The following is a 72,089-nucleotide window of genomic DNA, read 5'->3' as shown; positions in this document are numbered from 1 at the left end:
TAAATGTTTTTCAGACATATTAAGAGAAGACAAAATTATTTATATAATATGATTTAACTGCTTACCACACAATACATAAGCAGCAATGATTAGGGATAACTAAGTCTTAATGTAATATTGACATTATGTTTGGGGTTATCTTACTTAGGGTTTTATTGCTGTGAAGAAAAACCATGTGCACGACAACTCTTATAAAGGAAAACATTTTATTGGGACTGGCTTCACACTTTAGAGGTTTAATCCATTATTGCCATGGTGGGAATCATGGCGATGTGCAGGGAGATGTGATGGTGAAGAATTAGCTGAGAATGCTACATCTCAATCAGCAGATAGCTGGAAGGGAATGCCACACTGGGCCTAGATTGAGCATCTGAGACCTCAATGACACCCCCCCCCCTTCCCAGTGACAACACGCTTCCTCCAACAATTCCACACCTACTACAAGGCCACACCTTTTAACAGAGCCACTCCCTATAACCCTAGAGGCCATTTTCATTCAAATTATCCCAGTAGGTAATAATCAGGAGATGACTGAAAAGGAAGGAAATATAGAATCAAAATATATGATGTTAACATAATTATTTTTGTATTTTTTTAACTTTTAGGTTAATAATCTTAACTTAGGAGAAGAATAATAAAAAAAGTCACACTTTTTTCTCAGCTTAATATTGAGATCAAACTGTTTAACACTGATTCTGCAAGTATAATGAGTAAATTAGGTAATTTTCTCATTTATATAGTAAAATTAGCTGCTGTTTTAAATTATTTTTATAATTTCAATTAATTTGAGGACGTATTTTTAAAGTAAGATCACACTGATGATTAACTCTGCTCCAGATAATTTACTGTCTCGGTTAGGGTTTCCATTGTGGTGCAGAGACAAGCAATGCAACTCTTATACAGGATAACATTTAATTGGGGCTACCTTACAGGTTCAGAGGTTCAGCCCATTATCATCATGGCAGGAAGCATGGCAGCATCCAGACAGGCATGGTGCTGGAGGAGCTGAGAGTTTTACATCTTGTTCTGAAGGCAAGCAGGAGAATACTGGCTTCCTCGTGGCTAGAAGGAGGGTCTCAAAGGCGACCCCCGCAGTGTCATGTTTCCTCTAACAAAGCCATACCTACTTAAATGGGGCCATACTTTCTGATAGTGCCAAGCATTATTCAAACCACCACACTCGATAAGGTATAATCATTGAAGAAAATAGGCAAGGCTGCCTTTAGTGTACCCGACTTTAGATAGGGATGATGTCGCTTAGACATCTTAGGAACTGCATGTAATCAAGAGAATGGTGTGGTACTCAGATCTGCATTTCCTGGTTCCACCTTCGATGGCATCTGTGCTTGAGTTGACTATTCTACTAATGAAGTAAATCTTCAAAATCAATTAAGTAGGGAAAAGCTATCCAGAAGACACGTACAATTGATCTTGGAAATATGTATTCCGATATAAGCTAATACTGTGTCCTGTGATGAGACTTTGCAGGAGAATGTGTAGGAATCTTAAAGAACACAGGAGTATCTTCTTAGGAAAGATGAAAAGCATTCCGTACTTTCAATGGGCTTCCTTTTAACAAAACCCGAAGTTAGGAAACAATACTCTTTTTAGGATACTTTAGCACGTCATGAATCTGAGAGTGTAATCTGTCTGACCTTGATTTCCCGATCCCACACAGATGTCAGTCTGGGCATGTTTTGCTGTTCTCTTACTTGTCATGATTGTCAAAGCTCTGACATTAGCCTTTCTCTTTACTTCTGGGTTCTCCACACAGATGAAGACATGGCTCCCTGGCCTGCAGTTGCCTTTTATCTTTTCCACTTGACGCCTCCATTGCTTTCACTCTGTTTGTCATACTATATATTATCCATGTCTCTTTATAACCACTCCCATTAGATTAAAATAAGCACCTTAGAAGAATGCTTTAGTTTTCTTGGTTTGCCACTGTGGCTATAGTGTTTTCCTAAGGTATCATATATGATCTCAAACACATATGGATTGACTAATGCAACTGGATAACTATTATAAAATTTTAGGTTTTTCAGGGGTTATTTGTGACTGCTTTCTCTATACATAGCTAGTTATTTTCTTTGTAGCATTTAGGATTAGAACAGCTAGACTAATCTTCCAGGTCTTAAGAGTTGGCAAACAACATTTACATTTATATGTTCATGCCTACCAGAAACATATTTCTCCCTGTCATGGGACATATGTAAACATCATAACACACAAATGGTCAACTGGGAAAAGTGAATTTTTAAGGAATGGCTGTACTGATATTGGTGTTTCCGTGCTGAAATTTTGGTGGTAAGAGCTTGAGTTATTTACTTTTTCATAGTGAGTATAAATATAACTAATGAAAATCCTTATTGAGTTAAAGTTGTTTAAGTACTGGGAAAACTGAAATTCACGTAATGAAGTCATCAGATGAAATGTTTGTAAACAGTGAGCACTATCACCACTAACGCACTTTGTCAAGTTAGGCTGTGCAATGAGTTCACATGTATTCCCATCCTTTCTTCCCCTTAACCTTGAGGTTGAATGAGGTATCAGCTATCTAGGGAAGAGCAGAAAATTTTGAGACATTAAAAAAAAATTCCACTATGGCTCATTGTAAGCCTCAGTGTTGGGCAAAGCTAAAATTGAAATTAGTGGTTAGACAAATCCATAGCCCAACTAGCATAATGTTTAGCACAGAGCAATTATCCAATGTTCCAGATCTGATTTAGCCCATGCTATTCTCTACAAATTATATGTTTATGGGAATCTCCTTTCAGAGGAAAGTTTTATACTGAAAAGTTATTTTCCAAGAGCTGAAGAGGAAGGGGGGAAAGAGCATGCATCTGAATTTTAAGATTGTTAGCCACAAGTCTTCCACATTCCACAGAAGTAACACAGTTTTTAACTGACTGTCAGGTTGTCCATGATGCTCAGAAATGAAGAATTGAAGTTTAACTCTGCCCCTTCTAACAATCTTATTCTGAATCTAATCATTATCATCACCAAATTTTAATGAAATAAATTACATAATTGTCTTAGGGTTTCTGTTGCTGCAACATAATACCATGAAAATAAAGCCCGATGGAGAGGAAAGGGATCATTTGGCTTACAAGTCCACATTGCTGTTCATCACCTTAAGGACGTAAGAACAGGAACACAAAGAGGGCAGGATCCTAGAGGCAGGAGCTGACACAGAGGTCATGGAGGGATGCTGCTTACCCTGCTGCTTCACATGGCTTCACACCCTCCTTTCCTGTAAGAACCCAGGATTCCCAAGCCAGGGATTGTCATGCACAATGGAACTGACCTTCCCCCACTGATCATTAATTGAGAAAAATGTTTCACAGCTGGATCTCTTGGAGGCATTTCCTTAACTGAGGCTCCTTCTCTGATGACTTGTGTCATGACTTGTGATGAGCTTGTGTCAAAGCTGACACACAAAACCAGCCACTACAGGAAAACATTCCTCCTTTTTAAAATTGAATGTTTTTCTGTGAAATTCGTGTTACAGTTTTCTCTAGATAGTGGCAACCGTGAATAAGAAACTTGCTTCCTCTATAACCACCCATATGTCTCATAACAACTTTCCCCTGTATAAAAATGTGCTATTTACCTTTTGGTAAATGATCTAGCAGTTTAATGTCATGACCCCCTCCAAGGTGTATGAATACCTACTTATTAAAATGCTAAACTTCATCCCAAGGCCATTTTTACATTTTACATCCTACTGCCTTATGTGTGAAGGTTCTAATCCTTTATTTCACTATCAACACTTGCTATGGCCAGTCATTTAAAATTTAGGCATGCTAAGAGGCAAGTGTTAACTTGCATTCATTGTTAGAATGAAGCCCTGAAAATGTTGGACAGTGACTAATCCAGGGCTTTATATCAGTTTAACTACCCAACATCTATTTTCTACTCCTTCCTTCCTTTTCTATATTGTTTCCCATGTAGCATACATTCTACACACACGAAGTACAAGCTCAATATCTCTTAGGTGAAACTGTGTGCGTTCAGGGTTTTGATTTTTATATGTTTATGGATGTCTCTATTTACTTCTTTGTGTTCATGTCCTGATTATCTTGCTTTTAGAACGTGATGTAATGGTACGAGTAAAATAAAACAATTTCCAACATACACTTAGTCCACTGTTTGATGCTGATGGACCAACTCACACTCTCCTCCTGCTTTATTGTAAGTTAGCACTATAGTTCACGTGCACAGAAAAATTAGAGCTCATAAAATTTGAAAACCACTTTATAATTAAATTTAGTGTTTGATAAAGCAGTTTCTAAGAACTAAATTCTTATTCAGGACAAGTTTAATACTCTTAATTATGATCTGTTAATTTTAGATATATGTGGGCTTGTGTATTATGTGATTCATTTCCGGAAAAACGTTCTCTATAAAATCAGCCCTATTGTTTAGAAAAAATAGAATTTCTTGTTTTTGAAGTTTCAAAGGTACCCATCACTCATGGAAAAACATATATTTTGAAATATCTCTGCAACACACATATACTAGGTACACACAAGAGAGAACAAAGGCGTTCACTGACCATCATGTCCAGGCAAAATGGCAAACTTTAAATTCACTAAGAGACTGTGTGAAAAATAAGACAAACAAACCTGGGCATGGTAACACAAGCTTTTAAACCCATCAGTGGAGAAGCAGAGGCAGGAGGATTTCTATGAGTTAGAAGTCACCCCAACTACATAGCAAATACCAGAACAGCCAAATATAAATGAGAGCTTGAAAAACAGATCCCATCACCAACCTCTGACCTCACGAGGTCTGTAGAAGTTAATAAACTCCCATGGGTTTGCACATACACCTCACAGATGAGGGCCGAGGAAGGACAACAATCATCCACTCAATCTACCTACCCTTGGCATTTTTATTATCCTATATCCTACAAATAATTTCTCAGACAAGTACTACCCAATAAAGAGGAAGTGAGATACTATAAATTTGAATGGATATAAACATATATCTGATGTTCATCTCAACCAGAAAATCCTTAGGAGATCTTGGTGGGCTCAAGTCCTAATTAGATTTAAACATTCATTCTCTTTTCTAGATCCAACAACCTTGAATGATAGTTTTAGAAGCTTTGTTGTCGTGGTGTTTAAAATTAGCCTGGATGTCTTCTAGCACATTCTCTGTAATTAAAATTCATGAAGCCAGTGATTTCATACGTATTGGATCTTCCTCCTACCAAATGACCATTTGGTAAGTTTAAAATTTAATTCCTTTATTGTTTAAATAGATGGTTGCTGATGAATGTAACATAAATTTGTTTAATATTCCATATGTCCTCTGAATTGAAAATTTAAGTTTTACTTAAGTAATTGTTAAAGCAAGTAGCTAATACTTAAGCTATTTTCAAATCATTTTTGTAGATTTCTATTTACAACTATAAGACTAATTTCATTATAAACAACAACAACAAAAAAAAAAAAGAATGATCATCAAGGACCTCCACATCAAACCAGATACACTCAAACTAACAGAAGAAAAAGTGGGGAAGCAAAGAAAATTTCCTGAACAAAACACCAATGGCTTATGCTCTAAGATCAAGAATTGACAAATGGGATTTCATAAAACTGCAAAGCTTCTGTAAGGCAAAGGACACTGTTGTTAGGACAAAACAGCAACCAACAGATTGGGAAAAGATCTTTACCAATCCTACAACTGACAGAAGGCTTATATCCAAAATATACAAAGAACTCAAGAAGTTAGACCGCAGGGAGACAAATAACCCTATTAAAAATGGGGTTCAGAGCTAAGCAAAGAATTCACAGCTGAGGAATGCCGAATGGCTGAGAAACACCTAAAGAAATGTTCAACATCTTTAGTCATAAGGGAAATGCAAATCAAAACAACCCTGAGATTGCACCTCAGACCAGTAAGAATGACTAAGATCAAAAACTAAGGTGACAGCAGATGCTGGCGAGGATGTGGAGAAAGAGGAACACTCTTCCATTGTTGGTGGGATTGCAGACTGGTACATCCATTCTGAAAATCGGTCTGGAGGTTCTTCAGAAAATTGAACTACCTGAGGACCCAGCTATACCTCTCTTGGGCATATACCCAAAAGATGCCCCAACATATAACAAAGACACATGCTCCACTGTGTTCATAGCAGCCTTATTTATAATAGCCAGAAGCTGGAAAGAACCCAGATGCCCTTCAACAGAGGAATGGATACAGAAAATGTGGTACATCTACACAATGGAATATTACTCAGCTATCAAAAACAATGACTTTATGAAATTCGTAGAAAAATGGATGGAACTGGAAAATATCATCCTTAGTGAGGTAACCCAATCACAGCAAAACACACATGGTATGCACTCATTGCTAAGTGGATATTAGCCCAAATGCTCGAATTACCCTAGATGCACAGAACACATGAATCTCAAGAAGGATGACCAAAATGTGAATGCTTCACATGTGGCCCATACATATACAGCCACCAAACTAGATAAGATGGATGAAGCAAAGAAGTGCAGGCCGACAGGAACCAGATGTAGATCTCTCCTGAGAGACACAGCCAGAATACTGCAAATACATAGGCAAATGCCAGCAGCAAACCACTGAACTGAGAATGGGACCCCCGTTGAAGGATTCAGAGAAAGGACTGAAGGAGCTTGAAGGGGCTTGAGATCCCATATGAACAACAATGCGGACCAACCAGAGCTTCCAGGGACTAAGCCACTACCCAAAGACTATACATGGACTGACCCTGGGCTCCAACCTCATAGGTAGCAATGAATAGCCCAGTAAGAGCACCGGTGGAAGGGGAGGCCCTTGGTCCTGCCAAGACTGAACCCCCAGTGAACATGATTGTTAGGGGGAAGGCAGAAATGGGGGTAGAATGGGGAGGGGAACACCCATAGAGTAGGACAGGGGAGGGGTTAGGGGGATGTTGGCCCTGAAACCAGGAAAGGGAACGACAATCAAAATGTAAATAAGAAATACTCAAGTTAATAAAGATAAAAAAATGATCAATGATAAACTATAGTTTATAAATTCATAAGGTATATATAATTATACCTCAAAGTCAATAAACTTTAAAAAGTATGGAAGCTTTAATAAATTATCAAAACAAAAGGTTAATACTAGTATACAGTGAATGGGGAAGAAGAAGATAAAAGAAAGAATGAGGAGCAAAGAAAGCTTAGGAAAAGAGAAGAAAGTTCTTTTTTTTTATTGAAAGCATCCATAGTTATCATTTAAATGGGGGGCTGGAAGGACAGCTGGGTGAGTAAGAGTATTTCCTTGGCCTAGAAGGCATCACACAATCTCCCAAAGGAGGAATGCAGCTCACACTCTTACCCAGTGAGGACACGTAGGAACCACACAGTAGTGAAGGCCATAACAATTTTGAGAATTCAGAAGTGGCGCACATACATTGACTGTAACTAATCGTTACCTAATTGGACTTAAGACTTACTCAGCAAGATGGAATCCATTCCTGCTACTAGAAACTTAGCCAAGTAACTAGAACTAGTGGAGTCATGTATGTTAGAGGAGAACCTAGTATCACCATTTGACTAAACTGCAAAACTCCTAACCAAATTGTAAACGTTCTTTTTTCATACCCAGGGAAAAATTTAGTTCATACCTCTCATAAAGGAAAGTCGTCTTTGCAACATACAGAGACCATTTCGGAAAACCAAACCTAACCAAAAGCATAGTCGAAGGTCCCAATGATAATTGATAAGTCTAGAAAACACATCTACACCTAAGGTTCAGGGTGCATTGTGGAGGGAGGGAGGCAGAAAGACTCCAAGAGCCAGAGGAACAGGGGGCTCTGTATGAGAATGTGTCTCCTATAAACACGAGAAGTTACACCTATAAAGTCACAACATAAAGATGAGCTGAGAAGAGTCAAGAACATAGACCCATTACCAGGGTCAGAAGATTTTATGAGGCACTGACTCATCAGAAAGAACTACAGGCAACTAAGGAATGCTGGGAGCAGGAGACAGAATCTTCCTCAGGGAAGAGTATCAATAGTTTTCTTAATACTTAAAATTCAGCCCTGGAATCACTATCCCTGAACTCAAGCAGTATTACAGAGCAATAGTGATAAAAACTGCATGGTATTGGTACAGAGACAGACAGATAGACCAATGGAATAGAATTGAAGACCCAGAAATGAACCCACACACCTATGGTCACTTGATTTTTGACAAAGGAGCCAAAACCATCCAATGGAAAAAAGATAGCATCTTCAGCAAATGATGCTGGTTCAACTGGAGGGCAACATGTAGAAGAATGCAGATCGATCCATCCTTATCACCCTGTACAAAGCTTAAGTCCAAGTGGATCAAGGACCTCCACATCAAACCAGACACACTCAAACTAATAGAAGAAAAACTAGGGAAGCATCTGGAACACATGGGCACTGGAAAAAATTTCCTGAACAAAACACCAATGGCTTACGCTCTAAGATCAAGAATCGACAAATGGGATCTCATAAAACTGCAAAGCTTCTGTAAGGCAAAGGACACTGTGGTTAGGACAAAACGGCAACCAACAGATTGGGAAAAGATCTTTACCAATCCTACAACAGATAGAGGCCTTATATCCAAAATATACAAAGAACTCAAGAAGTTAGACCGCAGGGAAACAAATAACCCTATTAAAAAATGGGGTTCAGAGCTAAACAAAGAATTCACAGCTGAGGAATGCCGAATGGCTGAGAAACACCTAAAGAAATGTTCAACATCTTTAGTCATAAGGGAAATGCAAATCAAAACAACCCTGAGATTTCACCTCACACCAGTGAGAATGGCTAAGATCAAAGACTCAGGTGACAGCAGATGCTGGCGAGGATGTGGAGAAAGAGGAACACTCCTCCATTGTTGGTGGGATTGCAGACTGGTAAAACCATTCTGGAAATCAGTCTGGAGGTTCCTCAGAAAATTGGACATTGAACTGCCTGAGGATCCAGCTATACCTCTCTTGGGCATATACCCAAAAGATGCCTCAACATATAAAAGAGACACGTGCTCCACTATGTTCATCGCAGTCTTATTTATAATAGCCAGAAACTGGAAAGAACCCAGATGCCCTTCAACAGAGGAATGGATACAGAAAATGTGGTACATCTACACAATGGAATATTACTCAGCTATCAAAAACAACGAGCTTATGAAATTCGTAGGCAAATGGTTGGAACTGGAAAATATCATCCTGAGTGAGCTAACCCAATCACAGAAAGACATACATGGTATGCACTCATTGATAAGTGGCTATTAGCCCAAATGCTTGAATTACCCTAGATCCCTAGAACAAACAAACTCAAGACGGATGATCAAAATGTGAATGCTTCACTCCTTCTTTAAATGAGGAAAAAGAATACCCTCGGCAGGGAAAGGAGAGGCAAAGATTAAAACAGAGACTGAAGGAACACCCATTCAGAGCCTGCCCCACATGTGGCCCATACATATACAGCCACCCAATTAGACAAGATGGATGAAGCAAAGAAGTGCAGACCGACAGGAGCCGGATGTAGATCGCTCCTGAGAGACACAGCCAGAATACAGCAAATACAGAGGCGAATGCCAGCAGCAAACCACTGAACTGAGAATAGGTCCCCCGTTGAAGGAATCAGAGAAAGAACTGGAAGAGCTTGAAGGGACTCGAGACCCCAAAAGTACAACAATGTCAAGCAACCAGAGCTTCCAGGGACTAAGCCACTACCTAAATACTATACATGGACTGACCCTGGACTCTGACCCCATAGGTAGCAATGAATATCCTAGTAAGAGCACCAGTGGAAGGGGAAGCCCTGGGTCCTGCTAAGACTGAACCCCCAGTGAACTAGACTATGGGGGGAGGGCGGCAATGGGGGGAGGGTTGGGAGGGGAACACCCATAAGGAAGGGGAGGGGGGAGGGGGATGTTTGCCCGGAAACCGGGAAAGGGAATAACACTTGAAATGTATATAAGAAATACTCAAGTTAATAAAAAAAAAAAAAACTAGCAAAAAAAAAAAATTCAGCCCTGAAAAACCTATGTACAATAACATTATACAGATTGATCAGGTTGTATTTATGTATTCCTGTGTGTGTGTGTGTACATATGATTTTCTTTGTTTTATTTTTCTCTTTAATTTTAATTTAATTGATCTAAAATAGTATATGTTAAATTTTAACTCTTTAGACAATTTTATTTCATTAAACTTCCATAAACACATGCATGTGTGTGCATGTGCGTGTGTGTGTGTGTGTGTGTGTGTGTGTAATAACAAAATGATATCACAAAAATAAAAAAAGAGCGAGGGGGATTATACAAGAATGTGTGGAGGAAGGAAAGGGGGAAAGATGTAATTATACTCTTAACCAAATTAAATATTAAAGAAAGAATAATTATTGCTCTTTCAGAGGGCTAAGGCTTGAATCTGAGCAGTCACATAAAGCAAACCATAACATCCTCTAGTTCCAGAAATGTAAGGGCCACTGATCTCTGAAAACCAGCATTAGTGGGATATACAGAAACTTACAAAGATATGATTATAAACCCTAAAATCAGTAAATACAGGAAAATTAAATATAAAAATAGATTTAAGTGAAATTCTTCATACAAATCCAAATTATAATTACAATATTTGGAAATGGGAGAAAAATAGAAGCAACTTCATACATTCACCCTCATTTGCTATGGGGTTGGGCTGGGTTAGTGTGTTGTTGAAATATATATTCATGATGTCTAATACTGCTGTTTTAATCAAGGTTTGTGTTCCTGCACAAAACATCATGACCAAGAAGCAAGGTGAGGAGGAAAGGGTTTATTCAGCTTACACTTCCACATTGCTGTTGATCACCAAAGGAAGTCAGGACTGGAACTCACACAGGTCAGGAAGCAAGAGTTGATGCAGAGTCCATGGGGAGATGTTATCTACTGGCTTGCTTCCCCTGGCTTGCTCAGCTTGCTCTCTTATAGAACCCAGGACCACCAGCCCAGGGACAGACCATTAGGATCACTCATGCTCTTCTGTTCTCCTCCAAAGGGCTGTTGTCCCTTCTCCACCTCTGCCCTCTGTAGCACTCTAAGCTCAGGCTGATCTATTCCACTGATGCTGCTGTTCTTGGTGATCAACCCATGGTACCTGTACTGGCTGGTTTTGTGTGTTAACTTGATATCAGCTGGAGTTATCACAGAGAAAGGAGCTTCAACTGAGAAAATGCCTCCATGAGACCCAGCTGTAAGGCATTTTCTCAACTAGAGATCAAGGGGAGGACCCAGCCCATTGTGGGTGGTGCTGTCCCTAGCCTGGTGGTCCTGGGTTCTATAAGAGAGCAAACTGAGCAAGCCAGGAGAAGCAAACCAGTCAGCAACATTCTGCCATGGCCTCTGCATCAGCTCCTGCTTCCTGACCTGCTTGAGTTCCAGTCCTGACTTCCTTTGGTGATGAACAGCAATATGAATGTCTAAGCGGAATAAACCCTTTCCTCCCCAACTTGCTTCTTGGCCATGATGTGTTGTGCAGGATTAGAGACCCTGACTAAGACAGTACTGCTGCAACTAAGCTTAACTAACAGCCACTCATAGGCTCTTTTCATGGTGCCAAGCCTCAAATTCTTTACATGACCCCTTCTCTCCTTGGCCATCAACTGGAACTGAGTCTGAACCTTCACCAGTGGCCTTCCATGGCCTCTCACAGTGCCAAGCCTCAGTTTCTCTTCATGGCCACTTTATGCCTTCAAAACCAGTACCACCTGGATTACTCTTACACATCACCAAGTCTAGCTGCAGCACAAGGTCTAACCTTAGCTATCTCTTGAACACAGCTTCTTTGTGCTCTCAGAAAACACTTCTCAGAAGATTTCACCTCATGATGCTGGTCTTTTCTTAATCACCACTAATTTCTTAGCTCCAGCTGACCAGCATCAATAGTCCCAGTAATGCAAAGGTTTCACTTTATTGCTTTGGTATCTCATTAATCACAGCTGATTCTTCAGCCCCAGGTAAGCAAAACCACAGAATCTTCACAGTCAAAATAGCAACAACCCTGATAAGAGATTTTATCTTTCCTCTGAAATTTAACAAGCCAGACCTCCATCGTCTGCACTGTCCTCAACATTATCTTCCAAGCTCCTATGGAACATCTCACAGAGCTCTTAACATCACAGTGGCTCTTGTAGCTCAAAGTTCCAAAGTCCTTCTATAGTCTTCCCCAAAACATGGTCAGGTTGTCACAGGAATATCTCACTATGCTGTTATCAGTCTGTCTTAGTCAGGGTTTATGTTCCTGCACAAAACATCATGACCAAGAAAAGCAAGTTGTGGAGGAAAGGGTTCATTCCGCTTCACATTTGCATTGCTGTTCATCACCAAAAGGAAGTCAGGACTGGACCTCAAGCAGGTCAGGAAGCAGGAGCTGATGCAGATGCTGATGGGGAGATGTTACTTACTAGTTTGCTTCCCCTGGCTTTCTCAGCTTGCTCTATTATAGGACACAAGTCTACCAGCCTAGGAATGGCACCACCCACAATGGGTCCTCCCACTCTTGATCGCTGAGAAAATGCCTTACAGCTGGATCTCATAGAGGCATTTCTTCAAGGGAGGCTCTTTTCTCTGTGGTAACTCCAGCTTGTGTTAAGTTAACACACAAAATCAACCAGTAAAATTGCTTTGAATTTACTTCCAGGACTTTGGAAAAAGACTTGTTTAAACAAAGCTAAAGATGTGTCTCTATGTATATCAGTTAAATGTCTACTTGTTGATTGGGCTAGTTACCAGTCTAAGAGTGTAACAGATTATCATTTGGAATCATTTCATATTGTGTTTGTTCATTTGTTTGTTTGGTTGGTTGATTTTGGTTTTGCTTTGTTTTTATTTTTCATTTGTCTTGTTTTGTTTTAGCTGGTTGTAGTCAGTTCTATCTTAGGTGGGCTATCCAGCCTCCTGTGTCTGGCCATTCAGGTAGTGTAGGACATGGGCTCCCTTTTGTAACATGGCCCTCACATTTGACCTGTCATTTTTGGCCATTCTCGCTAATTCTGTGCCACCTAGACCTCAGCACTTCTTGCAGACAGGACAAATTATAAGGTTTTGTGGCTCAGTTGGTGTCCTGGTCCCACCAGTGAAAACCTTACCTGATAGCAGAAGATGGCCAGTCAGGCTCCCTATCCCCCATTACTTGGAGTCTTCACTAGAGTCACCCTAGTAGATTCTAAGCAGTTCTCAGTATACTGGGTATCTGCATCTGCCACACTCATCTGGCCCCAGGGCTTAGCCAGCAACTGATGTGAATGTTTGTGAAGAACTACAACAAAATATTAGACTGAGCTCTGGGAAACCCACAGAAAAAGAGAAGGAAAGAATTTTTTAGGAGTCAACGAGGTCAAGGACTCCATGAAAACATGCCGTACAGAGTCGACTAAGCTGGTCTCATAAGGGCTGAGAATGAAGCAAAATTATGGAGCCTGCATGGGTCTGCACTAGGCCTTCTGCATGTATATGTTATGGTTGTATAGCTTGGTATTCTTGCGGGGATCCTAACAGTGGGAATAGGGGGTGTCTCTGATTCTTTCACCTGCTCTTGGGACCCTTTTTCTCCTACTGGGTTGCCTTTTTCCAGTCTTGATATGAGTGTTTGTGCCTAGTCTTAGTTGTAACGTGTTATGCCACATTCTGCTGACATTCCTGGGCAGCCTGCTCTGTTCTGAAGAGAAGAGGGGGGGAGTGGATCTGGGGGAGAGGGTGTGTTGTGGGACCAGGAGTAGTGGAAGGACAGGAAACTGCAACCAGGATATAATAGATGAGTGTAGAATACATAAATTTTAAAAAGAAGAAATATATAGTTGATATTAAGCAAGACAATTTCTAAATGCTGTGTGTCTAAGTGAGCTCTGTTATCTCCTATCTGCAATATTCAGAAATCACTTTTGATTTCACAAATTCTACAATAAAGATGGAATATTCACAAATCAGTGGAATACACACAAATAGACAGTCATTTGCACATGCACATATATACACTACAGTTCAATGATAATTTAATGTTAAAATATTACATTGAGATTTCTCTACCTTTTTATTTGTGACTATACTTTCAAAGTTTCCTATAATGGACATGTATTATGTGTATACATAGAAATAATTCAAATTAATTCCCATAAAAATAAATGCAAAACATAACTCAGAATATAAGCATAAGCATTACTTGAGTGTATATGTAATATAAAATAGCAAGACTTTCCATTATTGCTGTTAAAATGACATAGTATGCATTAAATTGTGTAGTATTTAAAGCAGAGTTTTTCTAAGCTGATTGAGAATGAAATGTCCTTGCATTTATCTACTTTCTTTATTGGAGATTATAACTATGTTATGTTGCCTTTTAGAGATTACAAAAATCAAAAAATTATACAACTTCATCAAAAATGTATTTTTAAGTGCATTGATATATATTTTCTAGACAGGTTCATTATTTTATCATTTCCATATAAAGATTGGTTTTTGGAAATATTTGCTAATTTTGATAGTAAACTTTGACTTGAATTTTTGTTATTTTATAACATGACTGAATATTAGGTATTTGTCAAGGGAGCTTTGTAACCTCCTCATTGAAATTATTTCTATTCATGCTCTTTATGTATTTGTATTTACCATTAGGAGTTACATGTTTTTAAACTGCAATATATAAGTATATATGAATATGAATTTAATCCATGGAAGAGATTTTGAACTCAACTTGACAAACTGATATGTCAGATATAAAAATATATCATCTGAATTTTCATTTACCCACTGAACTTTTAACCAGTAGTCCCTCCTTAAACTATGTCATTGTGTAATTCAGCTAATATATTTTAGAGAGTTAGTACAAAAGCTACAAGGTAAAATTCTCTTGAATAAATCAGTTTTCTTCTCTTATGTGAGAATAACCATTTATGGAATTAAAAATAGTTACTTCAGAACTACAAGTCACAATTTTTGAACCAGAATCTTGACTTAATGAGGGAAAAAGTTCAAAGCATATCTAAGTCATTCAGAGTTCACCCAGCCCTTTGCACTTGCAATCTGACCCACATCATATTTATTGGCTATAATGACTGTGAATCACAACAAACTCAGGAACCTTCTGGAAAGGCAAACCGTCCCCCATTAATAATGCAACAGTGAGCATTAAAGTACTGTCATCATGCTAGTTTATGATATGATAAACGTGATAAAAGTACGCTGCTCTACAACCACGGGAGAGTGCGTGGCCATAAGTATATTTTACAAACCGATGAGTAATGGGAAGAAAATGGGAAGGAAGACAGCTTTCACAGAGGTGATGCAGGAGGAAATGCATGCTGTAAGGCTAATGCAACACTCTCCATATTTTTATGTGCATGGGAATGATTGCATGTGTGTATAATATGCATCTGTTGAATTAATTTGTACCTGACCCCATGTGTGTATGTGTGACCTAAGTATGTGTTTGTGTGTGAATGCACATGAAGGAAAATGTAAAAGTGCTTAGACTTTCTGGCTTGTAGTTTAAGTAATAACACAGTCCATAGGTGAAGGATGTCTAGAAAGTATTTATAGTAGGGATATTTGTAGTCAATATTTGAGAAAATTTTGAGTCCAGGATCTTAATTTCCCTCATCACTACAAACCCTTCAAGATCTCTATTAGTTTTCAACACCAGTTTCACTGAGAAGTTATTTATTTTTACTTTTTTGTATTTTATTATTTTATTGGTTATTTTTTATTTACATTTCAGATGTTATTCCCTTTCCCGGTTTCCCAGACATAAGTTCCCTATCCCATCTCCTTCCCCTTCTTTTATAAGGGTGTCCCCCCAACTACCCCACTTCCCACTCCCAACATTCCCCTACACTGGGGGTTCCAGGTTTAGCAGGACCAAGGGCTTCTCCTTCCGCTGGAGATATTATACATAATGAAAATTCCTTATGAGAGTTGGTGTACTACTTTCATACTTTCCTATCGCTATACCACACATAACAAAATCTGGACATAGTAAGTGGTGTATATGTAGTGTGTCATAGTTTTCAAGCATCAGGAATCTAGAAATAGCTTGACTATGTACTCTGATTAGAGCCTTATTGGACTGTCTAAAAGAGGCTGTATTAATCTCAGTAAGTAAAGAAGAGTGTTTCCAAGGTTGCTAAAATGTATTTGCTTCATATGTGCCTTCTATATATTAGCTACCTCCTGGCCTAACCCCCAGATTATGAGTACCATCAACACACTGTCATGTCCTTCAACATAGACAGCTTATATAACTCACTCTTCAAAGCCCACAGATGTCCTTTAATTTCATTAAGGATGGAGTTGTTCATTAAGGGACTTCCTCTGATTATTACAGCCCACCAAGGTAATTTTTGTGAATGATTTGACTTAGTGAAAGATTAAACATAATTTCATAAGAAAGTAGTATTTAGCCTTGTCATAAAATATGGTATCGTTACAGAAATGACATCTGATCATATTCATGAGCTCCTACCATTCTCCAGATCGGTAATGTCTAAATTTGGAGTTTGTTCACCAAGCAAATCAAGGTTTAGAACTCAGCCGGCCCCACCATCTAAGATTTTCAAACAGTCTACCCAGTTCCTTTCTTCAGATAAGAAGATCAGAGTTTGTTATTGCATTATTCTTATATTTCTTATATTTCTTTTGCATTATACGCTCCTTTTTTTACTTCAGAACTTCCTACTATGCTGGGCCTGTACATATTGAAAAGCAGTTTATAGAGCTGTGGGCAGAAGCCTGAGTCTCCCAATAGTCCCTAGGCACTTTGCAACATTCCAGTTTGTTAAAGCAACGTGAACAAGGGAGATAAATGCATAGAGAGAACAGAACCAGAATACAATGCTCTTAATATGTTTATGCTTTTAGGAAAATTTTCACTTTTCTGTCTCACCCCTCATGACTGTCAAAAGAAATCTTGTTGTTTATTTTTCTGACAGAAATTTAATTATTGCATTTCCCGCCTTCCATTCTTTTCTGAAGACACCTGTCTTGTCTTAATATGGTCTCATTTCTCATTAGTACATATGTATTTGTTCATATTTCATATGTGTATAAACCTGTGTGTGTGTGTTTGTGTGTGTGTTCCTAGATGTAACCTGTTGAGTTCATAAATGTTAATCATGTGTCCATTCTCAGGGTGTTCTCTTTCTGAGGGAAGATCACCTCTGTTGCCACCAGCTGCATTTTGTTACCTTTATTTCTTTGTATACGGTGGAAGCCTCATAACCTTTCTCCTTTTCCAGACTGTGATGCTCCTTGTTATCATCTTTGTTGTTCTCTCCTTTGGGCAGTCATGTAGGGACTCTCAGTTATAGCTAAAACAATAAACAACCTAATGTAACACAGAGCTGAAAGTTAGGCAAGAAAGTAACAACTCCATAGAAAACTCTTCTCTATGTAGTGGTTCCTTTCCAAATATAGCCTCCCCCCATACTGTCTAATTTGATATAACAACTTCTACAAACTGATTGCATGCTGTTTATCATTCATATTTCACAATATACATGCAATACCATGTTTCTTCATTGTGGCCACTGAGGTAAACTCACTGGCTTAAACCGTAGTTCTTGTTTTCAAGCCATGAGAAATGTGAAGCCTGACATCATGAAATTAGCAGAGTGACACATCCTTTGAAGAAAAAGCTTCCTCTTCTTCCACATCCTCGCCAGCATCTGCTGTCACCTGCATTTTTGATCTCAGCTGTTCTGATTGGCTTGAGGTGGAATCTCAGGTCATTTTGATTTGCATTTCCCTAATGACTAAGGATGTTGGACATTTCTTTAAGTGCTTCTCAGCCATTCAAGATTCCTTAGTTGAGAACTCTCTGTTTAGCTCTGTATGCCATTTTAATAGGGCTGTTTGGCTCTCTGGAGTCTAACTTGAGTTCTTTGTGTATATTGGATATTTACCCTCTATTGGAAGTAGAGTTGGTAAAGATCTTGTCCACTTTGTCCTATTGACAGTGTCCTTTGCCTTACAGAAGCTTTTCAATTTTATGAGGTCCTGTTTGTAGATTCTTGATCTTAAAGCATAAGCCATTGGTGTTTGTTGAGAAAAATTTCCCCTGTGCCCATGTGTTCAAGGTTCTTTCTCACTTTCCCTTCTATTAGTTTCAGTGTATCTGGTTTTGTGGAGGTTCTTGGTCCACTTGGACTTGAGCTTTGTAGAATGCATTTGGTGCTTACAGTGACTCTAGGTAGTCATCCTTGCTCTAGTCCATCTCTTGTAAAGATACTTACAAAGTATCTTTACATACATGTAAAGCCCACCTAAATAACAGAGAGAGGTCATCTCAAGTTCTCTAAATGAGTTTTATTTGTAAAGGCATTTTAAAAGATGATACTATGCACAGATTCTATATAAAGAGAAGGCCTTGATATTGTCTAAAGAAACAATGGACAAGCTATTACAAGTACAAATATAAATCGAAGTACCATTCTCATTTTAGTTTCATAGGAGTAGAGTCTATGTCTCAGAAACACCCCCCAACCCCACTCAGTGCCACAAACAATTGGAAGTCTAGCAGGATGGGAGCAAAGAGGGTGACACACATTTCTGGCTTTCATCCCATGCCCTACATATCTGACTGCACAGCATTCTCTGGCAACATCCACCATTCCCACAGTTGCAGGAAAATCTCAGTTCAGAAGAGAGTTTTACACATTTTTCCTTATATGAGCTTAACCTGACTTTCTAAGCCTGTCAAAAATCATCTCTCCTGGTGAAAATTAGCATGAGCGTGGGAGTGAGAATTGAATTGCTTTAAATTTGAGGATGTCAAACTGAGGGTCAAGTCATGCCTAACTTGTTTCTTTAATTAGAAGATGTCAGAATTCCGTGCTAAGCATCGAAAAGCAGGATGAATCATCCAAATTTGTGCTGTGATATTTGGGGGTTTTGCTGTTGACCCTTTGTACTGCACATGACAGTCATCAGAGACAAGAAAGAAATCACTTGAGATGTTGCAGAGAGGCCCATTGTCTCCATTTCCTCACCAGTCTCATTGTCTTAAGTTCCCACCTGACCTGAACTTTCTCTATATACAGGCTGCTACCTTGGCAACATGGAAACTGGTCGCCTTGTCTCAAATCATACATATGAAGTTTGAGTTCCCAAATCTAAAAATGAAAATTGATCCCAAATGTTAAACTGCAGGATGGCAAAAGTAGAAAAATGCCACGTAGGTAGAGTAAAAGAGTATAGAAAATCTCCTGCAGCCTAAGCAAAAAGGCACAAAGGAAAGATAATACATTTTGAGATTAGACGTATATGTTTTCCCAAGTATATAATTGGTATATGAAATTATTCCAAAGGTTCTGAAAAGGTGAAATGCTTCTGGTTCCAGCATTTTGAATAAGAAGCACACAAGCTGTATTTTTGGTTAATCAGAATAAATTGTGTAAATTTAAATTTTTTCTGCATAGCAGAGAAACTATTAACAGATCAAATAGTCCATGGAATTAGAGGAATATTTTCAGCAATATTTGAGATAGTATATTCATATCTGGGATTTTAAAAGAAGTAAAAATAGAGAAGGAAAACAAATTCAACACAGAGAAATCAAAACCAACAATCACTAAATAAACCAGTGACGTAAAGTTTTCAAAAGAAGAAACAAATGCTCAGAAAGAACCGTTAAGTATTCATCATCCTTGGGCAACAGGAAAATACAAATTAAAACCACTTTGAAACACCACCTCACCACAATCAGAAAGGCTAATGTTACTTGGTCTGACCAAAAGTGATAGGAAGGGTATAAAGGATATGAAGACGAAATTCATATTCACTGCTTGCGAGAGAACAAAATATTACAGACGTTATGGAAGTGATAAATCAATGAAGATTTCTCAACAAATTAAAATACAACTGTCATATGACTTGTGTATGTCATATGTCATATACAAGTCCATCACTCTGAGACATATCCTACCACAAGCATCCATGTTTACTGTTGCTCTGTTCACAAAAGCAAGGACTCTGGATTTGTCTAGAAGTCCACTGACAGATGAATGGAAAATAAACATATTGTATGCCTACTGAATAAGATTTTATTCCTTTCTAAAGAAAATGAAATTTCTAAAAAAAGGGGATGAATTTACAATGCTCAGTATTCACCAAGGTGACAGAAAAACATTTGATGTCCTGTATTATGCAGATCCCACATTTATTATGCAGGAAACTAAGACAGATCAAGAAGAGGCTCTAAGCAGGCAACTCAAAGCAAAACCTCTTGACTTGAAACTGTAAAAAGACTTGGGTTGTGGGGAGGAAGTGAAAGGATGGAAGATTTCAATAAGTAGTATTTCTCCCCAAACTGTTTTAATGATTGCAAAATTTTATACCAATTTTAAAATTAAGAAGAGAATCAACTCAGTTTCTGAGATTTCATTCAGATTAATTAATGGCTCCTCTAAAACCCTTGTAACCAGAAACCTCACTGTTGAATTTGCATTTAACATATTGCATAACAATTACAGAAAAACATATATAAAATACTAGTATAGTGGGAAAAATAGGTTAACAGTTTATGTTTATTGCTAGCCTGAGACGGTTACTATCTCTTGACTAATTTTGACAGATCCATCACCTGGCAGAATTTGATGTCAAACCACCAATTTCTGACAGAAAAAAAAGTATACTGTGTAATGTCAATTAAAAGAAAATAACAGAATAAGATTCAACTGAAAAGAATCAAGCATATAAAACCAGCTTATCAGCAACTTTTTAAAAACTACAGCAAGAATTCATTCTATTTTGTAACCCTTGACAATCTCTGCTAATGCTATTGGCATATCAGATGATCCATATTTTATAGGACATCTATGTTAGTCTCCACACTTTCCCTCACCCGGCTCAGAGAATATTTCAGAAGAGAAGGTAGAAATAATGCACAAGCCAGAAAATGGACAAGCCAGCGAATGTTCTGTGAAATTCTATCTCCTGAGCGTGATCTGGCTGTAGCAATTATGAGTTCATCGCATCTGAGATTACCTGCAGAAGATCAGCAAACCACTGAGACAATTATGACAATCGCATGGAGGACAGGGGCTCCAGAGGCTCACCTCTATCCAGGATTTTGAAGACAGCTAATGGCATCTGAAGAAGAGGCTGTCATTTTACTTTAGAGTTGTGGCCACTGGTAGATTGTCTCTGGGACAATGTCTGTCCCTGTACCCATCCACCTATGGATGTTTCTAACTGGACTCAGTCCAATACATATGAGTATAGCAGAAGAATACAGGAACCTGACAGAGTATTGTCCAGGAGAAGTTGGTGTAGACAACAGATAAATAGGATTATCACACACTGTATATGTGTATGAAATTCTCAACGTTTAAAAAATAATTTAAAGTTATTAGAAATGTGCTGATTCCAAGACTGTCCCTAGAAATGTGCTCTCTCCTCTCTCATTCCCTTTGGCCCTTACTTTCCAGATGGATTTCACACTTTCTCTAAGTGAATGCTCATCAACCAGCTCCAGGGAGCTGAAACTCTCAGTCATTTACTTCAATGAGTGAAGTGGTTAAGTTGTAACTAAGTGTGCGAGCCTATCTAAGAGGAGTGAAGAGGTTCTTAGGGAGACTGCAAAGCGGTTTAAATGTATTTAAATTCAGATGATTAGTGGAGTTGTCCAGGGACCACAGGGACTTCTGTTCAGTAAAAAGAAAAAAAGGACTGGCCTGCTGTTTTCCACAGATAGCTCACACTTAAAACACAAAGTAATTAAATGTTTTAATTTTGATCCCTGTGGTGCCTCTCCTTTAGAGCTCGGCAGGGAGGTTGAGCATAATTGGCACCATTTGGAAGGTTGACTGCCTAGGGTTGTAGCAAAGTCTTTGTTTGTTGCTAAAAATGACAGTTTTCTTTTCCTTTTTAGTTTAATATCTTGCTATACTTAGTTGTAGTTCCTTCCAGCTGTAATTACTGAGCAGAAAGAATGTCCTGACTCACCTTCGAAGGACAACCTGAAAATGTGTTTGTCATCTGGAAACAGGTCACCGTGTTCACCTGCAAGCATCACCATGTTCACCTATACAGAAACCATGCCGGAAATGAGGTTTTCTTGGTTGTTGGTTTTTGGTTGGTTTTGTTTTGTTTTGTTGGGTTTTTTTTTTTTTTTGCTCAGTTTCACTTTAAGTATGTTTATTTCTACCTAATATAATGTGCCTATACAAAGTTACAAATATTTTTTAGCTTTATTTTATCCTAAACCACACTAATATATGTTACTCATGAGGAACACCCAAGGTCCTTTATGGTTTTTCTGATGTCCTCCCTAGGTAGACCTTTGGTCCAGGCTTGAGTTCCAGAAAACAGTAAAATACAGAATTTATTTGATTTCAGTTTTTACAATAACAATAATGATAAAAATGTATAAATAAGATTGTGTACCCCCAAATTTTATCCTAAAGCAATGCCTTCTATATTTGTGATACTGCTCATTTCTTTTCCAAATACTTGGTCAGGCTAACCACCTGCTTTCATACTGAGTATATTTCTATCATTTTATCGATGTTCCCTATAAATCTTTGGAGATTCTATAATTGATTAACACATTATTTTTATTTTTCTGTCAACTTCTACAACCATAAATATCTGAGTCTATTTTGGAATGTCTACTTCGAAGATGCATAGTGCATGTGAAATAGGTAAAATTACTATTTAAAAATTTATTATTGTTTATTTTTATATAGGTTGGCATATGAGTCTTGTGATAGACATGTGGAAGTCACACTCACTGTGGCGTTGGTTCTAACAGTTTATTTTCTGAGTTGTGAGCATTAAGCTCATGCAGTCAGGCTTGTATAACAAGCACTTTTATTTGGTGAGCCACCTCGTAAATCTGAGATTTAGTGTCTACACAGCGTACTTCCGTTTGATTTCATCAGTTCTGCATTATGTCTTTATTACTGTATTGGTTAAGTGGCATTAAGCTAAAAGGATAAAAACCTTGACTTTTAGACTGAATTTCGCCTCATTCTTCTTAGATACACAATGAGCGCACGTTCTCCTCAGTGATTGGGCAGAAAAGTCATAAAGAGCAGAAGCAGAGTGAGGCTGAAGTGGATTAATGGTTACTTTCAACGAGAGACTGTGACATGGAGTAATCGTTCTGAACTATCCGGAAGGAGAGCTCTTCTGGGTCCATGTTTTGAGGCTACTGTTCCCAGAGGCAAATCTGTGATAATACAGCGTCTGCTTCTGTTACAAAGCACTGGCTATTTACTTGGCTTTTCAAATGCCAAACAAGCAGCTACAAATAGAAGAAACACTCAACATCTCTGCTTTCCTATCATGTCTGTCTTGTTTGGTTTAAATGTTTGGCTCAAACTCCCCCCCTAATAAATCATATATGGGCGACAGTCATTTAAGGGGTGTTTTTCAAAAACTGGTTAAATTTCCTTGCAAAGTCGAAAATCCCCAAAGGTACCTATGGTATTTACAATGAATTTCCAACTGGCAACATTTACAGCCTCCTGATCTATACTCCTTGGAGTAGAGAGTTGTGTCCAGCCTGGACAACACAGTAACTTACAGGTCATTGAAACCAACACAGAGAAACCCTGTCTCAAAAACCAAAAACTAAAAACCAAAACCCAAAAGGAAAAAGGAGAAGAAGAAAAAAGTACATCATAGACTCAGTAATAGTGTCAGGCCTAGGAGCCTCCCATTGAGATGGGTCCCAATTTGGGTCAGTCACTGGACCTCCTCTCCCTCAGTCTCTTCTTGGAGAGGCCCAACAAGCAGCTGACTAACACAGAAGATATGTAAACCCAACCAATGGACAGAAGCTGGGGACCCCTGTGGTTGAATTAGGGAAAAGCTGGAAGAAGCTGAGGATGACAGTAAGCCCGTGGGAAGGCCAGCAGTCTCCACTAATCTGGACCTCAGACATTGAGCAACAACCAGGGAGCATACACTAGCTGGTCTGAGGCCCCAGGCACATATACAGCAGAGGACTGCCTGGCCTCAATGAGAGAAGATGCAGCTAAACCTTGAGAGAATTGAGGCCCCAGGGAATAGTGAGGCCTGGCAAGGTATGGGGGATGTGAGGATGTGAGGACATCCTCTTGGAGACAGGGAAGGAGGAATAGGATGAGGAACTGTCCAAGGGGAATAACAAACATAAAACACAAAGAAAATATAATTTTTAAAAAGAAGAAAGGAGAGGAGGCAGAGGAGGGGGAAGAAGAGGAGGAGAAAAAGATAAAAAAGAGAAATGAAGAAAAGCGAAGAGAAGAGAAGAGGAGAGGAGAGGAGAGGAGGGGAGGGGAGGGGAGAGGAGAGGAGGGGAGAGGAGAAGAGGGGAGGGGAGGGGAGGAGAGGAGGGGAGAGGAGAAGAGGGGAGGGGAGGGGAGGAGAAGAGAGGAGAGGAGAGGAGAGGAGGGGAGGGGAGGGGAGGAGAAGAGAGGAGAGGAGAGGAGAGGAGAGGAGAGGAGAGGAGAGGAGAGGAGAGGAGAGGAGAGGAGAGGAGAGAAAAGGTAACAGAAAGCTTGGTGCAATGTCACACATCTGTAATCCCAACACTTGAGAGGTAGTGACAGCAATTCAGTGGTTCTAGGTTACCTTCTGTTATATAGTCAGTTGACAGCCACCTTGGATGTTACCCAACTCCCTGTCAAAAAGGTATCTAATCAATAATTATAATGATAGATTTTGATACAATAAAAGTGTTCTCATCTACACCCTCACTTTCCTCTATAGACAAATTCCCTATCACAGATGGATACACACACACACACACACACACACACACACACACACACATCTATAAAGTCTGACAGTAATCATATCATCGCTTTGTTACTGTTAATGTCCTTAGAAAATATACATCCTCTTTCTTTTTCTTTCTTGGTACCTTATAGAATGGAAGGGTCACTTGGAAACATCTCAGTAGTGTGGCAAAGTGAAGTATATGAATAACAGCATGAACAGAGGATGCATGATGCCGGTTTGAGGTGAGAAATGCCTTTTACAAACACGAGTGTTTGAATGTTCCCTCAATTGTTGGTCCTGTTTGGGGATAGTTTCAGGTGGGGCGATGTGGCAGGAGGAAATGCATGTCTAGAGACAGTGCTGCCAGGTCACGCTCTCTACTTGAAGCCATGGTTGAAGTATAAGCTCTCAGTGTCATGCTCTGGCTACCATGCCTGACTCTTGGGGCCAATCCTCCCAACCTTGATGGAATCTTATCCCTTTGGAACGATTACCTCATAGAAACCCTTTCTTCTTGAAAAATTTTTCATTTTCTTTTTCACAGCAACAGAAAGGTAACTAAGATACTAACAAGTCTACTTTTATCTATATGCCTAAATAAAATGAAAAGAAATGTCTATACACTATGTACATTATACTCCCAAACATTTATATCAGTGAAGCTGATAAAAGCCACCAAAGTGAAAGCAAAACTGAGGGAATACTGCAAAGTGACCAGTTTTACCACATAACAGTGATACGTGAACAAGAGGATAAAAAACGCTAATTGTCTTCTTTTAACCGTTACACGATGTGCATACTATAATAATGTCACTTTGTGTAGAATGAATAGGCAAAAGGTTGTTTTTCAATTTTGCATTAATATTTTAACTTTGCTTTAATATTTTAATGTTTCTTTAATATTTAAATGACATAGTTATACATTGTTAATATGTTTGTATCTTTTATTAAGTAAAATAATACACTCACAAAACCTCAGGCTGTATTACCAACTAATATAAGGTGCCAGTACTAGGAGAAAACATAGAGGCAGTGATAGTAGTGCTCAGGGCTTAGGTAAAAGAGAGGGTGTGAGAAATAACTCGGAAAAGTCAAAGGATTGCTTTAGAATGGTTTTTAAAAACATTTTGAAATTAGACTGTGGCAATATTTTACAATCATAGACTGCAAATCGAATTATTTAATTTCATCATATAGTAATTGTACTTCAGTAGAACATATTAAAAAATTTAAATGAAAAAATGTAAATCTTAATTGAATTATAAAACTGAACATAAAGGTATTTTAAAAATAGTTGAGCAAACCACCCCCAAATATATATTTCTATTTTGTATGTATATAAATATATTACATTATATGTATATTATTTATATATTCTCATGAAAATTATACTAGCCAAATTAAATAAGGCTACAAGTATGGTTCAGTAAGTTATAAAAAAATAAAATCATACTTTGTGTCTCCCCAGCCAAAATAAAATAAAACTCAAAAGAATGGAACTACATATATACACGTTGAGTGCAATGTGAATAAATCACTTTGAAATGAGCATTGGGCAATTAAACATATTTTAAATAAAGTATACATTTCTAATCACAAATGAAAATAATATGATTTATCAAAAGTTGTAGAAAAACAGGAGTAAACATAAGAAAAATGCACAGAGCAATACATGCTTGCATCAAAAAGAAAATAATTTCAGGCAGCCTACGAACATGCCTCAGAGATGCAAAAATCTCAAGTCCATGATGCTTAGACAGAAGGAAATTATAAAAGTCAAGCACAAATGAAGAATAATCGGGAATCATATTGAAAGGATATCCAAATTAGAAAAGAAAACGTTTAGTTATTTCTGTTTGAGGATTACATAATTCTAAACATATAAAAACCCAATACACTGAAGCAAAACCTATTTATCTTATAAACAAATATAAGTGAAGTTACAGGATACAAATTCAACCTGAATTAGTAGCAATTCTAGAGATGAAAAATGACCTTCCTGTGAAAGAAATTGAGAAAGTGGTTTGATTTATACTAGTTACAAAAGGAATAAACATTTAATAACAAAATTTAAGCAAAGCAATGAAGTACCTTGGCAATGAAATTGATGGAACACTATTGAAATAAATTGCCCAAGACACAAAGAAAAACAAAGATATACCTCGCTCATGAATCAGAATAATTTCAAACGAATACACTGCTCAAAGCACTCTAGGAAGTCAATGCAATTTGTCAAAATACTGAACTTCTTTCACAATAGAAAACTGAATTTAAACTTATCAAAGATCTAATGTGAAACCTGGAATGCTGAATCTTCTTGAAGAAAACAGAGTCAGAACCAAACATAACACAGGGGTAGGACAGGACTTCCTGAATAGAACTCCATATGTCACAACATTAAGGCCAACAATAAACAAGAGGATATCATGAAATTAAATAGCTTCTGCAAAGCAAAAGAAGCAGTCAAATGGATGAAGAGGGAGGTCATAAAACAGGAGAGAATCTCTGTCAACTGTCTAAGTGACAGAGGTTTAATATCCAGAACCCAAAGACAAAGAGTCAAAAGAAAAAAAAAAAAGGCCCATTCAAAGAGAACGACTAAAAGTATGTCAAAAATGTTCATCACCAGCCATTAGGGAAACGCAAAGCAAAACAATTTTGAGATTTAATCTTTCCTTAGAATGGTCATGATCAATGGAACAATAGACAACAAATGCTGGAAGGGAGGTAGTGAGTTAAAGCAACTGATGTGCTCCTCTGTGACACACACTCAGATGCACACACACACACACACACACACACACACACACACACACACACACAAAGAAGTAGAGAAATGATGCACTCCTAAGGGCTATGCCAAGGTTTCATTGGGACAATCAGACACCCAAGATTGACCCTCCTCTCTCTCCCCTGTGTCATAGATAAACCCCTAGGGTTACGTTGTTTTAGTTTTTCAGGATTCAGTAATCAATTCACTGATACATCTTTACTGACTGTTGATACGATGTCTCCTGGGCTTCTGGGACAAGTGAAAGTTCTCTCCACACACCAGCCTCTGGATAAAGTGTAACATGGTCGTCCACACACAGTCTCTCTGCCCCATTTCCTCTCTACCCAGGACTTTCCTTTACTCCTGTTTCAACTCAGGGTTAGTATGTGTCTAATGACATAATGTTAGATAATTATGTGAATCATGACCTACTGTAGATAAAAGTTAATATCACCATGAATCACTCCCCATAGTGGATCTGTTCTACACATTCTTTTCTGTATACTCACCTAAATCAAGTGATTCCCAATTCCTTTGACAACAAAATTTCATGTTTTGTTTTTGCTCCCATATTCTAAAACAGTGCCTTCCTGTGTTTGTTGAAACTAAGTGAACTGAATCGAAATGTTTAAAACACCCATCACAAACGTGTTCTACCCAAACTGTAAGCTATCTGGAAAGTTACTTAGAATCCCCATGTTTGGGATTTCTTGTTTCTGGCTTGAGCTCTTTGAATGCATTCCAGCAAAATCTCCCTAACTTGTATACAGAATCTTGAAACAAGAACAGAGGTTTAAATATAGAAAACAATGGTCCTTTGGATTTGGCTTCCTGAATTCTTTTAATAGTTTCAAGTGAAAGAAGATCTCCACTGTAGGGTGCCAGATACATTGTACAATGGCATTTGCCCACGAAAATAAACATATAAATTACAAATTTATAATCTCAGAAATGCTATTCATTTGGATAAACTATGTTTTTAAAATGACTTTTTTCTTCACGGTGTATGAATTGGTAAACAGCAAATCAAAAGATATTTGCATGCTGAGGAATTTTCCTGATCTACCAAGGTAGCTAACCATACCCCAAATCAACTTGTATAGGAATAAAAAAATAATTACCTTGACAGTATAAACCTTCTGTTTATCACCTCCGATTCTGGTAAGTCATCTAGATCTGTAACTGATATAACTGCAGGAATGCAAGCCCATGGAGAACCTGGAACTGACAGAGGGGGAATGGCCTTGTCCTGGGAAGAGAACTCAACCTTCAAGTTGTGTATCATTTTTCAAAAGTACTTCTCACCACCAGGCCAAATTAAGGGATTGAACTAAGTAGGTCAAAGTGAGGCAAAAGAAATCCATGGGTTTATTTGTTACAAATGTTACTGTTATTACATATGTAAGCATGCATAATATATATTATTAAGATTTTATATTAAATGTATATGTTATCAAGGCGATTCATACTGGAATAAAACAGAAAAACAGGACTCATGACATCTGCTTTTTACAGCTCTAGACTTTAAAAGGCAAAGCCTGGCTTTCACAGCTGTGATCTGCAATCAGGGAACTTGGAGGGCACTGCAAGTGTCAGCCCAGCTGAGCAATGTAGAGAGATATGATCAAGATGGGGGGTGGAATGTATGGGGAGAAGAGAGAGGGAACGAGACAGTATTAAATAAACAGTAAGCATAAAATTATAGATGTTTCCAGGCATGTAAAGTACCTGGAACAAGGAGACTTGAGGTATTAAGCTTCGAAGACAAACATGAGCGTTAGGCAAAATGCTAAAGAATAGTATTTTATTTTGCTTTTCGGAAATATTATTCTCACATATATTCCCATAGGTAGAAGTAAAACAATTAAGTCTCCTATGACCTAAGGAAACATTCTAACATTTCTTCCAAAAGTTAAGGCCTTAGAATATGCCTGTTAGCATACAGAGTAGACTCGGACTTCAGATTTTCCTGGGTAATCTCACCTTGTGCTCACTGCCTGGCCTTGCATTTTAACAGTTTACTTCCTGAAGACTGAAAATTTTATGTCTCTAGCTCATTCTTAATAAAAATACTCCTGGAGATATCACAGTAAGTATCAGAACAAACTCATAAATTTTTAAATTAAAGAAATAAGCAGGAAGAGGTTGAATTATACTTTTCTAAAGGAACTGCAGCTATAGTGAGTGTGGTTTCCTTTTGCTCTTACTTATGTATTCTAAGACTATGTGAATATGGTATTTAAATCATTTCTACCCCTCCACCTCTTCCTACCATCTCCTCCTTTATCTCCCCTGTTTCATTGTCTCAAATTCCTGTTCTCTTATTCATTAACTATTAAATTTAAACACACACCCACACATACCACATGCGTGTCAATTTGCAAATACATTTCTATTTCTATGAATTTATAAGCATAATCTATTGAGTACCTTTGTGTGGGGGGGGGTATTTAGAGATGACCACCTAGGATTGGGTCATATGTTGCATGGGAGCTGGTCTCCAGAGAGCGTTTAGTCTCTTTCTGTCAGCAGACATTAATTTCCTGTAGCTCTTCATTTAGTGATGTGGTCTAGGGAGACTTCCCCCTTCTATGTTGGAATGCTAGCTAGTATTATTCTTTCAGATCTTAGCAAATGCCATGTCAACAGATTAATAAAACATGGATTTTCAAGCCTGTTTAGGAAACAATAAGTGACATTGTGTGTACATTGATGGCTCCAAGAAACAGATGATAAAACAGGGAATGTATCACAAACTGTAAAACTGTTGTTATAAGAAAGATGGAAAAAATAATTATGAACAAAGTAACATTTCTTGCTTCTGTTGCTGATTTTTAAATCATATAGTGTTAACTTTATCATTTATTTCAAATATAAATTTGTTAATTTCCTTAGTCCTTATGCACATATATTTTGAGTGTGTACTGAATGCATAAGACACAGGTCTGCTCACTATGCTGACTAATAGAACAGGATGACAGAAAAAATCAAAAATTCCTGCAGTTTGTAAGCTAGTATTCAAATATAGTTAACTTAGGTTAAGTTGGGGAAAATGGTTATGATAATGAAACAGTGAACAATGTCGGTGAATTAGGTACTTAAAGACTGGATTGTTATTATGTTATCTCAGTGAAGTTTGCATCTAGAAAGAACAGGCTATATCAAGAGTATAAATATTTCATCTCCATATGCAACGGTTACCATGGTTTGCCAACATATTTCAGGTGGGGCAGATAAGTTTGCTTTCGTGAATCTTGTCAGTATTTTTCCATTGAAAACATTTCAGGAACGCATCTGTAATCAGGATTAGAATATTAGAATTTGATTTTTAATTCATAACAATAAAACATAATCTGTAAAAATGATCATCTCCCCCTTGTCTATGAAGTTTAGCTTAACACCGGAATGACAAGAAAACAGCCATAAGCACAGCGGTCAACACCATGTGTGAGAACATACAGAAGCATTTCCTCACACAATTTGGTGTGCAGTAACACTCCGACGCTGCTTTCTCAATTGTGGGCAGGATGTGTTTTAGTAAATGACCACAAGGAACACACGATCATCTTAGTGTAAGCCTCTACAGTGTTTTCCACAGATAAACACTTTAAAAACTGATGAAGGAGGAAGGAAATTGGGTAACACTTTGCTCTTTAAAAGCCATCAGCTTTGAATAGATATTATCCTCAAGAAGAGGAAATTGCATCTGTGCAGCTGAAACTGAACTAATTCTGTTTACTTCCTGCTTCTGGCCTTTCTGAAACAGGAGAGGAGAAAATCTTTTCAGTGTCCTTCTCAAATGTCCACAAGCTAGAATTGCGTTTAAGTTTAAAACCGACAGCAACAACCATGAAAACCGCTGGCCACACAACTAATTAAATCTGCATAGTTACCGTAGATACTGGTAGACTACAGCTTACAAGAAAGCCTACAGGCATAAGAAGAATAAGATGTATGCGGAAACATTGAAGTGATACCCAGCATTGAAAACCTCTGATGAGTACCACAGAAGAGATGTTTATCAATGATGATGAGTCTAAATTACAAAGTGTATTCATTCCTCCCACAGTTGAGCTATGCAAACACCTGGGCGGGGGAAGCTCCTATAATCCTTAATAATGACTCAAAATACACATTATTATGTCTATTTTAAGTTGGTGAATCTGCTTGCCAAAATGTTCTCAATATCTCTTGCTTCAGAGAACACAATTACTCTCAATTAATCAGAGTCAGAGATGTGGTTTAGAGCTCTCAAATTCCAAAAGCACACACTTAGATACGTTACTTTCTTCCGACAGTTTGGACAGAATTTCATCACGATTTGTACAATCCCAACCTTCATGAGCAGTATTTCATTGAGAGAAGAGAAACGTGTAAAGAGTGTGTATTTTTATGCTGCTATTCCCTTTTATTCTGATAGGGATTTTTTTTTTTTTGCTTTTATTTTTTAACTAAAATGATTCCTGAATATAGAACAAGGCCAATGATCCTTTTCTATGATACAAAGGAGAACATGATTTCACAACAGTGAATCACACTGGGCCAATGTCCTGGTTCATCACACAGCTGGCTCTCTTCATACACATTACAAAGTCTGTGTCAGAAAAATTCTAGTGGTTCCATATGTGTGGAATTTATGTTGTCAATTCTTCTTCATGGTGAGCAATTTAAATTGTTATACTGTGGTCAGTATAACTTACTTGAGAAGTAAGTCTTAAAGTTTTAGTTTATGTGGAACTACAAATCAAATGGGCCAATTGAAAGAGGAAGGTAACTTCCTTCCACAAAGACATTACTGATTGGCTTTACTCTGCTAAGTGTAAATGTCAACCTGCCCTGTGAGTCATTTTGAAATTTTCTAATATGGTTGCTTGTAAAGTTGGAGTCTGATGCTCTTAGTGATTTATGCTAATTCTATGATCCGTTAAAATGTATTTGATATCTTCAATGATGATGAAATATCTTCAATAAATATATAGTGTCATTTTAAAAATAGAAAACAATGTTGGCACACAGGAAATCACTTTGTTTGATATTGGGCCTGCCCCTCTCCGCTTACTTAAATACACTTTGGATAAATTGTATTCAACTTCATATGAGTGCAAAGCACAGTGATTTCCAGTCAGTGTACTGTGTCGTTTGACACAGGCACTACATAAATCTGCTCAACAGCATAAGCAGGGTGCCTCAGAGCACTCTCACGAATTAAATCGCCTGTTTCCCGGAGAGAGGAAAGTAAAGAACAAAATTAATAGTACAGAAACTGTATCTCAATGGGGAACTACCCTCCAGCCTGAGCCATTGCAGAAGTGAAGTTAAGTTATGCTGATTTTAGTGAGTATAAATGCGGAAATGCCTGCGAACTCTCCAGCGTGGGGGAGGGCCGATTTCCTAGCATGTTGCTAATTAGCCTACGTAAGAGAAATGAAAGTCATGTAAAAAGCTAATTAAGTGAAATTGATGTGCACAATCTTGGTCTTCATTTTGAGCCCAGCCAAAGAAAGCTCTGAGCCACGGACTCCAGCTCCCAGAAGCATGCTTCCATGAGCTGGATGCTGATAAGCAGGATTGATTTCACGCGCTGGTGGTTTGGCAAACCCAGCCACCCGTGGCAAGTCTGTCTTGAGAGACACTTCCTTTTGATACACTGTCAGGTGCGTTAAAATGTGTGAAAAATGTGATAGGAGCCCCATTTTATTATCTGTCTAATTATAACTCCCCAAGGCTTCAGCACTTTGCTGATTCAGAAGTGAGCTCAACTAGCATTTTACCCACAGTGTAGAACTCAAGTAGGGAGTTGAGAACCATCGGCTGCCTTGTTAAGTGTGTGTGAAGTGGGCAGCTCTTCTCACTGTGTTTTTATTTACTTTATCTTAGTCCTATGAAAAGTTTTTGAGCGTTTGTATTCTATAGAGCTCATCTACCAAAAACTTGAAAATAATCCCAAATTTGATGACACTCATATTAACTTTTAGCAAATTCAAGTGTAAGAAAATCTGAAAAGAAGCAGAAAGATGAATAAGGAAAGACTAAATACTGTAGGGTCTTATATACACGTGTATGTGTATATACCAGAGAAAACCTCAAAAAGAAGTCTCAAGGAAGATGGGAATCATTGTCAGAAAACATTTACAACAATAATAGCGACTACTGAGTTCTTTTTCTGCGTTGGCAAATCATGCTGACTAATGAGTGCCTTCTACACACAGGACAGCAAAACACACAGAGTAATAGACCTTGGTACACTGAGCCTTAAAAGGGATATTTCCATCAAACCCGTCCTCTCATGGTTCAGTGAACTCAGCCAAGAGAAGGAGTAAAGAGCATAAGGGACAGAACGGATGAAAGACACCGAAAAAGCTAGGTGCTCTACACCAGTGCGTCTCAACCTTCCTGATGCCTTCAAGACCTCTTAATGGCGTTCCTCATGTCGCGGTGAACCCCAACCATAAAATTATTTTCATGCGGCTTCATAACTGTAATTACTACTGTTATGAGTCACCATGCAGAGTATCTGAAATAGGACCCTTCCAAAAGGTGCATCGCCCACAGGTTGAGAACCGCTAAATCAGCACGAGTTCTTAATAGACTCACAGGTCCTGAAGGAACACGCACGGATCCTGCATAGTCATATAAGGGTCCTAACTTATGCACGATCACAAGTGATTAAGAACGGGCTCCCAGTCTGTTCCTCGGTGAATCGTCAAACTATGTTTCTATGTCTAAACCCATAATAACCAGAGCACTGAAGAAGAAAAGCCAAAATATTACTGAGATACATGATCGAATAGAACATGTTTCTGTAGAGGAAAGATGGCTATTTCACTATGAAGAATGCGTGGAAAGTACCATTTGTGCTTGTCTTGACTAGAAACTACATTAAATGTAGTCGTGCAGCCTGAAAGACTGACGTGTCATAGTCTAACTACAAAGTACAAGCAGGTAGTTGAAGCCCAAGTCTGGACGGGCCTTACAGTTTCCTAAAGCTCACTCACAACAGTTCGGGACAGAAACTATACTATCTTGTTTCCATGCTGGCACCTCTGTCTTTCCATTTTAAGTTGAGTACGAATACTAGTTTCATAAAGCTAGAAATGGGCCATGAGATTAGAGCAAAGAGGTTGTAGGGTAGGGGAATGAGGAGGGCATTGGGATCCATTGCTGTGAAAGGGGAATGAGAAAAGGCTGGGAGAGAAAAGGCAAAGCAGCTGTCAGGGGAACAGGGACAGAGTCAACCAAAACAGGCTATGGATGAAGATCTCTTAAGGAAACCTGGTACTTTTGATAATAATAAAAACTGAATTTTAATAAATGGAAAAAATTGAGCTGCATAGGCAAGTGTAGCCAGGCACCAAATCTGCAAGGTGTCTTATTGATCAACTCTGGGCTCCTCATCAACCCTGCTTCACCCTGAGGCAGCATGGAGTCACATTTACACACTTGGACTGCCCCCTTTCCCTGTACTAGCTCTTCAGGTCCAGGCATGGAAGGAAAAAGAACTTGTGAATTCATTACTGCTGAATCTGCCCAGTCCCTAAGCCCTCCCGAAGCTTCCATTCATGCCCAAACCCAGATGGGAACTACTCCAATGTGCTCTTTTAGACAAGCAATTTCATACCACCTCTAGGTCCTTCCCACAAACATCAATTACCACTGAATTAGAATTGCCCATAATGATGCCCTAATCTCCCCTTCTGAGGTTCTGAAATCAACCAGGTTTGCACAGTAGTAAAACAGACCCAAACTTGTGTGTGCCCTGACAGTGAAGACATTCCTCTATAGTATTCCTTTTCTGTATTAATTTAACCAGAACACTCCTTCTCAATCTCTTGTAATGTGATATCTACTAATACCAAGAAACGCTATTCCATGAACAACATATTGGGAGACTCTGATCTCTAGATTTGAGACATAGCATTATCTGAGACCCAACTCTTCTACAGTTCATATGAGTATCTAATATTGCTGAATGAAAAATACTCCCCTCTACACACCACGCTCACCTGGTTTTGTCTGCAGAGACTCAGTGTGTATGTTAATTACATCTGCTCACCAGAAGGATGAGCTTCACAGACAGGTCATGTGTTTGTACTGTGTCCTGCTGTCCTCCCTGATGCTTGCTCCCTGCTCTCTGCTCAGAGGTCACTTGACTGTTATGATGCTACACACTTTCCCACAGTCTACAAGTCAACTCAGGCTGTAGAACAAAGCAGAGGGCCTGGGAACTACCCCTACTGGAACCATGTAAGCGAGCCAGAGTTGAATTTGTGTTATGTGAGAGAAAGAACATTCTACTCTTGAGGACATGAAAAGTCAGCTCTTCGCTATCCTTCCACAAGGTCATAGATGGTTAAGCGGCAAACAGAACAGCATCAACAGGAACAAATATAACCACTAATGTAACCCATAATTAATCCCCTTATTTAGTGCAGCAGCTACTCAGGATCTATTAGCACAATCGGAAAAAGAAAAGATTGTCCTTCCTGTGAACTTCATATCCCCTCAGGCTGCATAAAACTCCTACAACCTGGCTTTCTGAGCTTATCCTGCCCCTGTTTTCTAACCAGCTCGGAATCCACTCCCACTCACCTTTATTTCTGAGTTGGAAAGAATTTACAGCCTGTCAGCTATATTAAAATACTCTTCAGTATAGACTGAAAGTTTGAAGGCTTGTTTAACAAAATTGAATCCAAGAAAAATATTTTTACTTGGAAATATCCCATTCTTCAAAATAACTTAGCAAAAGCTTCAATTAAAGTAAAGGAAATGATTATATTAACACAAGTGCTTGGGATATTTAAAGAGATAGGCTGTACATCGTTTGAATAAAAATTCGACAATACTGCATTAATTCCTTTCCAGAACTTTCTTTTGGTTTTAATGGTACAATTTCCTTCAGGACGCTGATTCCTCTAAGCGTACTGGTTTGATTGTCCTGCGATATGGTTTTAACATCACACACTTCATCATTCATCCATATAGAACAAAGGGAGAAGCTCACCTTTCTTCAAGTACTAGCGTGGCCAGCCTGTCTCCTGATTGATACAATTATAGTACATCTTTACCCAAATGTAAAATAATAAATAGCTTAGGTATGGACTGCCAATTTCAATAAATAAAGGATCAAGTAGAGTGGGTTGGATAAGCCAACTGGCAGAAATAGGAGTGAGGTTAGTGTAGGGTGTATCATACATTGAGTGGGTAAAGGCGGTGTGGTTGTCCCTTCAGAATGCTTGAAACATTTTAATAATTCTTCAAGAATTTCCTGAAATGTGTTTGAACATCGTCATTCTTCACCTCCCATTTTTTCTCCAGATCTACCCACATGATCTATCCATGCAACTTGTATGAATATATGTGTGTGTGTGTATGCATGCATGTATGTATGTAGATAGGTAGGTATGTGTCCACGAGTATGTGTGTATCTTTGTGTGTCTGTGAGTGCTCTTTTGTTCTTCCTTTTATCACCCATCATGGCCAATATGTGCTTTTAAATTATCTAGGAATATTTGTGACCTTCCACTGGAGTATAGTTGACTCATCTGACATGGAAGGAAGCTTCTGCTCTTTGCCTGCTTGCCCTCACCCTGGATGGAAAGTTAATTCTTTCACTGGTATTAGAGCCTTCTACTTTGGGATTCCAAATAGCAAATACAGAAAACCAACTGAGACATCCAGCTTCATGGGCTGAACTACTGGATTCCTGGATTATGGGTTTCCAGCCACTGTTAAATGGACCACAGTCTGGAAGTCACTGTAATAAATTCAATGTGTAAATAAATAAAAATACATGAAATTATATATAAGTTCACCTACATAATGCATAAATCCAGTATATATATTTACTTATATATATGATATATATGATAAATGTCTTAGTAATACACATATAATATATGTATACATATATGCATATACATGTATGTGTATACATACATACATAAACTCTGGCTTATTGAGAGATTCAAAAATTAATTAAAGGGTAATTAAATCACATCTTTTCCTTCCTTCATCACATCACCCCTCATGTCACTTGCTTCCAACTCCTCTCAATTATTCCTACACACACATACACACAAGCACAAGCACAAACATACACACACACACACACACACACGTGCGTATATATATATATATATATATATATATATATATATATATATATATATATACTTGACTAGGGCAGGAGCAGTTGCTTGAAATGGAGTTTAGCAATGTGAACTTTTAAATGTATTTCTTTTGATTGACATCTAGAATCTTACAGAAATAACAAACGCACCCAAAATGCATACTTTTATTCTTAAAACAACCCTAATCTGATGATATCAACGTGTTAGGGAAATCTGACTTTTATCTCCACATATGCTGCGTCTTTCAGTAATTTAGTCAATGACATTGAGATCACTTCACCGTGTGTGTTAAATGGGACTATTATTTGAGTCATTCACTTACTAACATCGAAGGGTAGACCTTTTGTCTAAATTATAATACATTTCACATGATATTTAACCAAGGCCCAGGAAGATGAAGACTGCATCTTCTCTGTTTTCTCTCGTATGTGGATCCTAGGTTTCATTTGTTTTTTAATTTATTTACATGTTTAACCTGGGGTACACGTGAAAGCCAGCAGACTAGAAATAGGCCAGTAGTCTGGCTGGCTTAAGGGAAAGGGGGGGTAGTAAAATGCAGGTAAACTAGAGAGGAAAAGTGAAGTACCAATGGGAAAAAGCTCACTCATAGCAGAAGTGCGAGGAAGCGGCAGGGGGTGTTGTCAAGAGGCAAAGACTGATGAAGAGTTGCAGGAAAACCTATGAACTGACATCCCAAGGAGAAGATCAAGTGGAGAAGATGCTGGGAGGTGAGTAAATGAAACAAGAGGGGATATACTCGGAGTAAAGGATTTAGTGGAATAGGGTAACAGGAAGAAGAGCAACTAGGATAGAGCTGAACACAACTAAGAATAAATGAAGACCTGTGTATCTGTGTGTGTGTGTGTGTGTGTGTGTGTGTGTGTGTGTGTGTGTGTGTGTGTGTAGGCAAGGATGTCCACATTCATCTATAGTAAAGGGAATTTGAAAAGAAATACATTGCATGAATAAATAATGCTTCTGTCAGAATACACACACACACACACACACACACACACACACAAATCCCAGTAACCCCTCCCACATTTCCTCCTCCCCTTCCTCCTCCCTCTGTCTCCAAGAGGATGCTCCTAGCACCAGCCCTCCCCCCATCCCTAGGGCCTCAAGTCTCTCAAGATTAGGTGCATCTTCTCCCACTGAAGCCAGACCAGGCAATACTCTGTATGTGCCAGGGACCTCAAACCAGCCCGTGTGTGCTGCCTGGTTGATCTCTCAGTCTCCAAGAGCTCCCAGAGATCCTGGATAGTTGAGACTGCTGTTCTCTCTATGTGGTCACCCTCCCCCTTCAGCTTCTTCAATCCTTTCCCCAATTCAACCACAGGAGTCGCCAACTGCAGTCCATAGGTTGGGTGTATCTGCTTCTGTCTCAGTCAGTTGCTGGTAGGGCCTGTCAGAGGACAGCTAGGCTCCTGTTTGTAAGCACATTATAGCATCCGTAAGTGTCAAGCCTTGGTACCATCCCATAAGATGGATCAGAAGTTGGGTTGATCGCTGGACCTCCTTTCCTTCAGTCTATTCTCCATTTTTTGTCCCTGCAGCTCTTTTAGACAGGCACAATTCTGGGTCAGAAACTTTGGCTGTGGGTTAGTAACCTGTTCCCGATGTGAGACCCTATCTACTGAAGGTGGACTCTTCGAGATCCCTCTCCCCACTGATGGATTTTTCAGCTAGGGTCAGCCCCATAGAGACCTAAGAGTCTCTTACTTCCCAGTTCTCTGGTACTTTCTAGAGGATGCTTCAACCTCCAACCACTGAAGCTGCATATTTCAATTCAAACTCCTGGCCCTTTTACCATGCCCCCTTACACACCCTGAAGACGTGTTATTAACCAAAAATCTCAATGCCGAGCATGGGTTGCCACCAAAAAGGATTTTGTCCAGGTAACTACAGAGCAACTATCCCCCTCCCAAGAGCAAAGAATAGAGGCTACTGTCATTGCTTTTCGTTGTCCATCATAGATGGTAAGGCATTATTGCTAAAGACAACATTCATTTAGGATGTATATAATACACACATCAATGTTAAACTGGTCACATGACTCTATCCTAGATAGGTAGCTTACATAGTGCAAAGAAGTAGAATGTAGGATGCTGGGGAAGAAGTAGTAGTCTTTTTTATTGGTTATTTTATTTATTTACATTTCAAATGTTATCCAACTTCCCAGTTTCCCCTCCATAAACTCCTCATCCCCTCCCCCTGCGTCCATGAGAGTGCTCCCCCACCTGCCCACCCATTCCTGCCTCAGCACCCTAGCATTCCCCTACTCTGGGTCCTCAAGCCTCCACAAGACCAGCTGATGCCAGATAAGGCAACCCTCTACAATATATCCTACGTGTACCCTTGGTTGGTGGTTTAGTCCCTGGGAATTCTAGTGGGGTCTGGTTGGTTGATATTGTTGTTCATCCTATGGGGTTGCAAACCCCTTCAGCTCCTTCAGTCCTTGCCCTAACTTCTCCATTGGGGTCTCCATGCTCATTCCAATGTTTGGCTGCGTGTATCCTCCACATCTGTATTGTTAAGGCTCTGGCAGATCCTCTCAGGGGACAACTATACCAGGCTTCTGTCAGTAAGAACTTCTTGTTCTCAGCAGTAGTGGCTGTTTGGTGTCTGCAGATGGGATGGATCTCCAGGTGGGGCAGTCTCTGGATGGCCTTTCCTTCTGTCTCTACTACAGTCTTTGTCCCTGAAGCGCCTTTTAACAGGAGAAATTCTGTATTAATATTTTTGGGGTGGGTGGGTGGCCCATCCCTCAACAGGTGGCTGTGCTTATCCACTGGATAGGGACTCTAAATGTTCTATCTCCCCCTTGTTGGCTATTTTAGCTAATGTCCTCCCTGTTGGGCCCTGGGAATCTCTTGGGTCCCTGGCATCTGATGCTCCAACATACATCAAAGACACATGCTCCACTATGTCATAGCTGCCTTATTTATAATAGCTGGATGCTGGAAACAACCCAGCTGTCCCTCAACAGAGGAATGGATACAGAAATTGTGGTACAGTTACAGAATGGAGTACTGCTCAGGTATTAAAAACAGTGACTTCATGAAATTCTCAGGCAAATGGCTGGAATTAGAAAACATCAACCTGAGTGAGGTAACCCACTCACAAAAGAACACACATGGTATATACTCACTGATAATTGGATATTAGCCAAAAACGGTTTGGAACATTCACTGTATAATTCACAGACCTATAAAACCCAAGAAGAAGGAAGGCCAAACCAAAGTGTGGATGCTACAGTTCTACTCAGAAGGGGTAAGAAAATAATCTCGGGAAGTAGAGGGAGAGGGGGATATGGGAAGGAGAGAGGAGGAGGAGATGAAACAGGAGGACTGGTTTAGATACAAGAGGAGATGGAGGAGAAGTACAGAGGGTCAGGAATTTGAAAGGAGGTATGTAACAGTGGGGGAGGGGAACTGGGTGATAGCCTCTAGAAATCAGTAGTCTTAACTAGTGCTGGGTAACCAGCATTCATGCTACAATACTGACCTCATGCCAAAGATGTACCCAGAGCTGCAAGGGTGGTATGAAGACTATGGGTAACCAACTAACCACTTTAAAGTTTGATATGAGGCTGTCTCTGTAAGATGGGTTTCATGCCTGGTACTGTACAGTAAAATCGATAAAAAGCCTATGATTGTAGAGGTCATAGAGTTATGAGAGGGGGAATTGATAAATAGTTATGCTGACAACTTAATGATTAGGTATGTTCACACCCAAACATTTGTGCATCACTCAACCCCACTCTGGTAAGCTCCTTTTGGCATAGGTGTTCCTTGGTTGCAGAGATTCATAACTGGTCAAAGTACAATATATATATATATATATATATATATATTGTATATTTTATATATATATATATATAAAATTCTATGTGCTCAACTAAAAGTACCCCAATCTCCCTCTATTAGGGAACATTATAGAAAGCAAGACTGATGTAAGAACTGAGAGATGGGAGTTGGGGAGTTAGCTGAGTGGTAGAGTGCTTGCCTAGCAAGCAGAAAGCCCAGCGTTTCGTCCTCAGCTCTGGGAGGAAAAAAAAAACAAACAAACAACTGGGAGCTGGGAAGAAGAGCTTTAAACTATTGATTTCTGTTCTCTAAATAATTGTTGCTTTCATCAATACATATAGGCTATGATTACCTGCACACAATTTGCACAATATCAAAGCAGAGGAAAATTCCAGCATGGTTGGGAGAGAGGCTTCTAGGTGGCAATTGATGTTTGCTGAGGGAGAGAAAGCCACTCTCTTTGGGCAATGTGGCCACTGCAAGATTGCTTCTGCACCAATGAACAGCCACATAGTCGCATGCATATGGGAAGCACTGGTGGATCCTCAGGGGTAACTAAAAACAAAAGTAATAAAATGAAAAAAAAAAGACACAAAGTTACCAAGGAGATGAGGATGGGGCACTGGGAAGAACTACAAGAGGATAGTGGTAGATGTGCTTGATTAATATTTATTTTATAAATATAGGAAACTATTAAAGAATACCAATATTGAATTTGAGCGTAAATAGCCAATTCTGAAAAGAAATTATAATCTCTTTTTAAATTGTTTTATTCTATTACATGGGAAGCCACAATTTTATCCTGAAAATGAACTGTGAAGCCTTCCAGTACTTTCTGAAAATACAATGTAAATTTGGAGAGGTCATATATCTTACCCTCAGAGTAGAGTCGCTGACACTCTGTTCAGAATCATCATGGGAATCTACCCCAAAGCCCAGGGTCTGTCCTACTAACAGTTTCACACCTTTTTGTGGAAATTGTTGCTTTCTACAGGGCCGAAAGCATTGTCCATCTTGAGCGCAGAAGGGTATTTTAGTTTGAGACAATATAGTGTTCAGAATAAAGCCTCTCCTTCAGAGGGAGAAATATATGAGTGGAAGAAAAAAAACCATTATATAACTATTGGCTTGCAAGTGTCAGATTTAAGACATATTCTCATATCGCTGAACTACCAAGAGGATTTTTGCATCTATATTCCTACAGACTAATTTTTCATTCCAATCAATATTCAATCAATTAGTACAGTAAATGAACTTATGTTATATTTGGTGGATAATAATAAATAGGCTTAATATTTTCTTAGTACACTTATTCAAATTGTCTCAGATATCATAGCAACATTCAAACTATATTACTCTACTCTCTGGCTATGAAGTTCTTAGGCACCATGCAGTCATGGTAAAAGGTGACTGTGTTGTACTTCTAAACTCCGTTTCTGGAAAGCTTCTGAAACCCTTTTAAAGTCCTCAAGAGTAACTCTTCTGTCTTACATGTCTTTCTCTCATTAAAGAGTATTGCCTGAAAACTATCTTAAATGCATGCATGCTGTATTTTCAACATGCATTGTACTGATAACACTTAGAAGATAAAGATATGTAATAACATTATGATATAGGGCTTTTTTGTTTACAAATTCTAACCCAGAGTTTTATAAACAATATACCCCTTTTCCTAACCCATCTGCCCCTCTTTCCCTTTTACTTCCAGAACCTTAGTCTAGTAACGCATCTTGACCTAAACAAAAACAAGGCCCCGGAATAGTAAGATGTTGAGTAGGGGAGATCAGGGAAGAGAAATAAGGAAGATGAAAACATGGAAAACTCTGCTCAAATGCTGGGGCTGCCATCCCCATTTGTTCAACCATTGCAGTTATTCTCAAAGTCAAGAATTTTCTTGATAACTGGGATATCCGTGCAGAGATTGGGGTAGACCAAGATCAACAGAGACCTTAACTATACAATAAAAGCACAGGCTACCTCAGATACATGAAGACAGGTGTGTCCAAAAGTGTGCCTTAGGACTAATAAGTACAGCCCAAGAAGGAGAGACAGATCCCCAGAAACTATAACCTTGGGTTCTTCGAAGCACTACCCTCAACCACGGACTGGACCTTGCCAAATTCACTAATGAACAAGGAGCTAGTGGTCCCTTTGTCCTTTCATTAGAGCCTCTAAGAGAACCTAAAATTGGTCAGGTTCCCAAAAACATTTAAGAGGTTTTGTTATAACCACGACTAGGGAATATATAAAAGCTCTCTATAAAACCCAAATGGAGATTGTCTTAAACTACTTAAGGAGTAACCTTAAACTTCTGAGGTAATGACTATGATATTACTTGAGCAACTGGAGCATGTGTAAGACTAAGAATTCACCTCCTACCAGCACAAACCAAAACACAAATAAACTTCATTTACATAAGAAACACTATCATCCAAAAAGCCAACAAGAACAAGTCTCGGCTGAAACGTTGAAAGAGAACCTTTGCATGATGATGATAGAAATGTGTACAGCCACTAGGGACAAAACACGAAGGTTTCTTTCAAAAAAATTGCAAAAGGAACTACCAGACAATTCAGTAATCCTACTCTATAGAGAGGTGTAGAGCGACGGAGGGTAATTATACAGGAAACAATAATCAGTACATCTACAAAGCCATGCTTGTTGCAACACAATTCTCAATAGGTAGGAAATGGAAATAATCGTCAACTGGTACCCAAATGTGGGACACATTCACAATTAAACTGCATTTCCCGGAAAAAATTCTATTGTTTGAATTCAGCCCCGGAAAGATACACACTGCATGAATGCTCTCATATGTAGACTTTCAAGAATAAACTGGGCATTGAATGGTGATTTTAGAGTCTGGGTAGAAATAAAATGGAAAGCTATAATGGAGGAAAGGTGTTTAATGGACAGATTTGAGTTAAATAGGAACAAAGAAGTCTGGTGAGTTATTGCAGAGTGGAGTAATTAGAGACAACAACCATGCAATATTTATTATGCTAAAGCTGGAAGAAAGGATACTGAATGCTTTACCATAAAATAATTAAAGTCCGAGAAAATACATTTAACTGATTTAAAAACAAATGTCTGTATGTTTGAAATACATAATACATAATATATATGTACATGTATCGATTGACTCTTAAGAATTAAAATGGAAAATAGAATAAGAACTTTTATTAGTGTTCTCTGACACGAGACTTCATTGATTCAACCATTCTGTGGTCTCTGTGTTTACATCTGGCAAAGGGAAGCATGTGGAATGATTGGTCTCCCCAGTGAAGACAGAACATTCCCTGTTGCACTACGTTCTCATACTGTTCACAGCCCCAAGATCAGCCTCTGTGTGAGATACCATGTGGATCCAACGCACTGAAATGACTGTCAATTAGTTTGTAGCTGCACATAAATTATGCGTTGTATGTTAAATATATATTGTTTCTTGTAATAAAAAGGAGATTTGGCATAAATGTGATAATTTGTTCCTTCCTTCATTTTTCTTTTTATATATCACCTTGCTTCTCTTCTGCTATATATCATTCCTATTATAAGCAATTGGTCCTTAAAATAATAGGGTGAGGGAACTTATATATGATAAATAAGATTGTGTGCGTGCGTGCGTGCGCGCGTGTGTGTGTGTGTGTGTGTGTGTGTGTGTGTGTGTGTGTGTGTGTGTGATAAGAGTGCATAAAATCTAGGAAAGATGTAACAGCTACTCAGGGTTAGAAATATACACAAAATATCTCCAAGATTATTGAAGGAAAAGTCTTCTTCCTTTCCATTCCACCCTCTATTTTTCTCTTACTCTGTCAAATTGAAATCGTGAAATCACAATTCCAGACTGTGTACATATTTTACCTGACCGAAAAATCTTTACAAGTAGAACTAAAGAACAACACAGAACCAAGAGAAGAAAGAAAATGCTGCGATGCTGTAGCGTTTGTAGAAGCAGCCATGCATGAAGACAGCTCTACCCAGGGTTCATGTGTGAATCAGAACCTCTTTTATAGCTGACGCAGTTGACGTCTGTCTTTTTTAACTTGGTACTTTCTTTTAAGTTTTACTTCTCAGTGGTTCCAAACTGACTTAATGCCTCTTTTTAGTGGATGGCCTGAGTGCCAGCTTCCTTATGGTTGTAATCCCGCACTGCTACCTCAGGGACATTTGCATCTGACATTACATCCTGTAGCAAACCTACTTAAATAACAGGAAAGTCCATGCTTGGGTTTGTGCAGTTACTAATTGGAACCCTCCTTTGAGGGAGGAACAGAATACCAAAGGCAGGTGCTTGTATAACATGAGGTCAAGTGTCTTTAGTAGCTGTAGAACGCCAGCGGGTCTCCCACCACAGCCGCAGTAAGCCACGGGAGACTGAGACGGCAGCATTTTCCACCCTTACTACATGAACAGCACAAAATGAACGTGTCTGGTTTTTGTCAAGAAAATAAAAATAAAGAAAAAAGAAAGGAAAAAGAAAAAAAAGAAAGTCAGCACGTTAAAAAATCTTGACTCAATTTGTAGGAAACATGTATTTGGCAGGAAAAAGATAAAACAAAAAACGGCTGGAATCCAGCTGTGTCTGTATGAGATTTGGAAACTCCATCCAGAGGATAACCTGACTGAGTGTACAGTTCACGCAAATGAAGCATTATCACTGATGGGAGGTCTCTGTGGACCTTTCACTGGAAACAAGCACAATCCTCAGCCTCGGGAATTTACACGATGCCCTTTGTGGAGCTCACGATGGGAATCATGTGTTAGGGGGAAAGGAAAAATCAGTTGCCCATTATGTCCACAATTGCAGCCTGGACTTAACTTGAATGTGAGATGCTTAGAGGGAGAGGGGGGATCGTTATGTGGTATTTACTTAGACAAATAATGCCTGTTTCATAATTAACATGTTCCTACTCACAGTGATGACTGAACTAAGCACCAGATACTACGGAAACCTCACAGGAAAGCCGTTGATGGGACTGCTACCATGTCTGAACAATACCAGGGCATACACTGGAGGACATTTATGTAGTTTTATGAAAAAACAAAATCTCAGGGAAGGACTGGCCTCCATTATTTAGCCATAAAATATTCCTTCTAAAACCCATGCCCCAATGCTGGTATGAAAATTTAAGACAACAACAACCATGGCTATAGGAAACTTCCTGACATTAATTTTTTAACTTATAAAAGTTTACCATTAGCATGATTAGGTTTATAACCCAGGAGTAAAATAAAGGTGATGGTGACTGTCAAGGGTTGGGCATGCTGGAAGAGAATAGTTAAATAAATAAAGAAGGATCTCATTGGTTATAATGATTAGCATATCTGATGATTTGTTAAGAGGCATTTGAAAAGAATACATTACATCAGACTCTATGAATACATGATTTTCCCCGAGGTTTCACGGTTTATGCTACTCACTGAGGGGTAACTTGTTCAATGGTCTTTATGCTTAGATAGGACCAATGAACACCTGAAATAAAGCATTGTTTATAGATTATTCAGCCTTTTCCCAATGTCTGCCAAGCTATCCAATGAAGATAGGAAGTGAATTATCAGTTAATTCAAACTATAGTTTGCATCTCCCCTGCATGAGATATTTTGCTAGGTCCTGTCATGGCTCTAAGGTTGAAAAGAATTGCAGTGGCTGAAGGAGTGATTCAGGCAGCCCCAGCGATTGAGCAGAGGAGTTTCCCACGCTGAACAGTTTTTCATTGCCTCTAAGATTGTGTAATTTCCACTTAGAAATCCATGTTTACAAAGATAGGAGGGAAAGCCATGTCACCACTCATATTCCACTTCTGTACTACATTCCTTAAAAGGAAGTTGTGTTGATTTTTATTTCAATATACACATCAGAAAAAGACTGCATAGCTATTTCCTGAACTCTGACAAGGATGGGTTATCATTTTGAAATGATTCCAAAGGAAGAAACAATGGGAGAGCTGCTACAAGAGCCACATAGTTTTATCATCCAATATTTCTATCTGGTGCATCTACTGAAGACATACATTTGTATGCTTGTTTGCAAATGTCAGGTTGTGTGAAAAATCAACCACTGTCAACCACTGCCATATGAATACTTGAATTTATCTGTAATAGCGTGGTACATAGAACTATAACTCTCTAACACTTTTAATCTGAGTAAATAAAACCCAAAGAAAACAAAATTAAGCCAAATTACGCGTTAATTGTCACTGAAACTTGGCAGCTTTATTACTCCTTTTTATTTTCTGTAGTTCACCACTTCATAACTTTCAGCCCTTTATTTTCTACAGTAATTTCTCAATGATGATTCTCTAGTCTTTCTACACATACCCAAATCCATGACATGGAGGCATGTACACTCATTTTAGCATTATTTCTATAGCTAATGATTTTCTTTTCTCTTAGACATTTTTCTGAGTCTTTCTGACTCCACTTCTCCATATAGTTTCTTCCTCTCCCACATCCATTCATTCTTGGATTCATGACTTCTTATAGCATATATAATAATAATAATAATATATACAGTAATATATTATATATAATCTTAATAACAATTATTAAATGTTCTTACAATAATGGTTTTACCTTACAACAGTATAGAATATGTAGTATCAATTGGAATATAAATCTAATTATTCTAATTATATTTGTGTATGGATGATTGTAAGTGTGTGCATATATTTGCAAGTACATTCTACTTAATCCATTTAGTCCATTTATTATTGTACATATATGTGTGTGTGTGTGTGTGTGTGTGTGTGTGTGTGTGTGTGTGTGTGGGATGTAGTGATCATTTGGGATTAGGTAATTGCAGCTGGATAACATATCAGTGGTGTTATCCCAGGAGACATCGTTCGCCCTTTTGGTAAGGCAGCCTCTCCACTCTCCACTCTAAGAATCCACACTAAGGAACTACCACAGCATGTATCACTTCCCGTCTCCACCATACTGATCTATTACCAGGACACTTGTCCCCACCATACTGATCTGTTACCAGGACACTTGTCTGTGTCATACTGATCTATTAGCAGGACACTTGTCCCCACCATACTGATCTATTAGCAGGACACTTGTCTGTGTCATACTGATCTATTACCAGGAGACTTGGAATGCTATGCATTTCTATCTTAACAAAACTACAACCAACAACGACTGCTTAAGGTTCTAGATGAGTGCCTCTGCTGCAGAGTGTTTTATACCTTCCTGAGGGTTCCTGAAGGTAGCCATGAATTCATCGTCACACAGAAACTAAGAATATGAGCTTCTGAGACTTATTGTTTGCATTCACATTAAATGGTGTAAATACTGACATCTGAGATTATGTGGAAACAGATCCAAAGACAATAACATATGGCATGATACTGCAATTAGACTGTCTTGGATTCTCTCAAAAAGAGGCTTTGGTAGGAAACATGATTCAAATCACAGCTTTGATGTAAATGATATTTTTCTCCTGTTCATTTTCTTCAGCTTCGGGGACACCTCTACTATTCACTGGAAGGGTAGAGATGCATAGAATCATCAAGGAAGGACTGGGATGATTTTCCTGGGATGATTCCTACTTTTAGAGTTGATTTTGAGTTTCCGTTTCAACCCCAAAACAAAACAAAATAAAACAAATTAAAAGCAAAACAAAAAATTCAAATTATATATTTAAAAACATAAGTAATATTTTCAAATATCATATTCAATATATAGTATAACAGTATTGTATAATGAAAAAGTAAAATTAGAACCAATAAAAGAGAAAGGGGGTAGAGAGCCTCATTCACCTTCATTGTCTATACAAATTGACCTTGGTTCACTTTTAGACAGACTTTCTAATGCAGAAAAACTACTTTTAGAGTATGATTTTATAATATAATAACTCCTGACACTGAAACAAAAAAGCCATTGGTGATTACTTTAAAAGAGGCAAAGGAATTTCAAAACGCCATACCACATCTTTAGCCATGAGGGGGAGGAACCGGCTGTCATTTGCGGTTGTTCGGTTGCTTGCTCAACTCATGCTTGTTTCCCGGCACATCTACACGTGGAGAGCTCGGTGTTGCTGCAGGGGTTCCTGGCACTGGATATGGATGTCACATCACTTACAGCTATGCTATATGAGTCTTCTATCTGCAATCGAACCATTGGTTACTCATTGTATTCTCCGCTGTCTCGCTCTCTATTGTCCGATATTTTAAAATCAAAGGTAAACAGATCTCAAGGCGTGATCGGGGCTCGCATTCTGTGTCCTCCGTTATGAGAATTTTATACTGGTATTTTCTGAATGTAAAACCAGCTTGACTCTTTGATAAAGTCTACCTCTTCATCAGTAGTAACAGGAGAACATGGACTTGTTTCCACACCAAACTCTTCCGTTCGTGTATCCCAGTTCATTCGTTTCCAATGAATTCTTGGCTCCGTTATGGGGGTTTATTTAACTCTACTTTCCCAAATAGAGCTCTATAAGTTCTGCTCACCTCTTTGTAATTACTTCACCCACAAAACTTGGTCGATTGGCTTTAGAAATTATCTGCCTCTTGTATTTTAAACAGTTTCTATAAAAAAAATAATAGAGAACACTCAGTTTAGTGTCAGAGATAAAGGTTTCAATTTGCCAGCTAAATTGGTACTTACAAACCTGGACTTAATTGTTCTTGGAATCTTGTTGCACAGTTTACATACCTATTAAATGAACGTGGGACATATTTCATAATTTAAGTAAAATTTTGATAAGTTAATGCATAAATCATACCTGGTATATTTGTTTGCACAGAGAATCTTGACAAACATGTTTCTATGGATGCAAAAACTAATTCTGTATAAGAAAAATGTATTATTTATTGTATCATTTTCTTCAAACCAGTCACATTTCATGAGTGAAACCATGTGGAATTTTCCAGAAATGCATGCATATGTACAGTGTATCCATTTCTAATTGTTTTCTGTCTCTACACTGGCTTACTTATAAAAAAAATCTAATATAATCCATCCTCTGTTTACTGTTTTATTTTATCTTTAAATATGACTACTTTTTCAATTTCTAACCAAGTGATGTATTATGCAAGCTACAAAGAATAAAGAGGTCAAATAATTTTGCCCTAAAATAGAAATAGAGAATGGTAAGTTGGGACAAGAACCAGATTTCAAATGAGGTTCTGACAGAGAATGACTTGCTGCTTTGACCTTGAGACAATCAACATAGAACTTTGAAAGCTCTAGATAAAGCTTCTGTGAATGTTTATTTCCTTCTAGTTCATTCAACTTTCAGTGTCATAACTACCATGGAAAGTCTAGAAACAACTTTAAAAGTTTAGGATTTAACAACTTTCATAGAAAAGTGCTGAGCTAATATTTACTTGGATTCATATTTTGTGCTATGCCCTGAAATATGAACTTCAAGAGTGTGTAAAGTGTGGAGAGTAAGAGGACATATAGGGAGTGAAACTGACATATTCTGAATGACTTCTGTGTTTATATTGCACTTTGTTCCAACAAATTGAAATAGAACTCTCACTCTGTTAAACTGCATGAAACATTAATTCACTTATGGAAATACGATCAATATCAAGCAACAAAGAAACTTGTAGGATTGTTTTGCAAAGGTGAACACACTTGCATGCAACACACAGACATATATACACACACATGAATAAACACATATGCACACACGTACACACACACACATACACACACACACACACACACACACACACACACACACACACACACCACACCACACACCATGATAATGTGCTGCAGTTTCCTTGTGTGGTCTCATTCAGACAGGTGGCTACTCTGAGTATAGACTGTGATGTCTGGTGACAATTCGTCTCTCCAGGCTTGCAAAGTAAATGCACTTCCTCAAAGCTATTCCACTTTCCCAGAGTGCAGGTAAGAGTTCATACAAACCATGGAACTTATAATTGGACTTTTCTTTGGAAGTCTTCTTTTGTTTATGTTCTCCCTAAATTTTAATTGCTTCTCTCTGCTCCTTTACAACAACCTCTGAAAAGGGCTTGACCTTAAGAAGCAAAACGCAAGAGGAAAATGTCTTATAGTCGTCATTGACATTTAAAAAAAATGCAAGGGCAACTAAGATTTTAAAAAAAGATAAAATCTAGAAGTTGAACAGCATTTTATTTTTATACTTCAATTACAAAAGTAGCAATTAATATCCAAACAAATTATATTTATAAGTGATAGGTTTTATTATATATAATATATAATATATATTTAGTATATAACACACACACACACATATATATATATATAATAAATGGGCTCCTCTTTGATTTGGATAATAATCCAATTAACAGGCAAAAACTTTTATTGATACTGACAAAATACTAACAATATAACTTACATAAATAAACAAGACCCAGAAACTAGATTTTTTTCCACTGCATTGTAGGATATTAGAAAAATCTTTAAGGAAAATGATGCTCTCCTGAACTGAAAATCTGGTATGGAAACCAGGCAGTCAAGAGTGAGGTTCTGAATAATATCACAGATTTGCTCTCTGAGGAAATGGTAAGGCTGCAAACCAGAAGCAGTAGCTTCCTCTGGTTACCACCATGCATCTTGCAACCTCTATGGCTCAAAAGTACGTGGGATGGGTTTTTCTCATACTTCACACCAGTGTGGTTTGCTAGCTGACAGGAAAGCAGAGAAAACATCTATCTGGTAATTTCAATTTCAATAACAAAGACAGATAATTAGCAAAATTTATGTGGTGAATAAATTGCTAGATATTAAGCGGGATCATATGATCGCAGGCCAATGTCAAACACAGTGGCTTCTATATTGAATAAAATACAGCTTAGCTACAATAACTTTAATAAAAACAGGGATTTGGCGGCAATGTGTTAAGTAGGAAATGTATTAGTTCACTTAAGAGTGGCAACTGACAGAATGGCTTTTGGGAGAATCATTCCTAATGCATTGAGCCTCCTCTTGCTTGCAGAATAGAAATTACTGGCTCTTGGTTAAAATGCCATGTGAATTAATTTTCAGCCTCATTTCTTCTCTGGCTAAGCATAAAGGCAATTTCGAAAAGAGAAAAATGGCCTAATATGTGTTGGCACAAATCTTTTGAGAAGTGAAAATATTATCAACTTCCACAATTCAACTCCAGATTTCACCAGCTAATACAGTGCAGTTGACTTCTCGACACAGACATGGTAGAGTCAAAGATAAAAAAATATCGCTATTTCCCTAAAATTTGACTTGTCTTAGTGTCCGAGTTTCTTACAATTGCTGCAATGCGACAATATGCTCACACATTAAATTCATCCGTGGAAAACTTGTTCACTAGGAGTAGAGTGTATGACTTCATAATACTCTCTTCAGACTAATAGTCTCTCAATTCATTTTTGTTGATACAGACTCTTGTACAATATACAGGTCACAGTTTCCTCACTCTCCACTCCTCCCAACTTCCTCTTACCTAATCTCTCCTCTAGCTCTACTTCCTTTCCCTTCCCCTTCAGTAAAGAGCAGGTCTCCAAGAGACAGCAAGCAATCAAGACAAACGGGATACAGTAAGACTAGGCAAAAGCCCTCATTCACATCAAGGCTAGACAAGGCGACCCAATAGAAAGGAAAGAGCTCCGAGAGCGAGCAGAGTCGGAGACACACCTACTCCCACGCTTAGGAATCCCTGAACTGTCGACAGCTACAACACACATCAGAGAACCTGGTGCAGACCCATGCAGGCCTGTGTGTCTTTGCTTCAGTCTCTGTGTGTCCATGTGAGCCCTGCTTACTTAGTTTTGTGGGCTGTGTTCTCCTGGTGTCCACTCAGACAATCTTTTCTCGCCTCTTCCATGGAGTACGCAAGCTTCACGGGGAGGACGCAGAGGAGACTTGTAATTTAGACTGTCTCTGCCTGAAGTCTGGCTGTGGGTCTTTGCGCTCTCGTGCATCATCTTTTTGTTGTCGTTCTGCTAAGTAATGGTTATTTTTGTTTTATCCCACAATTACCAGGTAATAAGTAAATAGCAATTCTAAATAATCCTAAACTAATTTGTTCAAATGGAATTTTTCTTTGTGTGTGTCGCTTAAGCAATTGTTGACAGGAGGAGGAAATGGGTAAACTTCAGCTTGTAAAATTGGGTCTAAGTGACCTGGCAGTTGTATCCTTTGACTATGTCATATAATGCTGTACGAGTAAGCAAATTTAGCATATATTCTTTTCTAGGATTGTGTAGCATCGGATTATATACAGAAGATGAATTTAAAATGAATCCAGTAGTTTAAATTAATGCATATCCCCTAGGTAAAAGAGAGCTTCTCTATTACCTCATGCTTTGATGCCAGTGATGTTAAAGTCAGATGATTAATTGGTTTAATCTCTAACTATCCTCAAAGAACAGAAGCCCACCTACTATTGGACAAGAGTACTGTTAGTTGTTCATCACAGACACTCTGCAATGGAGACATGTGGGAAACCTGGGGAGGGGGAGACACAAAATAAGTAACTCTAAAATTAAAAATTTTTAAACATATTTTTAAAATATACCCTCTGACTTCTGTTTTAAAATAAACATGACAAATTATTTTTCCGTCACTTTTATTTATTTATTTTTTAAAAAAAATCTTTAGTACTCTTGTACAATCGGTTGGTTAATTAAGCTGATATCTGGCTCTGACCAAGTAATTTACCCATTCAAATTATTAAGTATTTGAAATAGAATTCTATTTAATTCTATTTAGTGGTTAATAGAGGCATGCAACATTACTATTCCATTTAGCCAAGTATGCTTACCAATTTTGTAATTAAGATATGAATTGTACTGCATCTATGATAAAAGGCCATGATCAGAAAGTAGGATATCTTAAAAGCAATATGTGAAAGGACCTAAATTTAATAAACAACTTAACTATTTCCAAGAATAACATATAAGCATACTTACAGAACAATAAAAGCAAATAAGAACACGATTGTAAAATGTGGCATTAATTATATTTAAAATGGTTAATGGATACAGAAAAAGTACAGAACAAATAAGAAATTATCATCATCATTTTAGTTTTATAATTTCAGTAACACTTTTTCATTTTAACATGAAAAAAACTGATGTGTTTATAGATGTTTGATAACATTAATATTCTTGTCTAAAAAATACTTAAGGAATTTTTAATTCATTTATAAGCAATTTTGTACTTGTGAGTTTTGTTGTGTCAAGTTTTAGAGATCCAGTGAACACATGGTCAGGTCTCTATCTTGTTCCTTCAGTTCAGCCGAGAAATGAGATACTCACAAAATAATTCAGAAATAAGATGCGAGTAAAATATTCTTGTCCTGGAGGCTTCTGTCAAACATGCCATGCCACCATTTATGGATAGATGAATAAACTTTTATCTTCATAGGTTTTTCTGTTGAATGTACCTATTATGCTTACATAAGTGAGCTATAAAGAAAAGGGTCAATATTAAAATTAGATATTTACTGCATGCGTGAAAAAGATATGCACAATATAGTGTATACTTGGGAGAGAAGATTTAATTTCAGAAACACAGACTTCTTTCTGTGACAGTACAATATTATTGCCAAGTGTTTGGTTTTAGACTCTAGAACAAGGAGCTAGGTTCATATTTTACATAGCAAAGCAGACCTAGCCTCTAGGTTCCCCTAGCATCCCTTTGTCATGTTATGCTTGCCGCTGAGCCATCTCTCCAGCCCTATGCTTGCATTCCTAATGCCCAACCCAGGACTTTCCACCTCAGCTCGGGGGCTTAACTCTTCTTCCCCAGAGGCTGTTTGCTATATAAGCCAGACATCTTGGTTTTCTCTTGTTCCCCACTTTGCCTTTGCTCTATGTGTGCTTTCTCTTACTCTGTCCCCTCTCTCCCCTCTCCCCTCTCCCCTCTCCCCTCCCCCCTTCCCCCTCTCCCCTCTCTTCCCTCCCCCCTCCCCTCTCTCCCCCCTCTCCCCCCTCTCCCCTCCCCCCTCTCCCCCTCCCCTCTCTCCCCTCTCCCCTCTCCCCTCTCCCCTCTCCCCTCTCCCCTCTCCCCTCTCCCCCCACTCTCTCTGTTTCTTGTTCTGTTTCTCATCCTTGTATCTTTGTTCTCTTTCATATCCCCCTCCATTCAGCCTCCCTCCCCATGGTGACTTCCCTGGCCTCCTGCCTTGGGGCCAATGAACTCAACAGCCCAAGAGCAGCTTCCCAGCAAAATTATGTTTATAAGTATTTTAATATAACTTGAACTGGCCACCAGTAAGTTAAAATAGTAGTTTTGCTCATAAGAAAGAAATGAACTGAACTTGGGCTGGGGGTTGGGGGTAATTTAGTCAAACCTAAATTTTCATCATTCTGACAAAATAGCAGGCAGAGGAATATAGCAGGAAATATAGGAGAAAAGACAGCTGCTTACCTAATGGTAGCCAAACAACAAAACAAAACAAAAACAGGAGCAAATTGGTTCCCCGTATCTTTCAAAGGTATGTTCCAAATGATCTAAATAGGTTCTACTAGAAACCTATCTCTTAATGGTTCTACCATTTCCTGATAATGCCACTGAATTGTGACCAAGCAGGCTCTAGGCATAACATGATTTTGAGGAGCATTTAATATCAAAGCCATTGCAAACCCATTGCATTACAAAACAGTGTAAGCTGTATGCTATACAATTCTAGAGGAGTCATCATTAGCAATATTAGATAGTAATTTTTGTCACTCATACAAACATAAACAGTGACTGCAAATAAAAAAATAATCGATGAGAGGAAAAACTATCTCGAATCATTTGCAAGGAGATGGACACTCATACAGGTACACGACAGGTTTATAATCCCAAATAGACATTACAAGAAAATAAACCCTCCATACCTAAATTGCCAAAAAAAAGTATAGAACAAGAGCAAATTTCCAATGCTATAAAGAAAGGAAAATCACGGCAGGTGGCAGTGTCAGATTCATCAGAAGAATAGCAGATTTTTCAAGTGGTGATCAAAGGCCAGGCAGGCATGCAATGATGTATTTCAGGCCTGAAAGCACACAATGGGTAGTCAAGGTTACTATATCCACCAAAACTGTCCTTCAAAACTGAAAGACAATTCAGGATCTTTCAAGATGCATGTGAACGCAAAGATGTCATGCCTACTAAGCCGTCACAGAGGACGCCTACACAGAAAAGAATCAAAAGAAGCAAATGCACGGCAACATAATAAATGATGTAGTGCAGAAAGGAGTAAAAACTCGGGATCAAACAATATTAGCTCATTATATCACTAGTATTCCAAAGTCTAAAAAGGTTGAAAGAGATGAATAAGGACTGTTCAAGCCAATAAAAACAAGAAAATCAAAGGAAATACCTTCCTAAAAGTAGTCATCACCGTAAGTGGCCTCTGAACTGCAATTAAAAGACATTGTCTTGTTGGATAAAAGCGTGTGCCCGAGTGTTCACTGTCTTCAAGAAACCCATGGCATTGCAGACACTGTCACAGCCGAAAGTAGAAATATCAAAAGTGAAACCAGTAATACACAAGAGTGAAAGGAATGTGCTCACCCAAACAGGATCTAAGCCAAGATTAATTAGAAGAGAGAAATTGGCTGAAAGTGGAACACTGGTGGCATGACAACACCTGATTGGAAAATACGCTGTAGAGCCTTAACAACAGAGAGAGCACTCACTGGGATAAAACAACAACAACAGCAAAAGCCCAAATGCAAACAGATGAACGAGACAAAAGCACAGGAGCCAATGTAATAGATCAAAGGACTGGGTGGGGGCGGCAGTCTGTGGATCTGCTTGAACACCCATATGATTATCAACAAAGCAGCCCCAAACACACACACACACACACACACACACACACACACACACAACACACACAACACACACAACACACACAACACACAAGACACACATACAAGACACACACACACACCACACACCACACAACACACACAACACACAAGACACACACACACACCACACACAACACACACACCACACAAGACACACACACACAAGACACACACACACACCACACACAACACACACACACCACACACAACACACACACCACACAACACACACAACACACAACACACAACACACAAGACACACACACAAGACACACACACACAACACACAACACACACAACACACACACATACACGCACACACATACACACACACACACACACACACACACACACACACTGTACAAATTACATCCCTTTCAGCAAAGGATACTTGATACACCCATGTAGGAGAAATGATGCTAGACACCTGTGTCTCTTCCTATATGTAAAATGATTTATATTATATTAAAAACCTTCTATACAGCGAAGAACATAATAGTGACTAGAAAGTCAAGGGAATAGGAAAAATATTTGCCATTTACTCTTATGGACAGTATTAATATCCAGTTGCTCCTAGCACTTTTTCTTGTTCTGTACTTTTCGACAACTTGGCTATTGCATGGCTTGGAAAAGTTTCTTTTCTGGTAGTATCTATTGGGGATTACAAACTTTTTGTACATCTCTATGCAAGTCAATATCATCACAAAACAGGAAATTTTCTCCTTTCATTCTTTCTACCCTGAAGCATTTGAACAATTTGACAAGAACAGAACAAATAAAGTAATAAATAGCTAAAAGGTTTGAATAGCCAATGATCAAAAGAAATACAAATGGTCAACAAATGTGAAAAGGATGTTTAATTTTTAGGAATTTAGAAAATTCAAATAAAAATTCATTGAAATTTTGTCTCAGTCAGAATGGCTATTATAAAAAATTGTAATCCTGCTTAAGCAAGTCAAAGATCTGTAGGAAAACAATTTCAAGTCTCTAAAGAAGAAATTGAAGAAGATCTCAGAAGATGGAAAGATCTCCAATGCTCATGGATTGACAGAATTAATATTGTAAAAATGGCCATCTGGCCAAAAGCAATCTACAGATTCAATGCAATCCCTATCAAAATTCCATCTCAATACTTCATGGAGTCAGTAAGAGCAATTTGCAAATTCATTTAGAATAACAAAAAAAAAAAAAAAAGAACCAGAATAGCGAAAACTATACTCAACAATAAAAGAACTTCTGGGGGAATCACCATCCCTGACTTCAAGCTGTATTACAGAGCAATAGTGATAAAATCTGTATGATATTGGTACAGAGGTAGGCAGGTAGATCAATGGAATAGAATTGAAGACCCAGAAATGAACCCCCACACCTATGGTCACTTGATCATTGACAAAGGAGCTAAAACCAACCAGTGGTTTAAAAAAAGATAGCATTTTCAACAAATGGTGCTGGTTCAACTGGAGGTCAGCATCTAGAATAATGTAAATCAATCCATTCTTACCACCCTGTACAAAGCTTAAGTCCATGTGGATCAAGGACCTCCACATAAAACTCAATATATTTAAACTAACAGAAGAAAAAGTGGAGAACAGCCCTGAACACATGGGCACTGGAGAAAATTGGTATCCTGAACCGAACACCAATGGCTTATGCTCTAAGATCAAGAATCGACAAATGGGACCTCATAAAACTGCAAAGCTTCTGTAAGGCAAAGGACACTGTCATTAGGACAAAACAGCAACCAACAGATTGGGAAAAGATCTTTACCAATCCTACAACAGATAGAGGGCTTATATCCAATATATACAAAGAACACAAGAAGTTAGACTCCAAAGAGCCAAATAATCCTATTAAAAATGGGATACAGAGCTAAATGAAGAATTTTCAGCTGAGGAATATGGAATGACTGAGAAACACCTAAAGAAATGTTCAACATCCTTAGCTATCAAGGAAATGCAAATCAAAACAACCCTGAGAGTCCACCTCACATCAGTCAGAATGACCAAGATCAAAAACTCAGGTGACAACAGATGCTGGCAAGGATGTGGAGAAAGAGGAACACTCCTCCATTGTTGGTGGGATTGCAAGTGGTTATTCTGGAAATCATTCTGGAGGCTCCTCAGAAAATTGAACATAGTATTAACTGAGGACCCAGCTATACCACTCCTGGGAATATACCCAAAAGATACTCCAACATATAACAAGGACACATGCTCTACTACGCTTTATTTATAATACCCAGAAGGTGGAAACAACCCAGATGTCCTTCAACAGAAGAATGGACACAGAAAATTTACATAATGGAGTAGTACTCAGCTATTAAAAAAATGACTTCATGAAATTCATAGACAAATTGATGGAACTAGAAAACATCATCCCGAGAGCGGTAACCCAATTTCAAAAAAGTGATAAATGGATATTTTCCCCAAAACTCGGATTTCCCAAGATACAATCCACAGATCATATGAAGCTCAAGAAAGATGACCAAAGTGTGGATGCTTCAGTCCTTCTTAGAAGGGTTCCCCATTGGAGGAGTTAGAGAAAGGATTGGAGGAGCTGAAGGGGTTTGCAACCCCATAAGAACAACCAACATTACCAACCAACCAAAGCTCCCAGGGACTAAACCACTGCCCAAAGAGTACACATGGACAGACCCATGGCTCCTGCTGCATATGTAGCAGAGGATGGCTTTGTAGAGCACCAATTAGGTGAAGAAGTCCTTGGTCTTGCCAAGGCTGGAATCCCCAGTGTAGGGAAATGTCAGAGCTGGAAGGCTGAAAAAGGTGTGTGGATGGGTGGGGGAACACCCTCATACATAAACAGGGATGGGGATGGGATATGGGGTTTATAGACAGGAGACTGGGAAAGGGAATAGCATTTGAAATGTAAATTTTAAAAAATCCAATAAAAATGTTAAAAAAGAATATGTATAAAAATGTGAAGAATGCGCTGTTAATAGGAATGTGAACTATCACTACCTCTATGTTGAGTAGTATAATTCTCAAAAGTTAAAAATAAAAACAGCAGGTGATCCACTTATCACACTTTTGGATTTATATTAAAAGACAAAACAGTCAACCCTGAAGAAAAATGTCTGCATATTAAATATAAATATAATGTAATAAATATAATTAAGGCAATATTAACAATTTTCTCTAGATGGCCAGCTAAGGGAAAATGGATAAACCATTATTAAATAAACAAAATACAGTTTTGTCCAATCATAAAGAATGAAATAATAAGTGAAATAACCCAGATATGGGGAATAAAGTAACAGTTATTTTTCCTTGTATGTGGAGTGGGTCAAGCAAATTTGCATCAAAGTCAAAGATAGGGATCTAAAAAAGCAAACTGAGGAAAGGAAGAAGAGACAGAATAAGATGATGGGGTGGTATAAGTTACATTAAAACACAATAGAAAAAGAAACACAAAAACAAAGCCTATTAATCTGAACAGCTAACATCAGTTAATAATTGTAAAAATATTCTCTCTATAATCATAAAACTTTAGTCTATTAGGGTATTATTAAAGAATTAGGCCACAATGATTGTCTTTAAATCTTGTCTACATGAATGAATGAATTGTAATTGTAAAAGTCTACTATTTAAACAAATATACTTATCAGAATGAGAATGTGGCCAGTTTGAGTACAAGGTTCCATTACTATGAATAATTGTACTGAACAAAACCACTGAGGACCTCTGGACACCTGCTCTTCGTCACACTGAAATATCTCTATAATGATATCAATATGTGTCCATTCCATAATCTGTGATGTGGAAATATCATCCAGTGTTACCTCAGACTAGTCCTGTGATTGGCAATCTTAGTTAATATAACTTGACACATCAAAGCAACTGTCTTCGTATGCAAGGAGAAACAATCCATTAAGTCTGGAGGTTCCACTGGGAAATGTACTAATTAGTCTATATCCATATGATTACATACACTGTAATTGGTTCTGACAAAACATTCATGCAGGTGAATGCCAACAGGATATTGTCTTCTTGAACTTTGAATATCTTCAGAAATATTTTTGCAGTAAAGTCAATCTATTTCAGTGAAAGAACTGGAAATATCATTTTGATCAAGGCAGACAGGCTCTTGTAAAAATTAAAGGAATAGGAATAGACTAAAAAAGAATGCCATTTGGCATTTATAAATTAATTTAATTTCTATCTACCAAAACTCCTATGTATAAACATATTCCTATACTAACCGAATTTATAAAGTAACTTTCCAGCATAAATCAGCGATTTGTAGTCCAGTTGGTGACACTTATTTTCTTTTTATAGCCATGAATGGTATTTTATTTGATCAGATCACCGAGAGTGAGGACTTTGCTATTTATATATATTTACTTCAGGGAGCACGAACATAGACTAAATCAAATAACACGGTACTACAGGGCATAACATTGAATTGTAAAGAAAGGTTGAGTTAGAGAGTGAGTGTGACCCGCACAGAAATTCTGATAATTACCATGCCATAATCTTTTTTCTTTCTTTTTTTTTTTTTTTTGGTTCTTTTTTTTTTCGGGGCTGGGGACCGAACCCAGGGCCTTGCGCTTCCTAGGCAAGCGCTCTACCGCTGAGCTAAATCTCCAACCCCCCATGCCATAATCTTAACTTAAAATTTAAAAATAAATTTAAATCAACAACAACCTTACTTTTGTTCTCATTCCTTTGCCCAAGGTGTTAAAGTCTTGCATTAGAAGTTGTCTGTGGTCTATTATTATGTAACATCATTTTGTCATTCTGGAAATAAACCAAATCACATGCATCAAACAAGAATGATCAACTTTTATTTCTTGAAAGCAGCAAACCATTGATGTGAGAATGGGGTCCCCATTGGAGGAGTTAGAGAAGGAGCTGAAGGGACTTGCAACCTCATAAGAACAACAATACCAAGCAGAGCTCCCAGGGACTAAACCACTACCCAAAGGGTACACAAGGACAGACCCATGGCTCCAACTGCTTATGTAGCAGAGAATGGTCTTGTTGGGTACCAATGGGAGGAGAAGGCTTCAGTCCTGTCAAGGCTGGACCCTCCAGTGTAGGGGAATATCAGGGCAGGGAGGCAGGAGGAAGGGTTGTTGGGGAGGGAGAACACCCTTGTAGAAGAAGGGGAGGGGGATGAATTGAGGTGGGAAACTGGGAAAGGGAATAACATTTGAAGTGTAAATTTAAAAATATTCAATAAGAAAAGAAAAAAGAAAAGTGCATTTTAAATTTCATCCTGTTCCCTTTTACTCGGTCCTAAAATCCCTTAGCGGTGACAGTGATGAATGACTTTGTGTTGTTAATGGACCTAGGTGGAATTAGAGAGTTGTTACTTCAGTCTCATTCCCATCCTTCAAGAAGGTACAGAGGATACGAATTTACCTGAGAGTGAAGGTTTAATAAGCCATGCCTACCTAGTGAGCGACCCTTAAATGCATAAAGAGCTTCTAGATGACTACACACATGGAGGTTCTTAAAGAATCTGTGCCAGAAGTTACACAGCTATGTACTCCTTCCCATAGGATTTGCATCTATATCCTCTATGATATCCCTCATCATAAACCAGTAAGCTTGTAGTCTCCCCTTAGTTCACTGAGCCACTAGAAGTAATTAATCATGCTTGACAAGTGTGCTGATTGGCCTGCTACCGGAACCTTAATTCATAACAGGCCAATCAGAAGCATTTGTAAAAGGTTCTTAATTCTATTGGCATCCAACGTGAAGTCGACAGTCTTGAAGACCTCAATTTATGGGTCTAGCAATACTTCTAGTTAGATGGTGAGTGTCAAAGCAGAATTGATGTGTACACTGCAAATTTTTCCATAATAACTAAAAATAATAAAAAGAAACCTTGGTGCCTAGCAATTTTAATTTTCTTCCTAAGCAAAATTCTATTTATAATTTGTACTGTGCCTTATGTGGAAGTGTTAAAGATCAATAATTTAAATTCTCTGGTCTAAAACAAAAACCAAATCAGCCTTGATGATGGAAAAGCAACACTAAAACACTTTTTGTGTCCTGAGATACTGGCTGCTAAGACCTGTAGCTCACAAGGTCAGCCATAATATGAGATTTGGCTTTTGATATTTAAATGACGAGAGTAAAGAGTAAAGAGACTGGCATTCTGATACCAATACTCTTAGGAAGAGTTTCAATGATCCATAATCTAGCCCTCAAATTGGAATTTGCAAAATCATTGACTATCTTTATAATAATTTGTTTGTATCATGGTGATAATATAATGTATATAATGCACAGGCCTCATGGCTTCAGTAGTTTTTAAAGTGCTTTATTCAAGACTGCCTGACCGCCTAAAGTCTTGTCAAGAGATACTCTCTCTGTAATAATTCCTCACACATTGACTATTACTGTGAAACTTCTGAGGAAGGCTAGATAGTCCAGGTAGCTGTTTCCTTTGGAAGTCATATTTCATAGCAGTCAAACTTTCCTTCAGAGACACCAAACATAATTTATTTTTCAAGTAAGACATACACTATTTTTACAGAGCTACAACGAGAATTTAAAAGACAACTAAGCAGACAAGATTCATGAATTCTTGTCACTAAACCTTAAAGTTAACCATGTTTTGGAAGATGTATTTATTCTGGGTTATATGATCTCAGCTTCTATGTAGATTTCTGCAATAAGAGTTTCAGGTGTTTTCACGGTGGTTGGGAATAAAATCCAGTGCTCCAGACTAAAGAGAATGTACTACCTTGATCTGCAATTTCCAAGTACCAGAGTGTTTAGTTTAAGGTATACTGGCAGAAGAGAACTAATTGAGAACATGACTTTCTAGTCAAGACTCAATAGCATCAAATTGGCACTCCAAATCAGCTGTGGTAAGAGCGCAGATGAAAATGAGTAACATATTACTCGAGCTGTTTTAGCAGATAAGTAACAACGTATGGGCCCAGCCAATATATCAGTATTTTGAGAACACTAACACACCTTCAGATACAACCTGAAAATGCTGATTGTGAAACAAAAGCAGTATTACTCATGAGGCTGAAACGAGAGAATCAGTATTTCATGACCTTGAAACGTGTAGCATTTTTTTTCCAGCATCACACACTGAAGTGATTCTTTAACTGCAAGACTATCAAGAGAGCTTGTTTCACCTTTCACTGTAACCAAGAGTCACTGAGAACCTTGGTGAATTCAAGGCTGAAAAACAGAGACAGTGACAGACAGGCATATGGGACACTGAGGCCGTTGGGTTTCATTGCCCTTGTGGAAATCAATCAGTAGAAAGTACAAAACAAATAAACAAACAAACAAAAAAGGAAACTGTCAATGCAATCCTTTTTCTCCATCACTGCTTTGCTAGGTGAATGAGAAACACTGGCCTGGTGGTTTCATCTTCCTTGGTCCTGTTGTAAGTAAAGCTAATAATTTAATAATTAATAATAAATTAATAATTTAATTTTTGACTCGTGAAGAGAAACACAATTGCCAGAGGCTTTATTATTACAGTAACTCTAGTATCAGTACATTTTATTTTATGAACACAGTGCTGTGTTTGATAGAATATTCTCTGCCCTCATAATAACCTATATCTTTATTTGAAGATTATTTTCATAGAAGACTGTAAGAAACTTTTATGTCAGTGATGTGAAGGCATACTGGAAAAGTAGCTCCCTCTGGAACACCTTCCAACTGTGAGAAATATGTAATTTTTAAAATTTATTAAATTGATTATATAGTGTCCCGAAACAAAATTTTAAAAGTCAGCATGATAGTTGGGATTCTAAATGTCAAAACATGTGCAAATATTACAAGTACTTTTCACAGTGAACGAAACAGGAGGTGGTGATGAATTCAAGAGGTAGGGTTTGAATGGACTCTGAGAGATTCAAACGAAGTGTACCATTCATTGATGGTGCTTTAGAGGACCCCAGTTCTATCCTAATCCAGGCTATTCTCTCACCAGGAAATGAGTGAACTTGCTTGACTCTGCTTTCCTATCACGGGGCTTGCCTCAGCCAGAGTGACAGATTAAGTGCTCAGAGGCCAGAGCCCCCAAGACTGTGAGGCAAAGCAGCCCTTTCTGCTGATTAGCGAATTATTTCAGGCACTGGTGCTATGGATGGAACGCTCCCTACCACCGCTCACTTCGTTCTGAAATTCTTATCTTTCTCTAATACTGCTTCAGAGGGATAACATTAAAAACTGATTCAGAAAATTATAGTTGGTATTAAAGTCACATATGATAAATTTGTAAAAACTCTTTCCACTCATCTCCTGCCTCCCCAACCATGGTAAGAAACACAAAGGAAAGTTTCATTCACCGAACATTTTTCTAAAAGGTGAATTCATTAGTTTGAATGAGAAATGTCCTCCATAGACGAGGCATCTGAGGACCTGAGCCCAGTTGGGTGCTTTGTGTACGAAGGTTGTGGAACCGTGGAGGGGCGGAGCCTAACCGGAGGAATGATGGAACTTGAGACAGGACTTTATTGTTTATAGTTTCACTCCACTGCCTGTTTGCTCTACCTGTGGTAAGTGTTTGCACATGAGGGTGTAAGTCCTCAGCTTCCTCCTCCAGGCACCACGTCTGTTGCTTGCTGCCATGCCTCCCCACCATGCTGGACTCATCCATCCAAAATCAGAGAAAAGTAGGTTATTTCTTCCATAGGTTGCCTAGAGTCATGATATTTCATCACAGCCACAGAAAAGTAGCTAACATAGTAGGTAAAATGAAAATATGCAGTGTCGTGGGATCTCAGAAAGTTTGGAGCTAAAGGTTCTTCACCAAAAAAAAAATTGCATTAATCCACAAATGTAATATCTACATTTCAGAATATGGAAAGGCTGTGAAATAAAATTTGATTTTATTTCAGCTAAGGGAATAAAAGTGGTAGAAAATGAATTTTTAAATAATCATCTCCTTCAATGATATTTATGCTAGCTATATAATTTGATTCAAAGAAAAATGAATATTGAATAGTTCATAAATAAAAGCATACTGCGTTGAGCAAAAGAAATGCATCAAATACCTATACATGGTAAGCAATGCCATTGAAAGTTCATGATAAAAAAATTCAAAGTTGATATACCTTGAGTAAAATCCTATGGCAGTGGTAAGACTTTCAGATTGTAATTTGTTACATTGTCTTGAAGCCATTAGATTATTAAATTAGGCATAATGCTAAAATATATGCTACAGTCATTGTCTTTCCTCTGATCCTGGAATTTGATTCTTATAAGATATAAAAATTGTTTTTAATAGAAATCTGAGTCCCCAAATTATTCACACTTCAAAAATAATCTAATACAGAAGAAGATATAGAATAAACTTGAGTACGTAGGCAGAGGAAAGAGTTTCTGAACAGACCATAACAACACAACTGTTTTGACCAACAACGGACATGCTACTGTGAAACTAAGAATCTTCATCAAATGGATACTACTTACATGAACAGACAGCTTACAGGATAGGATGATGTCTTTACCAGCTACACAGATCACATAGTTGTAATTATAATATACACTGAATTCAAGAACTAACCATCAAATACCCCAATGTAGAAATGGGGCATGGAAATAAGCAGAGAATTCTTAATGTAGCTGAACGACACTTTAAATGTGCTCCCCTCTACTAGCCATCAGGGAAAGGCAAAGGAAAACTACTTTGATATTTCTTCTTAGTGTGCTCAGAACAGCTAATAGGAAAGGAAGTTGACATATGACAAGGACGCAGCATTACAACCACTCCCAGTGACTTACTGTTCTACCCATAGGTAAAGCATCTCTCAACCCTCACCACAGACGCTTCTATTTGCAGTTTATGGTGACTAAGACAGAGACTTGCAAATGGTCAAGGTATAGAAAATAAGAGATTGTGGAATAGTCTGTTGTAGATAATGGAGGAGTAACATTTATTCACTCCCAGTAGAAGTGCAAACAATACTAAAACAAATTTGGAGTATCCTAGAAAAGCTAGAAATATATACACTCTATGATTCAGCTATACCACGTATGGGCATATGCGCAAAGATTTTCATATCTGTCTTAGGGTTTTACTGCTGTGAACAGACACCATGACCAAGGCAAGTCTTATAAAGGACAACATTTAATTGGGTCTGTCTTACAGGTTTAGAGGTTCAGTCCATTATCAAGGTGGGAGCCTGGCAGCATCCAGGCAGGTATGGTGCAGGAGGAGCTGAGAGTTCTATGTCTTCATCTGAAGGCTGCTAGGAGACCTGACTTCCAGGCAGCTAGGATGAGTGTATTAAAGTCCACATCCACAGTGACACACTTACTCCAACATGGCCATACCTCCCAAAAGTGCCACTCCCAAGCCCAAGCATATACAAACCATCACAATATCCTACTACTAGACTATCTGTCTGTCCATGCTCATCAATCCATTATCCAGGGCTGCTAAATTTTTCAAAATGCCTAGATGTCCCTCAACTTATGAGTAGATAATGAAAATGTGGTATATTTACAAAATGGAATACTATCCATCTAGTAAGAAAAAAATTAATTAAATTTAAAAGAGCTAGTATGATCATTGGAAGTGAGGTGGTCCAGACCTAGAGAGACAAAAGCTTCATGTACTTTTTTATATGAAATACCCATACAGGTCATAAAATTAATAGGTGCCAGAGGGAGGGGCTTTAATGGAGAGGAGATTATAAGTCATGTTTTAAAGTGAAATTATGTGGTATAATGATGATGATGATGATGGTGGTGGTGGTGGTGGTGGTGATGAAGATGATGATAGTGGTGATGATGGTGTTGGTGATGAAGATGATGGTGATGATGATGATGGTGGTGATGATGATGATGATGATGATGTAAAGTTGGAGGAGCAGGGGATACAAGGGAACACAGAGGGGAAACAGAAGCACTAAAGATCATATGAGAAAGTGAATATGAATAGACAGCCCCTATACCACATCCAACCTCTGCACCCAGCCAGATCTCCCATATCCTTCTTCAGGGTCTGAGCCTTGTGAGTTTGCCTTACCCTCTCCATCCATGCACTCATCCCAATCCACCTGGTACCATATCAGGTGCCCCAGCTATTTTGACTACATTCATGTGTCCCAACTAATCGACATATGTGATAAACCACCCTACCTAACCTCCAAGCCACAGGTCCATCCTACATCATGCAGCATTTCCATTTTCCAGACATGAACCAAGAGGTTCCTCTGTCACATCATCCAAGCCTCTCTGTCCACTTCACCTCCCTCATTCCACCCATTTCCAACCTTTACGTCCAGTCCATCTGCAAGTCTTCTTTTGGGTCCCAAATTGTTTATATCAGTGTTAGGACTGACAAAAGAAGTCCACATGTCCAAACTCCATTGCAAAAATACCAATAAAATCAAACATCAAGCCAGAATCTTCTCTCCAAAAACTAACAGTCCTCTAGAAATGTTTTCCAATGAGAAGTACCCAGGAGAACCCCACAGTGCAGAATTTAAAAGAAGAATCATAGACTTTATCAAAAAATTTAAGGAATTTGATGAGGACACAAAGAAATATTCCAATAAAATTAAGGACAAGAACTTAAGGAGCATAAATGACCAAGTGACGCCCAAGGAAACACAAGCATAAGGCTGATGGAATGATGAAGACCACAAGACCACAAGAATGGAATTAAATAAGGAGATACAGACTTTGAAGTAGACTCAAGCTAGAATTAAGGTGAAGTACAAAAACCTACTAGCCCAACTAGAAAACTCAGTGGAAGGCCTTACAAGTACAATAAATTAAGCAGAAAACAGAATGCCAAGACTCAAACATCTAAAGGATTTAGGCCAAATAAATTTTTTAAAAAGTGAGATTTTTTTAAAGGGGTACTTTTGTAAAAATGAAGCAGATCAATGTAAAGAGCAAACATTCAATTTAAAGTTACAGATGAGGGAGAAGAATCAAATATCAATGGCAGAGCCACCTCTTCAAAATCATAAGGGCAGAAACTACCTGAGACCAAGGAAAGTCAAGTGCGTACAGATACAAGAAGCCCACATAACCACAAATACATAAGACAAGAAAATCCTCACATCGCATCGTAGTTAAAACACTAAATATCTAAATCAGTGTATTAAAGGCTGAAAGAGAAAAACAAAACTACATATATAAAGGAAAACCCATCGGAATAACGGGAGAATTCTCAATCAAAGCTTTGAAAGTTGTAAGAGCCTGAAACGGTGCATTCCACATCCTAAAAGACAATGAGAATCAGCCTAAACTAAAATATACCCAGCAAAGCTATCTGCCACACTTGAAGATGAAAAGCTTACCATGATTTTAACAGCCTAGAAAAGTTCGTGTCCGTTCGGAGAAAGACAGAGGCGTCTTCTGGCACTGACCACTGAGCTCTAAAGTGTCGGAGGAAGTTCCGCGGAGGCTCCAAGAGAAGATGTGGCAGTTGAAAAGGAAGCCGCAAAGCCTGCAATTGCTCCAGAATATCAAAAGGGAGGAGAGGCAAGTCTTATGGAAAGATACTTTTAAAATGTGAACTCGGGAATCAGAAGGAACGATAGTGGAACAGACCCATGCTTGGATAATGATGAATCTGTACCTTTTGCTGCCATGTCTGAGCCAGCAAGCTGCAAACGGAAAAGTCGCTCCTGATGAACCTGGACTGGGACTACAGGCACAGAAGACAGAGAGACGTGTGGTCCCAGGACCTCCCACAGAAACAGATCATTGTTGAATGGGGTAGGACTCTGCTCGGCCAACTAGCTCCTGGCATGGAGCTTATGATGCAGCTGCTGTGCTGTGTGACCTGGGGGAGATCGAGAGTGCTGGTCAGCTGTGCTGGCCATGGGATACCGGCAAAAAGGTTGATCCGGGAGCCTCTGGGCAGCCAACATTGAGCGTAAGGGAGATGGGCAGCAGCCAGGAACTGGCACAGAACCTGCCCAGGGATGGAATCCCTGCCTAGCCTCAATATTATCCTACCTCCAGGCAACAGTGGGAGATCCAAAACGAGGCTCCGCAATGATCTAGTATTTACTGTGCTCCCCAAACCAGAAACTGAACCATATCAACAACTCATTGAAATGAATGTTTGCATGCAAAGCTGTCTGGGCTATATATCATTATACACACTGCATTTTCCAATGCCATTATGAGGAACACATCATTAGTATAGAAGTAGGAAAGATGGAGAAATAGAGAGATGAATGAGTGGTGGAGGACTTAAACTGGAGATGCTGTGGTGGTGATAGGTGTAAAAGAGGGCTATGGTGGACAAGAGAGCATGTTGTGGCCTGATAGGGCTGATGGGGTCTCGAACAGCAGGCTGGAGTTTGTACTTAGATTTAACCACCTAATACTCTGCTCAGCCACAAGATTGCCCTGGTTCTGAGCAATGACAGGGTATCCAAGGTGAAGAATGGCTCGTTTTCCAGATTGGATCTCCTTGAAAAACCTCTATAGTCACTTTAGTGTATGTGGTCTGCTGCCGCAAGCTGTGTTAAAGCTGGAGGTTCGTGTGGATGCCCATGGTCCTACACTAGCCTGGGGTCTTGCTGATGTCCCTGGGACCTGAGTTATCACTGAAAGTCATATGAATAGCCTCAGTCTGGGCCACCACCTAAGGCTATCCTGATGTCTATGGACCATGCTTCTGCCTAGCAGGGGACAGGTTGTTTTAAATGGCCTTGGGCAGCCACCTGATGCCGTGGTCATGTCTGGGTCTGTCCCACTCAACAAGAGAGACATGCCTGGTTCTGGCTAACTACCCAGGACTAGTCAAGTAATAGCTCTTGTAGACGAATCTACAAGACCACTTCCTAAAACCAGCAGAATCCCTAATTATATCCTAAGTATTTGTTGTCATTTCCACAGATAAGTGCACTACTCACCCCTCATTGAAGAAAATTTTGTGTTCAACAGATGGAGACAATTACAGAGAAACACAAACAATAAAAATGCTGAATTGTAGAGCCCAGACCCAAGGGGCCAATGAGTTCATCTGCGAACCATCTCCCATAGCTAAGGCTCTGGAAACGTTGCTGCAGAGGGTGCAGAAAGATGAGGAGAACTAGAGGCCACGTCTCTAGGGATGTCTTGTGAGGCTGTGTCTTCTAATGTCGTTAGAGGACATACCTACCCATACAGGGCTTGCCCACCTGATTGACATATCCTGAGTTACACAAGAACAACAGTCAACATGCCAAATTCTGTGGAGGAAAGGCCACACGGCCTCAACCCTACATAAAGAACTATAGACAGCTAAGGAAGGCTGAGAGCAGAGTAGAGGACCTATCCTTACCCAAGAAGAGCTTAACAGTTGGTTATCCAACATCAAAGGTAAGCCCCCTAAACATATGGAAACCTAACATTATACAGACTGAGCAGGTTATATTTAGGAATAAAGATAAATTAATGTAAAACTAATGAAAGAGAGGCTATAAGTGTGACTGTGAGTGAAGAGGAGTATGGGGGGATTTGAAAGGAGGAAAAAAATGGTGAAGTAATACAATAATACTATAATCTCAAAAATAAAACTGATATGGAAACACACACACACACATACACACACACACACACACATACACACACACACACACACACACACACACACACACACACACACACACACACACATATATATATATATATATATATATATATATATATATATATATATATGCCAAAGCCAGACAAAAGCCAACTCTATGGAGATTGAAGTTGGGCAATGTATCCCACCCCTATCTACAGGGCTATTTGCAACTGAAACTGCTTAGGTAGGGAGCATTAATTTTCTTTAGGAATGTAGTCCCTAGTAACTCAACCATATTTCAGTTGAAGCCCACACCTCCAAGAATATTTGGGTAGCACAAATCGGTCTTAATAGGTTTAAAGATAAGTAATTTTGTGTGGATA

The 72,089-nt window shown here is 38.5% G+C and overlaps 1 protein-coding gene across 16 annotated transcripts; it reads right to left on the bottom strand.

Annotated features, from left to right (window-relative positions):
- Positions 1-28,848: 28,848 nt before the first annotated feature.
- Positions 28,849-56,887, bottom strand: LOC148003862 (uncharacterized). 16 transcript variants are annotated; one of them, XM_087568205.1, is made up of 9 exons: positions 56,733-56,887; positions 56,248-56,405; positions 54,679-54,828; positions 53,803-53,866; positions 53,182-53,358; positions 49,368-49,971; positions 42,317-42,512; positions 41,793-41,995; positions 29,290-30,795 (listed from the first exon to the last, which is right to left on the bottom strand). In XM_087568205.1, the coding sequence occupies exons 6-9, from the start codon at positions 49,403-49,405 to the stop codon at positions 30,759-30,761; spliced, it is 474 nt and encodes a 157-aa protein (XP_087424331.1). In that variant the 5' UTR covers positions 49,406-49,971; positions 53,182-53,358; positions 53,803-53,866; positions 54,679-54,828; positions 56,248-56,405; positions 56,733-56,887; the 3' UTR covers positions 29,290-30,758. The 16 variants fall into 16 exon arrangements, 12 of the variants coding, with proteins under 12 accessions (XP_087424330.1, XP_087424331.1, XP_087424321.1 ...); XR_015629260.1 differs by lacking the exons at positions 29,290-30,795; positions 42,317-42,512 and adding an exon at positions 39,734-40,341 and having other exon boundaries at positions 49,368-49,546; positions 49,894-49,971; positions 53,717-53,866; XM_087568195.1 differs by lacking the exons at positions 29,290-30,795; positions 53,182-53,358 and adding exons at positions 39,734-40,341; positions 51,326-51,437 and having other exon boundaries at positions 53,717-53,866.
- Between the last annotated feature and the right edge of the window lie 15,202 nt (positions 56,888-72,089).

This window comes from Rattus norvegicus, chromosome 9 (genome assembly GCF_021556685.1).
Source record: "Rattus norvegicus strain SHRSP/BbbUtx chromosome 9, alternate assembly SHRSP_T2T, whole genome shotgun sequence".
NCBI classification, from domain to species: domain Eukaryota; kingdom Metazoa; phylum Chordata; class Mammalia; order Rodentia; family Muridae; genus Rattus; species Rattus norvegicus.
This window is presented reverse-complemented; position numbering and strand designations above follow the sequence as displayed.

Excerpts from the sequence above, each read along its gene's own strand:
- LOC148003862 (XM_087568195.1), bottom strand. The coding sequence starts at position 49,405 with ATGACAGCCGGTTCCTCCCCCTCATGGCTAAAGATGTG. Across the intron at positions 42,513-49,367 it reads CCCTCATGGCTAAAGATGTG|GAGAGGCTTTATTCTGAACA; the intron begins GTATGGCGTTTT and ends CTCCCTCTGAAG. Across the intron at positions 40,342-41,792 it reads ATTGTGCAAATTGTGTGCAG|GCGCTTCAGGGACAAAGACT; the intron begins GTAATCATAGCC and ends TCCTGTTAAAAG.